Raw genomic sequence first — 72,089 nt, forward strand, 5'->3', positions numbered from 1 at the left:
ATCGTATATTTAATTTTTTTTTCTCAGATGATTTTGAATAAATGTAGTACTTAAAAAAAATTTTCGAAGTTTCTCGATCGATTTCGGAAGTGGGGGTCGACTTATACGCGGGTTTTTTATTTTCTACGAATTTTTTATGTCGAAGTGGGGAGGTCGACTTATACGCGGGTATATACGGTAATTATTGCTTAACTCTCATCATCAGAGACGGGCATCAAGTGACGCACAGGACCATAAAATTTGGCTTGAAGGAAATGACAGACATATTCTGTTGCATTCAGAGATTTTGAGGGCTTGCACTTTGGGAAGTTACTCTATGATACTCTCGAACTATTCTTGGAAGTTAATAATGCATATGTAAGAGAGATACAAGCAGATCCTAAATGTGAGCTCAACAAGAAAAAAAAATGAAAACTTCAGAAACAGCAACAAAATGTGACTATAGATAAATATGGTTGTAACCAAGTCGATTATGAAAATTTTAAACTTTAATTCGACAAATTAGTCTCAAATTTAATTTTCTTTCAACATGGGCCTTTTTTTTTATCTAAACTCATTTAAAATTATTATTCTAGAGTAATCTAAATTTTATTCACTAAATTTTCGATATCTAACTTGATTATGCAAAACATTCGTTTTTATTTGGATTTGGATTTTCTTTTTTTTTTTTTTTTTTCTTTTTTCATCCATGTAACATTGAAGAACTGTAATTAGTCACCATAGTTGATAACATTTATGCATTTATACAGTGCTAAAATCCAATTACCTTTGTATTTATGCCTGCCACAGCCGTCAGCAAGTACTTAGGCTGATTCGCTGGTGGGGAGCTGCCTCTTTTGTCAAAATTACTTTCATTATATTGTATTTTGTTAATTTTCTATGTAATTAATGTCTGAAATTCATTTCAAGTTATCTTGCAGTAAGTAAATATGGATTATTAAAATCAGCAAATGATTAATTTCACTATTAGAATTTCAAGAACACATAAGAGACAATTTTGCGATTTATATTAACTACAAGAGCTTGCAGGAAAGATTTTCAAGACAAGGACTGCAGAAATTAAATTATGATATTAAAGTAAAGATCTTCCAAAGAACTGTGAAATTTTCCAGGTGTTTTTAGTCTTTACAATATTTTCAGACAAAAATGAACTTGCAATATTTTAAAATTGGTCTGAATATTTCAGTAGAACTCTAAATTCTGCATTCATTGGTCAAAAGTATTATATTCAAAGTTTGGATTATTTGTCACAAAATTATGTTTTTCTTGTGTAGCTAACTCTCTAATGCATTTTCTGAAAAGGCATTTCCTATCGCTAAGCCATTTTCTATTTGAAGGGGGTATATGTAAGATATAAAATATATAACTCAAATTTATTAATCTTAATTTAGCAATAATGCTTTTAATTCCTCATTTCAATTTGGCTATCTACCCGTTTTGCTCTAAATAGTTATTCGCTCGCGTCTTTCTAAATTCATTTGCTAATGCTTGCTTATGTAATCCTCCTGCATGGCACTCATCCAATCGCAGAGCTCAAAATTTTAAATAAATAAACCATATCTTTAAATACCGCTATTACTATTGCGTAGCCTTTTCCCTTGCTTCGACTTGCTGCTAGCCACGCTTTCCGCTTCGTGCTTTGTCTAGGAAGATGAGCTAAACTTCCAGTCGCACCTGTGAATCTATTTATACGTATCTATTACGAAAATAAAAGTATGTGTTCAAATCAGCGGCCACATCTAAAAGCTTTTCATTCTCTTTCTGTCATCTTAAGTATCCACGCAACTGCTTTTTGAATCATCAAGTTATCTACTGAATTATAACATATATATATGAATATATATATTGAGTTGTGCACCTGTGTTATTAAATTCATTTAAATAAATATCCTTCCTCTTTTCACTCTCTTGTACGAAGTAAAGGAAATATTGTAATAGCGAAAATTTTTGTGTATCATATTGTATGTTTAATACCCATTTTGACAGCTCTAGAATCCATCTGAACGATGTTTTTGAGTCATATCTGTACTTACGGATAGACTAAAGGACTCTTCTTTCCAAAAGGGATTGTAAAATGGATTCATTTGCGCAGCAACTTTTTGCTCAGTGGGAACAAAAGTAAACATTCAGTTTTGTGCACCAAAAATCTGTCCTCCTGCCCGCTGGCCGAATTGCTTATTTTTGCTTAGGAGAATCTATTTTTAGTTTTAAGCAATTTGTTAACTGTTTTTAACTGTATTCGGTGTTTATGTTTTTTTATATTTTACAATTATTAATAAAATAGTTCTGGGTTTTATGTATTTTTACCTTGGAATGATGAATATATCTCTAACGAAATTCCAGGAAATAAGTTTAAATGAAATGCAGCAAGAAATTTGTATGACTTAGTAAGGCATGCAAGGATGCCATGTGGCTTGTACATCATATTTTTTATTCAAATTTATCTAATTTTAAATGTTTATTTATACTTCTAGAATCACGGTACCATGTTTCTAATTTTACATGAATATTTTTACTTATTCCATGTGCGTCCGTCTGCATTTTCAATTTTTCTAATTAAATGCTCTTATATCTTGATTGTAATGCATATTTTTATATACTTCAGACTTACATAAATATTTATAAGCAAATGTGGCAGGGCTGTACTTGAGACTATGAATAACTTTGGGTATTACTGTATTCCTTGAGGCATACAATTTAATCCTGTATAACGTTAACATTACGCTGTAAAATATTATTGTATATTACTATGTATTACAATAATGTCATTATGTATTACAATAACGTCATTATTTTTAAACGTATTTAGTAGTAATATTTATACATATAATTTATGGGTTCACGTTATAGCAGTTATTTATGTTTACAATATGATATCCCATTATAATAAATGCCTTTAATTTTCAGCATGATCAGAACTTAAAATTCATGTGTACTTCAAGAACAACTCTTGTTTTAGTCATGAATAAACGCGTACGTAATGGTCCTATAAACAAATAAAAAATTTGAGAGGGGGATTACACACATTTCTGCCTTTGTTCATATTTTTTATCTTGCCCTCCGTTTCACAAATAGCGTTTTTGGCCACTGGAAGATATATTTTTATGTCTAACACTATCCGAGAATTTGTTGGTCTCTTGAGAAATCTTCACCAATATATCTTCCACTCAGTAAAAACATATCAAGAAAAAAGTGTTTTATAGCTCGTAAAAATATGAAAGTCCCGCTTGAATACTCACCAAATGTTCAGCAGAAAAATGATCTAAGTGGTGTTAGTTTTTTTGCAGTTTGATGACATCTGATAACACAGAGTTTTAAAATTTTATGAAATTTATTTTAGTGCAAAATATTTTTATTTTATGAATTATATGTAATCACTGTTGTAATTCAACATTTAGTAGTAGTTCGTCATTATTTAATTAATTAGGCAAATGAATATTATAACAAATTATCAGTTATGTAATAGGAACTATTGAAAATTAGTAGTACCTCAAGTAGACTGAAGAAGCCAAGAAGCTCAGTAATAAGAATTTTCGTTATGCTAGAAAATTGTTTCATGTGTGGTTTTTCTTATTAATCGTATATCATATTAAAATTTTACAGAGAAAATCTTTATAGTAGAACTAAAATATTACGCTAGGCACTCTGCATATGGTCTTTTTTTATTATTCTTATTTATTTGACTCAACCTAAATTTTGTTTTTTGCTTGATTTATTTCTTTATTCATTTTAATTAACCTCTGGGCTTAATATGTTTCAGATCGATGCGGCAAACTATGGAAAATCGCAAACCGGTATTTTTTTTTTATGAAATAACTGCCAGGTATTTGCAGATGCACAGTTAAACCAGCAAACATTGTAATAAACTCAAACATAATATCTAGTTCTTTGACTTAAAGCAATGTGATTAAACATGTTTATTAATGAACTACAAAATCATAGCATGAAATATCTTGCAGTGAACAATAAAACTAGTTTCTTGAGTTTAACATCGAAAGTCTTTCATAAAAATGTTTGAAAATAATTTTTTAACTACACTAGTGAAAGAAATTAAGAGAATTTTCATATTTGATCTACGATCTCTAGAAATACTGGACAGATTTTAATAAAATTTTGTGTGAATATAGGTTGATATAATACAAACAAAATAAACATTCAACAGTTATAACAGACACACATGTTCGCGTGTATCACTCCTGGGATTCCGAAGGTCTGAAACAGCGGTTGCAGAAAACACCAAAGAAATGGGTTAATAGGGGATATGATCCACTCTTATAGCCATACAGGCCTCCAAGCGTGATGTCATACTGGAAATAAGGGAGTTTATCAGTGCCTGTGGCAACTGGTCCCACTCTTTCAGCAACGCCGTTTTCAGTTCCTGGATGGTTCTCGCGAGGTGGGGGTTGCGAGTTGCAATTCCCCTTCCCAGAGCGTCCCTGACATGATCTATAGGGTTGAGGTCTGGAGACCTGGCTGGCTAATCCATCCGGCGAATATTCTCACTCTCGAGAAATTCGTCGACCAGAAGACTCTATGTGGCTTCGCGTTATCGTTCTCTAAGGCAAACTCACGGCCCACTGGACAACGGAAAAGACAAACATCGGGCTTTAAGGCATCATGCCAGTCACATAGCCTCTGTGAAAGACGTGGAGCGGTGTGCGGCGATCCAAAATGATACCTACCCAGACCATTACATCGCCACCGCCATAATTGTTGATTTCCCGGACATTGGCGGGTAGGTAGCGGGTACCGAGCTCTCTCCATATGAAAGTACGGCGAGAATCGGTGCTAAGTCTAAAACGGGACTTGTCGGTGAACAGAACGATCGCCCATTGCTCCGTACTCCAATCACTATGCTGCCTGCACAATGTTAATAGGACTCTCTTGTCCGTAGACGTGCGCGAAACGCAAACAGCCGGGCTTCTGGGAAACAACCCTCTCTTATTCAGTCTTTTGGAAACAGTCACCCTTGTTACACGGGTTCCTGTGGAAGCATACAGGTTCCAAGAAAGCTGAGAAGCTGTAGCCTCTCTGTTATGCCACGGTAAAATGGACAAATAGCGAGCTTCTCTGGCCGTCGTGGCTCTTGAACGACATTGCTCAGGCTTTCTCTCGATCGATCCAGTATCCTGTAACTGTTTCCATAGGTTACACACGACGCTGGAAGTTAAATTAAACTGTCTGCATATCTGGACTTGCGATTGGTCTGTCTCTAGCCTCCCCACAATTCGCCACTGGATTACATCATCTATTCACTTTTACTGTTCCGATGTGAATTTAACCGATGGCTGCAAGATAACACCAAGAAGATCGCTAAGGTGTGCTAGCGAAAGCAATTCGTCTTACCCTTCATGCGCTTATAAAGCCTGTTTTTCTGCTGGCTCCGCCTACACACACGTGTTCGCTTACGTATTTGCTGTACAAGATTTGCATTTTTATCTAGAAGCAGTGTTTTTTCCTTCAGTTCAGTTCTTTTCCTGCAATTCGATAAAATATGCAAATTTTCTTAATTTATTTCACCAGTGTAAATTCTTAAATCAATGCGACTACTGTCAAGTAATTTCGCAGTTTGCATTTCTTCATGAAATTTGAAATTATTCTGGAAATTTATTTTTCACATAACAGCAAGCCCACGAAATTCATCGTGGCGCTGAGTGCAATATTGCAACTGTCGTTGGCAAGACCTCTGAGCACCATACAGGTGGCAGTGCGACTTTCTTTGTTCAGCTCCCAATTTTGATGAATAGCTCCCCAGGGGAATGGTTGGGAGGGTCTCCCCCTTCCCCTATCACCAACCTCTTGAGAGGGCTTTCAGCTCGCCGCATATTTAGAGTGCTTTCATGCCGCACAGACATTTACAGACATCCATTTCCTCTCCGAGGTTCGAACCCGGGCCCTACGTTACGGCAGTCGCAGTACATCCGGTAATCCCGGTTGGACAGCATTTATTTTTATAGTGACCTTGGCTACGCAATATATTTTTATTTCCCAAACTTTCCTTGGTTTTATGACAATGGATGATAACCAGTATGTGATTGTATAGCCGGAAATGAATTAAGTTAAATTTAGTGAACGCTATATCGCATCAGAACTCTTAACATCCTACATTTAAATGTTTTAGTGTTTCCTTGCAATTCCAATTGTTGACTGGCAGTTGTAAGCTTGTCTTTTATTTCTGGTACCAATTAATATGAAAAAATTCCGAGTATTTATTAATTTAATTTCAGTAGAAATGCAGAAAAAAAAGTTATGGAAAAATTCATATTTTAATGGCGTGGCACCAGATGGCATGCTAGGATATTCAGGGTCTCCCTGAGCATTTCAGGTTAACAATCTTCTCTTAAACTCAGTCCTTCTAAAACAATTATATTGTATTTTTAACTTTTGTGTGAAGCATCTGTTTCTTCTTACTCAAGCCAGACGCAATGCAACAGCAAAATCACTGCAAAATATTTTATTAAATCAGGGTTATAGCATGTGTTTAGAATTTTTGATGCAATGTTGAGTGTGGACCTACATTTCTCTATATTTATCAGTCTTTTCTCAAATCATCATAAGTGTTCAGTTCTCTTACTAAGATGACATACAAAATGCGTTTTTGCCTATGTGTGTTTAATTTTTTTATTAAATATCAGCTCCTTTGTACTTGCGCCACAATAGCAATAGCAACAACAAATTCAATAGCAAAATCACAAATATATTAAAACTGTGTTTATCTTTAGAATTCCCGATGAGCTTTAGGCACTGCCATGTACTTTTTTATTACTATGTTATTTCATTAAAAATTAGCCACTCGTGTTGCCAGCCACTTAAAATAGTTATCATAAAAAAGTATATAATGATTTTAATTTGTCCACCTAGTTTCAATATTTAATATTTGTAATTAGACATCTCATGATTTAAAAGCATTTTCATTTAAATAAATCAGATTAAAAATAGAAAAATATTTTTTCAACTAGGTTATTTTTTTGCAGTAATTTGTTTTCTACTATTTCAGTAATAGAAAGATTTAATTTGAAAGATAAATGTCTTACGCTTTACTGAATGAAAACAGGCTGGTGCTCGGAGATATTAAGTATTCCATTTGAGATCTTGGCAACACATAGCTTTCAGACAACCGCATTTGTGGATTAAAACCGAAGGATAGCTATCTTGCATTTTGTTAAATAGCAACTGTCTGGCCCTGGAGATAAAAATGTTTTCTTTTTTTCCAAACAATATTGTCACTTCTTGCTTTCAAATCGCTGAGTTTGTTAAACAGAAATTCGTTAATTTACACAAAATGTGAAATAAATCAACTCTAAATTCAAATTTCGAGCTTCGAGATGCCTATGCTGGAGTGGAGGATTATGCATATTAAAAATGCGATGGCTCTATAAGGTATTTCTCCCGCCTTCTTAGCATGCCTTCGTAGTGTAGTGGTCAGCACGCTGGGCGCAATCCCCTATGCGTCAAGACTTTTAATATTTTATCAAGTAAATTCTATACCTTATTTTTCCAAAGCATTTTAAGAACTAAAGGACAATATATTTCCTTTGGGTTTCACAAAGGTGTTAAGTTTTATGTGTTATAAACAGTAGATATTTTTAATATCTTCGATCCTTAACTTTCGTTTATGAATTTTAATATTTTCTTTTGCCAAAAGTTTCCTAATTTCATATATTCCACAAACTGATATTTGTTACATTATAAGGTATTTTTCCAGCCTTCTCAGTGTTCCTTCGTGGTCTCGGCGCGTATTCGAGAGGTCCGTGGTTCGAGTCCCGGCGAGGGTAATCTCATTTTTCATCTCTCCGGCTTCGAAGTAACCTAAAGTCTCTACAACTTTATTAAATTTAATATAGTATTTTCATAGCATTACTTGATATTACTGACGACCTAAAATTAGAAATTTGGTATTCAGGGAGATAAATAATTTAGCTAAATTTTATGATCTGCAAAGTGGATAAACATTGCTATTTTAGTTCTAGTTTACTTCTTCTTGTTTCGTAGTTCAGCAATTCTTGTTGATTTTATGAATTTTTTTAATTAATTTTATGAACTTTTTTTAAAATTTTGTAGTTAACAAAAGTATTGCAACTTACAAAGAAGTTCCCGAAAATATGTGGGGAAAAAAAAAAAAAAAAAAACTGTAAACGTTCTTTGAGACTACACAGTGCAATTTTATTTGTGAAGTTTTCTGCATCCAGCATGAAAAAAATTTATGAATAGTCAGGTAGAAAAAATGGAATGGCCTCGTATGCTTTTTGCTTTTAGACAGATGTTCCCTGAGCTCATATCACAGTTCACGTTGAGTATCATCTGGGAAATCAAAACGCAAACTCGAAAACTGAGAAATATTTGATTCTAAAAACATTGCACAGTTTATTTATATACTATTTCAGGAATGGTATTTTATTACATACACATTTGATATATTTACAGGAAAGCTAAACGTATTGACGAACTTAAGTTTGCACTTTTAAACCTTCTCAATATTGTGTAAAATCTTTGTTATCGGAATCCTACATCTGTTAAAGGTTGTTACATGTTGTTCCCTTAAAATATCTGCTAAACTGCAAAATTTTCTCAAGTAAGCATTCATTATTCAATATCAAGAACAGAAAACAATTAAAAAATTTATATGGAAAATAAATTTGCATTCTAATAATTTTTGAGCTACTCCCAAAATGTTTCTTCTACAGTGCAAACAGCAGGGGACTTATGTACATTCAAGGTTACAAAGTGATACACTTGTAACATTAATAACACTTGTAATTATATTTGTAAAAATTATAATTAAAATTTAATGAGCATTTACTCGATGAGCTCAGTTTGTTATTCTTACTTTTAAAACATCCTATATACCTAATAAACTATACTTTTGAAGATATGAATAGTTAGAAAATTGCATTCATGTTTTTAACTTCTAAATTAAGTCCTATAACTTTCATTGCAGTTAATTTATAAAATTTTTCATGCATATTAAGAACAGATGGAAAAATTGACGCATGCATGTGTCTCCCGTAACGCAAGAATGAACAGCCGTAGAGCGTTGAAATTTTGTATAGGACATGCAGTTGTGCACCTCCCTTTTTTCGTTGTAATCGGCTGCACCAATCATATATAAATATGCATATATATTTTCCCAATCTGTTACCTGGTTTGATGAGCTCAGTTTTTTATTCTTATATGTTGATAAATAGTAATTTTTTTGCCTTAAAATTATTGAATTATGTGGTTTTTTATGTTCCAGTTAAGAATGTTATGCCTTTAGTTAGTCTGCATGCTACAGTTGTGTTGTGTACATAATTGTTTGATCGCGTTATAAAAAAACCAGGAGAATTATTTTTCTGATTAAAGAAAATCTTAAGTTTATTTAATTCTGAATTATTATTTTAATGCTTTAATTTTGGGGAAAAACAGATGCTTCTAAGAATATATTTAGCTTCTAAGAATATTATTTATTTTACTTGATTTAAAATTTTTGTCCAAGATTCGGTTCATTGTGAAATTAATTCGCGAAGGGAGGCGATTTTGCTAAGTCATGATTTAGCGGGTTGTTGGAAAGTTCTAGAACAAATTTCTTTTGTGCAATTGACCTTTAGGACAGGACGTACGTGACGGAAAGATCACAGGTTGCCACTTCAGATAAGTCTAACCAACCGCCATTTGTTAACAATTGAAACTGAGTATAATAGTGAATTAAGTCAGTTTTCTGCACCGGAAAGTTTGTTTTCTTGACCGCTGGCCGAATTCCTTGTTTTTGCGTAGAAACTCTAATTTCAATTGTAAAAATTATTCTTTTGATTTTTTCAGCTGTAACTGATGTTTTATGTTTTTCTGTATTTCAGAATTTTTAATGAAGATGTTTGTGTTTTTATGTATTTTTGCTTTACAGCAAAGTGAGAATAGAATGTGTATAATTTAATAGGCCATTCCAGGATATCGTGTGCTTTCTACATCAGATATTTTTATTTTTGAATTAGGAGCAAATTAGGGTATTACATAATTTTGTTTCTTGTGTTTTAGCAGTTAAATGATTTGTTTACTTATTAGATATGTAGCAAACCCCACGTAAAATTTTAATATCATAGGTTTTAATTAAAGTATTCCACGTAATCAAAGCTAACAAACCAAACAACAACCTAAAAACCTACATTTTTTTAATCCCATCCTTGGAACAGAATCTTATGACTAGAACTAATATTTCAAAGGATATTTTGCTGGAAAATCTTTCTGAAATACTCTGTATAATTCCTTTTGCTGCTAAATGATTCAAATATAAAAAATGAGGCAATTTAGTTCACTCGTACAAAAGCTCCTTTGCGTCAAAGTAGTAATTACGATTTCCATCAGAAACACAGAATTGTTGGGTTAATGCTTCGGCTCACTGCGGCTGAAAATAAGTACCTTCTATAATCCTCTGCAGTTACAAGAGAGGTAACAGAAGCGTTTTACAAAAAGGGCATCTGAGAAAAATTAATTATGTTTATTTTATTTAAAATGAATACGCAATTTCTTTAGCATCGAATTTCCGGCAGGTATATGCCATTTTCTTCATTTAAGTATTTCATATAAATATTTAAAACTTAGAGATTAGTTAAAAGTTTAGCTTTTCAGCTCATTTAGCTATTGACTAAAAATTAATATGTAAATGATTGCTGTATTTCAACATCTAAAACATTTTCTGCAAAAATAGATCTGAAAAACGGATGAGCAGCGTAGTGTTAACTGTTCTTTATTTTGATACTCATCTATGCAAAACTTATTTCTTTCAAAATAGTCTCCTTAAAATTAATTCAAAATTTCCTTAAAATATCACATAGATTCTTTTTTTTTATTAATACAAATTACTTCAGAATAATGAATTCACATGAAGATGTGCATAAAGAAAGGCTAAATATATATTGTTAGTTATAATTCATGATGGTGTGCAAATAAAGTTCCGCAACCATACTGTTTTGATGTATTTTTTATTTATGTGTTATTATTTATTTATTCATTGACTTACTTTTGGCATTTACGTCATTAGCCGCCTTGCATCCTAATGCCTTTGGGTTGCAGAGTTAGAAAATGTGTATTCCACAAGCTTAAATGCTGTTTTCTCTGTGTTACCTATGTTGTGTAGAGAATTTGTCTGATAGCGTTATAAAAACTAGGTGAATGATTTTCTGATTTATGGAAATCTTAATTTTATTTGATTCTGAATTATTTATTTTAATGCTTTAATTTTTGGGAAAAACAGATGCTTCTGGGAATATTATTTAATTCTAAAGAATATTATTTATTTTTCTTTTATTTGCAATTTTTGTACAAGCTTTGATTCATTGTGAAAAGAAGCAGGGAAAGGGAGGCAATTTTGCTAAGTCATGATTTCGCGCGCTTTGTCCTTTAGAATGTTCTTGAAGGAATTTCATTGTGCAGTTGACCTTAGGACAGGAAAAACGTGACAGAAGGGCCAGAGGTTGCCACTTGACTTTCGATGTAAGTCATTCAGGTTTTTGGCGATTGAGGGTCCGGTTGTTGGCTAAGTGAAGAAGGGCGCGCATGTGCGATCACCCTTATTTCCGCATTCAGGGGTTGAAAGCGCAAATTTTGCCAAAATTAAGGGGGCGATAATTGAAGCCATAGTGGGAGCCCGCGTTTGTGAAGGAGAGGAAGAAAATTCGAGTTTGAATCACTTTTTCGTGTGACACTTTTCGTGCGAGACTTGGCAAGACTTGCTTGCGGAACTTACTTTGGACGTTACTCTTGAAACTTGCTCTGGGATTGAGTGTTCTAAACGATGTAATTTACGAAGAGAGATGCTCCCCTGCGCGTTCTCGAGTTTGAATCACTTCTAGCGCGAGACTTGGCAAGACTTGCTTGCGGAACTTACTTTGGACGTTACTCTTGAAGCTTGCTCTTGGGATGAGCAAGAACAGGCGAGCCGTAATTGCCTAGAGAGACGTTTCTGGCCGGGAGCTGCAAACATGCTCCCCTGCCGCGTTCTGGTTAAAAGGCGAAATTGAACCGGGCGAGTGACTTAAGACTTTCAAGACCAGGCGGACAGCCGTGCTGGGCAGCAGTGCTCCTGTTTCTGTTTTCCAGAGTAAAAATAGCTTCGTCGTTATGAAAACCATTTACCTGCGTGTGTATTTCGCCAATGGTGCCAGGACAGGACGATGTCTTCTGAAACTTCCATTTGTGACCGTAAAAATAAGTCCCGCCGACGTCAACGCTTATTAGGATACGAGTCCTCCACTTCAAGACTATCTTACAAGATAAGTCTATTTTTTGTGTTTGAACTTTAAGTAAGGTTTCAACGACTTCCTTGGAATGAAAAATAACAACGTCGAATCTTTAATTAATTCTCAGGCTTTCAATTGTTTCCCTTTCCCCTTCTAAATTACCAAGACAAACCTTAAGGTTTTTATATGAATTAGGATGTAATAATTTAAGTTGTTTGAGTAATCTTCCTTAGAACAGATGTGAATTGCAAATAATATGTTTTCCTTAACCTCTTAGAAATTATAGATCTGGTACCCGTTAAATTAAAAGAGTCATGTAATAGATTTGCAAATCATGAATTTAAATGTAACAAAAAGTAAATGACAAATTGAAGAATTCCCCTGTGTCTAAAATAAGTAAATTAAAAGGTAACACAAATAAGAAATTAGACTCTCTGATGAGGATAAGATTTAATTTTTATTGTGAGGAATTTGAATAAACTGATATTTAAACTGGAAACCCCTTACTTATGTTTTCTTTATATCTGTTATGTGTTTTTCTTATATATATATATTGATTCTACATGTTATTTATTCGATCTTCTCACGGCGTGGTCCCGGATGCATTTTCACAACGCAATGCATTAAAAATTCACTTATACGATCACTAAAAGTTTGGTAATTAGCAAACTCTTAAGAGTTTAGTTTTTCAGTTGATATTTAGTTAGTTGCGGTTTCACCTATCTGTTTCTGCATTAGTTTCCTCCCTAAGAGGAAGTTGTAATACGGCAAAGTATAGAAACAGAACATTGGTGCAGTAGCTGTTTAACACCTAGAGTCCCATAAAGAACGCAGAGAAATATTAGAGAATATACTTTATTAACTGAATCTAATGTGAAACATATCAGTGTTAAAGTAATCATTTTCAAGACACAATAACACGCCGAATAAATACTAATTCAGAAGTCAAACAACAAAAATCAGCGTTATATTTACATAAATTTTCACAGGACTAGTTTTGATGGTTTTACCGAACCACCATCCTAAGTTGCAAAACCGCAAATGAACAAGATAGGAAATAGTGATTAGATAAGATAAGAAAGCCTGGACAAGAATAAGCAAGTGGCGCCTTCTGTTGGTGAAATCAGAACTAAAACATAATTTTTTTAAAGGCTGAAGGCAAATTTGGATTGGAATTAGGATCGTTAACTAGAACAGAAAGATTTTTATGAATGTGAAATACCACTAGAAAATCCAGTTCTCCAATGGAAAATGTTTTTTGAATAATTTTGGCAGCAGAAAAATTGAAAATGTGATTTTCGGACCAACAATGTTGAGCAACAGAAAACTTCTGTGTTTCCTTTTTTCTAACATATGCCTAATGTTCCTTGACGCGAAATTTTAAGGCTCTCTTAGTTTGGCCAATGTAAATTATACCACACTGGCAAGGAATCCTATAAATACCCCAGGAATTCATATCCGGAATGGGGTCCTTGAGTATGGAACTCGGAATTTTATTGATGGGAGAATAAACAACCCGAAAGTTAAATTTCTGCAAAATATGTGCAACTGTATAGCTAATTGATGGAAAGAAATCAGTTTTTCTGCTGCCAAAATTATTCAAAAAACATCTTCCATTGGCCAACTGGATTTTCTAGAGGCATTTCACATTCATAAAACTCTTTCTGTTCTAGTTAACGATCCTAATTCCAATCCAAATTTGCCTTCGGCCTTTAAAGAAATTATGTTTTAGTTCTGATTTCACCAACAGATGGCGCCACTTGCTTATTCTTGTCCAGGTTTTCTTATCTTATCTAATCATTATTTCTTATCTTGTTCATTTGCGGTTTTGCAGCTGAGAATGGTGGTTCGGTAAAACCATCGAAACTAGTCCTGTGAAAATTTTGTAAATATAACGCTGATTTTTGTTGTTTGACTTCTGAATTAGTAATCATTTTCAGTTTAAAGATGGAGCTATCTTGGAGGTACGACGAGCCCATAATATACTGAGCGTTTCTACTGGTATATTTGTAAATTTTGCTATGTTAACTGTGAAGTGCGAGACGTAACGCCCGTAAGTGTTGAGTGAACTGAACGCTGAGTGAGTGTAGATATTCATGGAAAGAAACTTAAAATCAAGGCCGTAAAATAAAGGAAAGAGAGTCCCGTCTTTTGTAAATAACATAAATAGTGAGAATCTGGAAGAAGTCAAGTGCCAATAAAAAATTTACCCTTTTCCATTATAATGAATGATTCTTGGTCTCTTGACAATACAGTCAAAGGTAGGATAACAATTAGCAATTAGAAGTGGACATATTATTAAAAAAGTGGTAACAATGCATTAAAATATAATCAAGATTGTTTGGGGCATCGATATCGGGGTGAATAAGATGGAGCCAAGTTCCAAGTTCCGCTGTTATGCTGCGAAAATGTACAATATTTTTCAGCTCTCTCAAATTATATCGCTGTGAATAACACATCACTTTGATGATATCTCATGTAGGCCGAAAACGGCTGGGGGCTGGAGGTGCTAGGGAAGGGTTACGAGCATTAGTCACGCGCGCATCAGCAAATCATCTGATATGCCAGAGATAATCCAGGTTATTTCCTAAGATGAAATAATGCAGTAGAACAATTTGAAATATAAAGTACATAATAAAAATATCTTCTCGAGTCAAAAAAAAATGTGCCGGCAAGGTACAATCTCAGATTCGAAAAACTGCGTCGTCTTCGTTATGCAATAACGTATTCTGACCTGAACTATAGTTTGCCAGTGAGTCATACAAAATCTTTAAATACCAAAGTTTACAAACAGTAGACAGTTAATAAAAGTACACATAAATATGGGCACATGATCCATCAAAAGGATCAGAAAATACGTTCTATGTTTTGGAAATGGTTTATGAGCAGACAGATGTATATTTAATTCAAAAAGCTAATGTCACATATAGGGGAAATGGTCCGAAGTCTGAAAGCCTTCGATTCGCTTATCAGGTTCAATGTTTCTTCTAACCTTCTTCGGGAACATACAAGGACCTGACTCGGAACAGAGAGCTTACTAAAGCTATGTTCACTAATTGTGGTAAGTAGACAGGATACAGACGAAGGGTATACAAAACCCTTTATTTTTCTCTATATACAATAACTTCCGTACTTCGGAATACACTGACCCTCCACTCGGGGTCTAACGTAAAAAAGTATAAAAATAAAACTAAACTCTAATTTAACTTTAGAATAATACACGTGGAAGATTGGCCTTATAATAACAGGAAGCGTATGTAGCACAGAGACTGTGAACACTACAATACGTTTAATTTATCAAGAGGATTAAAACCTCTGGCCTGGAAGGCGAACAGCAACTGCGTAACTTCTAAGGTAAGCGGCCTGCGTTGACTTACTGCTTCCTCTCTCTCTTGCTTGGCAAAAAGCCACAGCTTAAGTACTTGGCGTTCGCCAGACAAACTTTGCATAAAAACCTTCACGCTTATAATTCTGGCCGGAAGTAGAAAATAAGAAGTGATAGTAAAGATTTAAAATAAAATAAACGTTAGTAACACTTAAGATCCTTACATACTTCCCGCCAGAGTTAATTAGTTTGAAACTGAGGTCTAAAACGACCTTGTTGAAAACTTTTAGCTCTAGAATATAACGCGAGGCCAACCTTTTACAAACACAACTTCCTTAGAAACTAGAAAATTTAAAAGAAAGAAATTTGTTACAATAGCAGCTCCCAGGATATACAACAATCTTTTTTTCATCTGTACTGCATCTAACCAGGAGCTTTATTCAATTCTGGTTCCTTCCAGAGATCTGGAAGGTAAACTAGTTTAATGAAATGTTACACAATGACATTGCAAATAACATATAGAATATACTTCTCTTAACATTCTTATTTCATTCATGACTATTTTAATTATCTCTCCCCTTGCTCTCTGACATGTGTTGTAAAAGAACACCAAACACGAATGTGTTTCTGTCTACGTGTGCCACACTTCCTCCTACAATCAAAACACTAACGTGTTAAAATTCAACATAACGAGACCTCTTAACACACCCTACTTTCAACTCTAAACCCTGAGGTACTATTCTAAAAGTGGCTAACTCTAAAGTGTAGCGTCAGAGAGCCTAACTACATCATTCAACCTTTACCACATATTCGCCATGATTTAATCTTTACAGTCACACGAATAACAAATTTTTAACATTACTTTCACTTTTACCATATCACGGTATTTCTTAACATTTAAAAAAACAGTTCACATGTATATAAGAACATATCAACATGCCGTTAATTTTACACATTTGAAAACATACATTAGTAGTACATTGTTAACTTCTATTCTTTTCAAAGCAAGTGCCAATTCTTTCTACATTGAAATAATACTACATTTCAAAAAGTCTTTCAGACTAAAACTTCTTTCTTGCTAGAATGTTTTAAATAAAATTTATACAATAACTTTTTACAATATTTAAGTCTTTACACAACGCTATTATACATCAACTTTAGTTTTACGCACGAGTAATTTAAAAACATAATACGAAAATCGGTCACAACTCATTTCTCGCCCTTTTGGCGATAAAGGTAGACCTCGCATGAGGTAAAACTTCTTGAAATCTGCCACTTGCAGTAAGAATGAAAGATTAACTTAAGTTTGCAAAGTAACATAAAATTTTACTTATCTTTGTAATATTCGGACATCCTTTTCTGGGCCCAGTCTTTAAAGGTACTGCAGATAGTAGCTTGGTTTATCCTCCTTCTTGTACGGGCTCGCCCTTCAGTGCTTTCCTCTGGAAGCTTCCGTTTTTCACCAGTACGGCCACCCTTGAACACCTTCCTTTTCTCCTCTGCTTGTGGTCTTGGCCGTTTAAAGGCAGCTGGTCTTGGTGGAACCGGGAAACTTCTGTCGTGATCCTGCTTGGACCTCGTTGTTGGCCGTTCAAATTTTTCTTGTACTTTTTCCTCCGCCGCTGATGGCCCTTCCTCAGTTCGGCGACTTTTGCTGCGGAGAGTTCTGTCGGATGAGTAGATCTTCCGTTTTAAAGCCGGGTTATAGTTGCCGTCATTTCTCCTGGTCCTCTTCACATACGTCGTCCTTCTCCCTTCTTCATTCTGGGGGTGTTCGTGAACTCTGTTTTCTGGACGGTGGAACGGTTTCTTTTTCTTTTTACCTTCAATTTTTCCGCGGGGCAATTTTCTTTTCACTTGCTTCTGTCTCTCATTGGCTTGCCCTTGTACTTGTCGTTTTCCCACCTCTGGAACTTATACCTGCGGTGTCTGCCGTGCCGGATCCTGCAAAAGATCTGAAAAGATTTGCATTTTATTACGATCGAAGTAGGGCTTAATTTGATCAATGTTTGCGGAACAGGTTTCACCATTTCTGGCTTTTAACACTACAACAGCGTGAGTTATTTTTTCTATAACATATGGTCCTTCAAATCGTGGAAAAAAATTGGCAGTTTTATCTTCTGGTGCTGAAGAAAGTGAATGCTTAATTTTTAAAACTTCATCCCCTACTTTATAAGTTACTCCCCGTCGTTTCAAATCATAATATAATTTCTGTTTTCTTTGGGCTACTTCCGTATTCTTTTTTGCTTCTTTTATTAGTTTTTCTATATCACCCATTTTAAATTCTGGGGCTCTTTGTTGCACATAAAATAATTTATCTAACGGCGTTATAATCTTTCTACCTAAAAATAACTCAGCAGGAGTTTTGCCCGTTGTATCATGTTTTGCGGTCCTAAGGGCGAAAGCAAATTCATTGACATAGTTATCCCAGCTTTTATGAAAATTTTTAACATAACTACGGATAATTTTCACTATATTTCTGTTGACCCGTTCCGCTATATTTGATTGCGGCCGATACGGGACCATTTTTAAATGACGTATGCCCAGTTTTTGGCACATGTCTTCAAATATATTACTTACAAATTGAGGACCATTATCCGATATAACTTTTAGGGGCGCCCCGTATTTTAAAATATATTTATTTAAAATAGAATCGGTAACCAATTTCGCGGAGGCTCGTTTTAAGGGAACAATTTCGGTCCATTTACTAAAATGATCAACCATAACAAGGAGATAGCGACTTTTATTTAACTGACGTTTTCGGAAAGGACCCAATAAATCGATGCCAATCATTTCATTTGGAAATTAGGATTTAATACTATTTAGAAACCCGGCCGGGAGGAAATTAATATAATTAACGGCTTCACATGTTGGGCAGAACTGGACATACGCCCTTGTTAACTTTTGCAGTTCAGGAAAGTAGACTGCCTCGCGTACGCGTTGGATAGTTTTCCGAATACCAGCATGAGAAGCTAAAGGGCTGTCATGGAGCTCATGCAGGATATTTAATCTAAGACTAGCTGGGATAACAGGTCGAAATTCGTTGTTGGAATTCGTAGTTTTTGTGTAGAATAATAGACCATCTATTACTTCGTAATGGGCCGCCCTATTTCTTATCGCCACAATATGTTGGTGGCTAAAATTTTCAGGATCCTTCAAATACTCATAAATACTTCCAAACTCAGGATCCTTACCCAGTTCTGTTATTACAGTTTCTCGGGAATTTATTGTACACGCTGTAAGCTTTGCAACTTTTACGGTATTACCCTGTTCGTCTAATTTAATTCGTGATAGGGCATCTGCTACGATATTTTCCTTTCCGGGGGTATGCTTGATTACCAGATTATATTCTTGCAGCTTGAGTGCCCATCTTATTAACCTTGGGGATAAATTTTTCCCTGAGTACAATCTAGTTACCGCCGCATGATCGGAGTATACTGTTATCGGCGCCTTTCCAAAATAGACTCGGAACTTTTGCACTGCTAACAGAACTGCAAGTGCCTCTCTCTCGGTCGCGGAATTGTTTCTTTGTGTTTGATTTAAAGTTCGGCTAAAAAATGCCATGGGCTGCTGATTTTGCGAAAGTACCGCTCCTATTGCATAATCCGAAGCATCCGCTGAAATTTCTAAATTTTCATCCTTTTCAGGAAATTTTAACACAGGGGCTTGCGTTAATACTTGATTTAATTTTTCGAAAGCACTATTGGCTTCGGCCGTCCACGAGAATCTTGCCTTTTTCCTTTTTAATTTTAACAATGGCTCGGCGATAGCCGCAAAATCTTTTATGAAGGGACCTATAATATGAACAAAGTCCTAGAAAAGAAGAGAGCTTCTTTGCCGTGTTTGGAGTCGGATACTTTTGTACAGCGATTATTTTTTATTCATCTGTCTCGATCCCTTTTTGAGATATTTTGTAACCTAAATATTTTAATTCAGGGGCTGCAAATTTGCACTTTTCGACATTAACTTTTAGACCGGCCTCATTTAATAAAGAAAACACCTGTCTTAAATCCTGTATATGTTGGTCGAGATTATCACTAGTAATAATGATATCGTCTAAATAGATAAATGTGGACTTTCCAAGAACAGGTCTTAACACAATGTCCATGTATCGCTGAAATGTTGCCGGGGCGCCTGAAAGGCCAAACGGCATACGCAAAAATGCATAAGTTCCAGACTTGGTTATAAAAGCAGTCTTAGGCACGTCCTCAGGCCTCACCCCTATTTGAAAATAACCAGTCGTTAAGTCTAAAGTCGTCATAAATTTGGTTGATTTTATGTTCCTTAAAATTTCTTCTATGATCGGTAACGGATATACCGGATATTTCGTTATGGAATTTAATTTACGGTAATCAATAGCGAATCTCCACCTTTTTGGATGCTCCAAAGGATAATCATTATTTTTCTTACATAAAACCACCGGGCTAGCATAACTACTTGAGATGGGCGTTATGATCTTTTTACGTAGCATATCGGTAATATGCCATTCTATAATTTTTTCCTTTTTCTTATCATACCGGTATGGTTTTTGACGAACTGGCATTGCATCTCCGGTGTCAATACTATGATTAGTAACCTGAGTAAATCCTGGAATATCACTAAATAACGAAGCAAATTCACTTACCACTTGTCGGATTCTTCCTTGCTCGTCATTAGGGAGGTGGTCAAGTTTTAACATCGGCGGTTCAGCCTTTTCTGCATGAACTGGTTTCATTGTCAACTTAAGGGACGCTTCATTAAAATCCAGTGTTGCTTGTGCGTCTGAAAGAAAATCTATTCCTAAGATTATATGTGCTTGCAGATTCTTTACTATAAAAAATATCACCTTAACTTGTTCGTCCTTGATACGGATATACATAGGTACTTTACCTATGCACTTACATCTTTCTCCTTGCGCAGCTAACACTGTCGTATTATCCGAATTATATATGCGATATTTACGAAAATACTTCCTAAAAAAATCTTCTGCCACACAGGAACACTGCGCGCCTGTATCCAGGAGTGCGGTGGCTGGGATATTATTCACCAACACTTCAATCTTCGGAAGAGTCAGATTTTTCACCATTACTGTATTTAACTTGTAGGAAGAGGGATTTTCGTGGCCTTCGGATTTCCGCACCCTACCGTCAGCAGAAATCCGTTTTAGTTTAAATCCTTTTTTGTTTCCATGATTTCCTTCTTTTTCCACTGGCCTTGAGACTTTTTTCCTGGGTTGCTATTGAACTGTCGACGTTCGTCGGCTGTTTTTGAATGCTCGGGTTTCCTTGCCCACTGATTCGCTTTGCCTCCGTAGCCGTGTGCTTGAGTTTGCTGTAGTCTTGGCGTACCAAATTGGTTTCGCTGTTGATATTGGCGTCTTCTTTCGACGTCCGTCGTTCTTCTACTTTCAAACTGGATTGCTAGCTCAAATAACTTTTCCAGTGTAGTCGGATTTCTTAATTCAATAAAGTCTTGCACTTGGGGTAGTAACCTCGGTAAAATCACTTGAATTATTTCAGGATCCGGACGGTTTCCATACAAGAGCTTGAAAACGTGAATTTTTCTTAAAATAAAGCTCGAGAGGTTTTCGATTCTTTGTTGATATATACTAAAAAGTTCCGTTTCTAATTTCGAACGATGCCTTACAACAGGGAAGGCTTTTAGTAGGACAGTCTTGAAATTTTCGTAAGTATAGGTGGGACTTTCTGCTTGACCCAAGAGACTTCTGCCGATACATTTGAACCAGTTAAGCGCTTGGCCCCTCAAAGCGCTGGTAGCTAAGGTAACTTTTTGAAACTCGTGTACGGGGTAGAGCATGAAGTGGTCATCCAGTTTTTCCAAAAAACTGGTTACCGGTGAGTTTCCGTTAAACGTTGCTTCTGGTTTCATCGAAGCGCGCATGGTCTGGACGATGTAACCGAATCCTTCCAGGGCGGCAGCTGGCATTTCTGGATTCTGATCCGTTTCTGCAGGCAGCACAGGTTCTTCTTGAAACTCGGCCATGGTTATTCTTCTTCGTTGGGCGCCACTATCAGGTTCAATGTTTCTTCTAACCTTCTTCGGGAACATACAAGGACCTGACTCGGAACAGAGAGCTTACTAAAGCTATGTTCACTAATTGTGGTAAGTAGACAGGATACAGACGAAGGGTATACAAAACCCTTTATTTTTCTCTATATACAATAACTTCCGTACTTCGGAATACACTGACCCTCCACTCGGGGTCTAACGTAAAAAAGTATAAAAATAAAACTAAACTCTAATTTAACTTTAGAATAATACACGTGGAAGATTGGCCTTATAATAACAGGAAGCGTATGTAGCACAGAGACTGTGAACACTACAATACGTTTAATTTATCAAGAGGATTAAAACCTCTGGCCTGGAAGGCGAACAGCAACTGCGTAACTTCTAAGGTAAGCGGCCTGCGTTGACTTACTGCTTCCTCTCTCTCTTGCTTGGCAAAAAGCCACAACTTAAGTACTTGGCGTTCGCCAGACAAACTTTGCATGAAAACCTTCACGCTTATAATTCTGGCCGGAAGTAGAAAATAAGAAGTGATAGTAAAGATTTAAAATAAAATAAAAGTTAGTAAAACTTAAGATTCTTACACGCTCAGCTTTGGTTGGAATTGTAGACATATCATTCAGAGATTTAAAATCTTAACGAAGTGAAAAACTATTTACGAAATTTGTACACAATGCAGAACACATACTGAGGAATACTTCTTCATAGACCAATCAAGTTGCATTTCGAGAAAGTTGAGATAGTGATACATAAATGAGTGTAAATCATTGATGTTTCCTATTCATCCATTCGGACGTTTTTATGAGCAAAAAGTGATTCAAAAGCTTACAATAAAATTGAAGAGTATAAAAATGAAGTACAATTGTTATTATTAATTTTATTATAATTAATTTTAATTTATAAATATTACACCAGACAGAGCAACTACTGTTTCTATCGTAGTCAGAAAGGTGTCAAAAATGACTAAGCAGCAAAGGAAGGCAATTTCGATTAAAAGACTTTTGCAAGATTTCAATGGAAAAAAAAATGTTTAAATTTTTTAGGATTATAGTCAAAGTTGCATCAAAATGTTAAGTAGAGACAAAGGCAGTGAGAGAACTAAGCATATGGACACTAAATATAATTTTGCGAAGGATTAAACTTAATGATGAACTTCAGTATCTCACTGAAGAAATAATTTTAACAAAGCTGTTAGGGACCAAACGAAAACGTTTGGGCAAATCCGTGGATTACCTTAAAAAGGGAATGTCATTTTAAACAATAATTCATTGTTTTTATGTATCTCAAAGTAAGTCTATTTCCTTTTAGTAAGGATTAATCATTGAAGAGAAGTGTTGTTATTATTTATACCTTCAACTACTTCAAAGAAGCAATGATTAATGTGATTTCTTTTCTTTATTAGCATATGTTCGCCTATCAGAATGGCTTGTTATCCAGTATATGGTTTTGGCAGTCTGCCAAAGTACACTCTGACGTTCATTTGTTGAAATCTTGATCGCTGTGGTGTTGAATGCTTACTTTTCCATTTGTTTTATCCGTTGCGCTTGAAGCTCTAACAGCTGTAGCTGTCGCCCGACAAAATATCTGGAAACGAATACTCTTTTGTCCTGATGACGTTTCTATTTTACTTGTATACATTTTTCATTTATTAAACTTGTTCATTTCCATATTTATCACACTAAGAAAGGGAAAAAGCATTTCTCTGGAGGATATAACTTTTTATTTTTTGTACTCCACTATGCAACGGAGCCACTGCAGTGTTTTACAATACAAATGAAGGTTTAGTTCTCCTAGGAAAAAACATTTTCTTATCATTTGATATTATTCTTTACTCGCCTGACTAGCTCCAACAGAGAATTATGAGTCAAATAAGACGAAATAAAATATTCATCCTGGATTTTTTATAAACATTTAATATAATTATATTTCTACAGTTATATTTGCACCGACATATAACAATTATTTTACACCTATATATAAAACAAAATTTTACTTATCTGCATGTCAAAAATTAAGCCTGGAACTCTTCACCCTAATTTTATCTCTTATAGAATTCCAACATCCCAATTTTTAAAACAAGACATCTCATTTTTTTTTCAATGCAGCGCAATGAAAATCTCTCCCCTTTTTGCAACGAATTTCATTTCGAATCTCCCGTTAAAATTAGATACGCACAATATCAGAAGTGTTACGTACGCATAGGTTCGTCATGAATTAAATGCACACAGAACTGATGATAGACTGATAAAATTTATTTTCCAAAAATAAACACTTTGCAGTTCTGAAAATTTTCACAAAAGCACTTGTACAGCTCTTCTCAGTATCGCAGAAAACCATCAGTAGTTACATTTCAAACTACTTAAACACAACGCAGTGAAAACGTATATAAAAGGCAATGCAAGCAAGTAGATGTTTCAGCACTTCGAACTCAACTTTGAGCTAAAAACCGAGAACTGATGCTCTCTCCAATCCTATACATTTTCTCCTGGTCGCCGAGAAATTTTCAGTACCTTCAATTTCTTGAAATTACTGGAAGGCATATACAGTTAAGAGTTTCATATGAGTCTGAATACAATAACAAATACATAGGAATTAGACGCAATATAGTTATACAGACATCTGTTTAAAATGTCGCCAAATAGTATCCACGTTTCCAGACCTTTGGCGGTTTCTAGCTAATTATCTCGGCAAAAAGTATAGGCCAAAACCATCGCTATATTGCCAAACTGGCGAGATATTAACAAGACAGCCATTTATCTCAGTGTTAAATGGGCCTGCCCTGTAATCTTATTTTTCCGGCAGAAAGAGCCTTTTGAGCTTCTCCTTTTGAGGCATTTCATGTTAGAATATACAAGAGATACTATGATTTTACATACAGCTTCACAAAAATTGTTTACATATATACACAATTCGTAACATCATATATGGATATTCATAATAGGTTTCAAAAAGATTTATTGCTGTCAAGAAACAAGTTCGGGAGATATTTGAAATTACAATTCTTTCAGTAGTCAATATGGGGAAGGCTGCAAATTTATTGCAGTCAAACTTCAGGTAATTTAATAAATTTCCTATTCTGCTGTGTTCAGTTTAGTGGAGCAGCTGTATAGCAGCAATAGGAGCAGCCTTAGACGCTCTAGCAGTTAGGTTAAAAAGCTCGGATTTTCAGAATGTCTAAGCTGTTTATGGATTTGGCTGAAGCTCTTTTAAGAATTTTATTAACAGGTTCATTATTTAAATGATAGTTGAAGCTCATTTAAATAATGAAGCTGTTAAGCTCGAAAGAGGCCTAATACACAAGGTTCCCGAGAAGCCGCTTACTCTTATACATCACAAAAATTTCTTGTCACAGAAAGAAGTGTCAGTAGAATTTTAGTTTATTTAGTTATTACATACTATAACCGATAACTTATACGCACGAATTATGCATTCATTTGAAATATATATGCTTCACTGAACTCTACACATAGTTTTATGAGTTCTAATGTCCTTCTTGACATGTTAGGTAGCTTCTGAAGGCTAATTTTTCAAAAAGCTTCTTCTACACTTTCACGCATTTCTTTATAGGTCCTGTACCGATGGTGAAAATCGTGTCACTTAATCACCCACAATGAGTTGTTTGGTATTGAAAAATAGTTACAACCAGTATTGGAGATGTTGTAAAATCACTCGCAGTATAAAAGCTTGGAAACTGTTCATTTAGGAAATCATTCACCCATTTTCTCGCAATGAAAGAAATCACGAGCAAAATGGGCTGGAGCTCTGGCTTACTGCATCCACACACGATCTATAATTTCTTTCTATTGCAGCTGTGGTATGTTTGCAACATGTGTAAACGAAACTATTCATTTCTATATTCATCAAAAAATAGAGTCCAAAAATGAAATTCCAAAAGTCCAAAAACCACAATTAAAATGATGCTTATATTTTTCTCTTTGGTACTGAAACCTTGGACGACGAGGGCTTGCCGAACATTCTCGACATCTTTCAAGTGACAAAAATAGTATGTTATTATTGTCCCAATAAGAAGCAATCAAACTTTTCAAAACTGGAAATCTCAGTTCCACTTTCTTCCTTATAATTCTTGCATGCTTATTCCAACAACAGCTAGTCCATAGTTGGTGGTAGACCATCTAAAGTTGATGGAATTGTCACCGAAAGAGATATTATAATTACGGCTCAAATAACTGTATAGATTAGATCCGTTTTCTATAGAAAATGAATTTATGATTACGCGCATTACTGTTATATTATTGCTGATATTTAAGAATGAATGAATAAATAATTTTCCCCTTTATATAACAAGACTAATAATTACTTATGGTTGTTTTAAAGATAGACTGTATCATAGGTATTTTAATAGAGAGTATAATAGGGGTGTAGTGTGGTACGCTTTCTCATTGTGCACTCTAGCTAACCTAAAACTTAACACAGATTTACTGCTTCTTTCTGCTTTTGAATATTTGAATGTATTTATTTTTGATATCAATTGATATATTATCCTTTTTATTCGAAATATTTTTATCCCAATCTTTTCGAGGTTTTGAGCAGTTATATCAGGTAAATATACTCTCCCACCCATTTATCTTTCGCGAAATTTAGCCACTGCATAAGAATTTTAAATCATCTTTTCCCCGATCTAATAAATAGCGTATTTTGAGACTATTGCTGACTGGCGTTCCGTAACATCTTTACGTTTTTAAATTACAAATGTAAATGATGTGACAAGTCAACAACAAACGTTATTTAAAATTATTTATATCGTTATTCTATTTAACTCGTGTCATTTACAACATATTTAATTTATGTTATGACAAAAATTAAATGTATTGTAAATTATAGTTAAGTACTGAATTAAATATTAGGATCAAACAGTATTCTTGTAAATAGCAAATGCTACTTTCATGTCATTAATTACGTTAACTTGGTTCTAGAATCATTGCTTAAAGTTCTACTTACTGACTAGAATACATCTTACTTTCCAAAAATACAACAATATAGCAATTATATTTTATCAATTTACATTTAAATTATATGTGATAACAAGACTTCCTAAAGCTATTAACCCTTTAAAATATTTCCTGTTATTAGAGCAGCAGTCGCTTCATAGTTTTTCCGAATAAATGAAGTTATGATTAAGTACATTGCTATTTATTGTTGATTTTTAAGAATTAATTAACAAATATTTTTTTGTGCTTCTTGCTATAACAAAACTAATATTTACTTATTTTTTCCACAGAGCAATTAAGCATTTATAATCTGTTACAAACTGATAATATGTAGATAACTTATACAGTGATTGCTTTCGCAGTAATGACTGTTATTTTCAAGAGTAAGTGATTACTAACTCGAGATTAATAATCGTCAGATGTCACATCAAAGGAATAGTTGCTTTCTAGCATACTGCATCATTCTATACAATCTCATCTCATAACCTGAGAAACTAGAGCTACTTGGAAGATTAAAGTTTACAAAACTAAATCTGAGCGGCATTACATAAGCTGCCATATATTAATTCATTTGCACTGTAAATAAATACTAATGTAATGACATTAAGTATCGTGTACTATTATACTTAGTAGACCAGTGATTAACATGATCATTACAAACTCTGCACTGAAATGTATTGAGAGACGTAAGCATAAAAATTTTTTGAGTAAATAATTTTTTTAATGCTTCAGTATCTCAAATGAATTCTTTTGAAGATTGATGTTTAAACATTCCTGGGTATTAATCCTTTACTGTATTCCATACAAAGCGATTGTGTTTAATCCAGTCATGCATAAAAAATGATAAAATAATGCTTAGTTCATTAAGAAATCGGCATTACTGACATGCAGGTTAAGTTAAGCGGTGCAGACTGTGATATGGCTATAATTGTAGAATTATTTCTTTTCTAAAAGATAATATCACTTGTATTCTTTAAAAAACGTTCATTAAAGTTAATTAATTGTGAACTGCATTAGAAATACTAAATACAGGCTGTCTAGATTTCGGATAGCGCCTTTACTGGTTGAAATAAAATAAAAGTTTTGCTTGAATGCTCTGCAAATAACATAATCTATTTTTTAAATCGTATGTTACTTCACTGTTTTGTTTTTCTTTACCTTTAATTTACTTATGTGTAAATCGTATGCAAATTTATGAACAATACCAGTTATTTTAAAATAACATTTTAATTAAAAAGCATTTTAATTAACACATGGAAAAACCAAAAAGGTACTTCAATTATGTAATACAGTAAAAGTTCCTTTTTCTTTTTCGCTTTTCCTTTAAACACGTCGATGGAAATTTCTTTATATCTTTAACGTATTTTTATTGTTTTGAATTACAGATTAAGGGCGCCATTTGATAAAAGTATTTGCTTTAAATTTCCTGCGGAACGACTTAGTGAAATAAATACAGTTTAATCTTGAATAAATAAGTAATTCTTTTATCAAGTAATATCCCATGTTTTTATGACGGTTAATGTACGGTATTCATTTGGTATTTACGAATTCATTTGGTAAAATAATACCGTAACATTCTTCTCTTCATTTGTTCTTGCCATTTCGACCAGTTCATTTTAAACCTAAGAACTTATGCTGCATATTTTATATGTACATTTAATTTTCGGAACGCTAAGCCTTTAAGTAGACCTATCATAAATGTTTAATTAAAATTATTTCCTGTATTAAACTGAAATCTGCGTATCAAAATCAAATTGCAGTTTCTTAAAATTATGATTCTTATTATTCTTAATTTTGTTTTAAATATTACTTTAAGATTTTGAAACTTCAGTGGTAATTTCTTTAAGGTGTTAAACAGCAATCTGAAATTTTCATACTGCAAACCTTTTGGTTATTTTTCGTCAGAAATATACGCATATGTTTTTCTTTTTTCCCCAAATATTTCACAGTTTCATGTTTAGCTTTCTGGCCCCGCGTCGTATATTTTTCTTTCTCATAATAAAATACAATATCTAGTGTTATTTGTATTCCCGAGTCAAAACACTACGATATATTATACACAACAAAAAAAACTTCTCATAGAGCGTTACGAAATGGCTGCAATCGTTGATATTCTTTATGGAAGGTTAACTATTAAAATATTAATGTATGAGAATAAATATTTTTGCATTAATATTTCGAATACACTTTGCAAGAAAAGAGAAATTTTACTTTTCATGATACCATCTAAGTATGAGCGTGGAAGTACTACCTCGGTATATATAACTTCTACATAGTATATTCTTCTTCTTGTATAATATAACTTTTTAAATTTTAAGTGAAAGAGGTATTAAGCCTCATTACTTTGACAGATGTGCGGACACTTTACGAAAAATCGCCAGACAATCTTAGCAGGGTTAAAAATTTAAGTTAATTAAGAAACCAAATCCTACAAAATATACATAATAAAGCATTAATGTTTTGAATTTTTTATAAGCGAATGTTTGGGTAAATTCCAAGTTTTCCAATTGGCAATTTAAAAGTAATCTTTTTTTTTAATAAAGCAATTTGTCTAATATATATTAGACAAAAATATAGCTTATTAACGCTTACAATAAACTAAACATAAACTCAGTGGCGTAACAGCCCTAGTGGGCCAAGGCCTGCAGTGCCCCTATACTTGCTTTATTAAGCGTGGGCCCCGGGGAGCATGAGCATACGCTTGCAATATTTTATTTAAATTACTGTATATAATTTTTCTTATAATTCTGATGTATTAAATATTATTCAATTAGCTATTGCTAAATAATGAAGAATCTCTATGTTCCTCAGTTTCTGAAAGAACTGCAGCGCCTAGAATCATCACATTTTGAACACACTTAGTCATCCACTGATCAGAATATGTGCATTCGATACCCAATTTTGAAAAATAGTGTAAACAAATTTATTATTGGTGATATTTAGCATAATACTGCAGAATAGATTTAGGTTGTTTTAGTTGTTGTCTTGTGTATGTACTTCATGGAAGAAAGGTTGAGAGTCTCAAGGAGGCTGGACTTAACGTCCCAATTGTGAGGGACAGCACCCCTGGAAATACTACCAAAATATTTACTGACCGTAGGACTTGACGAATCTGTTGGTGTAATTATCATGTTGACAGCTGCCATATAATACCTATTATTCGTGGTTACATTCAAAATGGCATTTTAAACAATTCTCCAAAAGACTATGCCACATATACATATAGTTTTACATAGACATTTTCGTGGGAGAGCAACCCGGGTGGGGATCCCAGGGTCTCCCACCCCTCTCCCCTACCACCAAACCACACGGGAGGATTTTCGGCTCGTCATATATTTAGAGTGTTATCCAAGCCACAAAGACAATATACATTTAGAAACATCCCTTCTTTCTCCGGAATTCGAACCCGGGCCCTTCGGTACTGCAGTAGGCTTTCCTAACCACTGCACCGTCTGGGCGAAGAAACAGGTGGTATCATCAAAGTACAATTTTTGCTCTTTTTCCCTACGTTTTGAGTTAAAATTGTGTTAAATATCAGAATTACTGGATATGTTCAAAAATATTTATCAATAATATCATCTATATTTACTAAGGTATAAGGAATTAAACAGATTAAAATTTAATTGATGAGGTAAAATGTATATGAAATATGCCTGTTTGAGAACACGCACTGGGTATTTTGGGAAAATTTCTCTTTTTTCATTTACTTAATTTCCTAAGAAAAATTAGATACGTATATTAGCATAAACTTTTAGTCCATTTATGTCATATTATTTCATAGAATATGTGTGAGAAGTTTCATAAAATTAGTATAGTAATATTTAAAGTTTAATTTAGTAACATAAAAGTTAAAAGTATTCAAATTAAAAATTCCCGTTTTCAAGTTGTTTAGAGTAGCACCTTTTGATATCAACTTCCGGGTTCTTAAACAGAAATTTCCGATTTACGGCATAGAACAAGAGCGGCTATAATTCTCTTTTGCAAGACACTAAGTAGTTTGGGAAAACGTAAGTAACTTAAGCTTAATTAAGCTTTAAAATAATGTAATGCAAATTATTTCCAAACTTCATTAAAACTGACGATTAGAACGTATTCGGATACCTTAAGACCATGGTCTTACTATTACAAGGACACAGGACAGATCAGTTTATACTACTAACTACATTGTAATGCTTTGTAACTAGTAAAGCAGCATCCTCAGCTGTAACTAGCCATAGTAAATATTCATCCGCATCTTTGTTAACTTAATTTTGTGCATTTTTCTTGTTTGATGTATAATTTTTAAATATTTGTACTGATTTCATCTATACATTTGTTCTTATATCTACACCCTGGTTTTGTTATATTTATATGCCTAACTTACACTATAATATTGTAATAGCATTGTCCTCACCTTGTACTTTCCCTCTTTTTTTTTCTTTCAATAATCTGCATTTTTAAATCCTGAAGGACACTGCACTAAGCTTTAGCTTTCCCTTTTAATTCCATCGACAGAGCCCAAGTGGCTAAGGGCACCTAAGCCAGTTACCAGCTACTCTGTCGATGTCGAAAAGAAAAGGAAGTCCTTTCTTGTATCGTAGCCTGAGCAACGTTTAGGCTGTTGAGACGACTGCTTAAAGAAAATGTGTCTATGTCTGGCATTTAAAGAATAAATAAATTGTTTAAATGCTACATAACCTTTCATGGACTTAATTAAAAGCTCGAAATGTTTTTATACATGATATGATTCAGTTTGACGAAATGAAAAGTAAATAAGAGATGTTTTTAACACTAAAAATTAAATGTACTATTGAAGACAAAATTCAAAGTTGTTTTTGACTCTCTTTTATTGATCCACCGTTACATTTTGTATTACCTTCCAACCCCTATCCATGAAAGTCGTGAATTTATATTTTTAGAAAAGAATTTTATCACTTGGCATTGAAAAAAATTCGACTTAACATATATAAGGTATATGCATATATCTTGTATATATCTTGGTAGTATCTTTCCTAATTTTAAGGTCGTATACTTTGTCTAGTTGTGGTCATATACTTCGCCTAATTTCATAATATACAGAGTGTTCTTAGAAGACGATTATAGAATTTGTTTTCTTAACCACAGAATTTAGACACAGATTTCCGATTATATGGTTTTCAAAATAAAGTAGACTATTAGGTATTAGGTTTATAACTCTACTGAGAAATTGTTAAATCATTCTCTTTCGACTTCCGCTTTACTCTAAAGATTTACCATAATTCATAAATTAAATACACCATTCCATGCTATTGCTGCGAACAGTGCTAAATTTTATCTCGGTTGTATTTTAAGAACACTGAAATCTACTCGGCATGGACAAAACCTAAATGACACCTTTACATCTCCAGTCAGCGGCATGGTAAAAAGTTTTAATCGAACCATCCTTAATAATCTCTCGCTGGCGATTTCGAAATACCTACATGATTGGGACAGGAAGTTATTTCTGTTTTTCTGGCTTATCGTAGGGCTGTCCACGAGACTACCGGCTATTCCCCATCCCAGATGCTCTTCGGCTATTCCCCATCCCAGACGCCTTCTTGGTCGCCCTCATTCAATGCGTCGTCATTTCCTGAGGAGCACATCCAAGATTTCCAGGCACAATTTGAAGTGATGCACAATTTTGAACGACAGCGAGTCTGCTCGGCGACGGAGAAGACGAAACTCTGTACGACACAAGAGCTACAGAACACCATTTCAACAAGATGACAAGGTATACTATGGTTTGGCGAAGTTGGCCCACTTCAGTGTTGTCTTTGTGCTTCCGGGAGTGGTACCGTGGGTGGCCCGTTTTGCGATGTGGCACAGAATTCAAAATTTAAAAGTCCGCCGCTCGTGGATTGGGAGCTCATAGATGCTTTTCTTCATTTGATATAACATTCAAACTTGCATGTGAAGCTCTATGGCTTTTACTATGTGTAATATAATAATAACGCTTTTGTAACGTTGGATTAATTCCAACAAAACCGTAGACAGTAAAGTTTTCGTCTTACTAATTTTTACCGTTAACTGCAGTTTGTTTATTTGTCAGATGCATTGTTATTAAAGAGTTTTCCTTTTTTCTATCAGACACTGAAAAGAGTAAGTTTAGTATTTTGTAATCCTTTCCAAATATTAAAAAACTAAACGAATTTTTTTTCAAATATGAGTGAGAAAATATTATAAAACAATGCATTTGTTTCCTAGTATCTTTGAAATTTTTCATTTGAAGTTATAGAATCTTTTGCACTAAATTTAATAACTGAAATGAAAAGATATGAAATTTTAGATTGCTTTATTAGAAATATTTCAACGGCAGTGGTAAAACAATTCTAGATGACTGTTTAACATATTTTGGGAAAACATAAATAAAAAAAATTAATTAAACTGGAAATGCATGTCCAGGACCCGTAGTCAATGGAAACTGACTGCAACAACCTTTCCCGAAAATCTCATAACCTTACAGTTCATAAAGTATTTCACAATAATATATCTTATTTATTTCCTGTCTTATATTATTCTAATAATTTGCAGATGTAAGGCCATTGCCTATAAGATGGAATGGAAACATTATATCTTGTACAGGTGTTGTATATTTTTAATGCGTACAGTAAGCAGAAACTGAATAGTATGCTCTCGCAGCAAAAATTTAAAAGAATCTCTTTGGCTAGCTATTTTTTTTTTGGAAAAGTGTACATAAAACGTTATTTACATAATCATGGGGAAATTGAAAACTCTCTCTCCCAAATATACAATAATTAGTTAAATTAAGCTAAGCTTTTATTGTTCAATAACAATTCTCTTTGTTTTTAGAATGCAACCAATAAAGTTTTCTTTTGGTTAAGAAGACGTTTGAAATAAGTTTTATCTTGAAATAAAGAGAATATGTTTAACACTACTTCACAACCTACTATCAAACACAAAAAAGACGGTCCACTATAAACTCCTATTAGTATCTGTAACATAAAATATCCAAAAACCAGCAGCATTTCCTTGTAGCACCCATTAAGCACCAGATAATAAAGCACAGCTTTCACGCAACTCACTGACGAATGTATAACAGCATTGGATCAGTTTCGAGAAAAGCACTTGGTGAATGGATCAAAATTTCATCACCAAGATAATCTCGAACACCTTCGGCAAACGCTTCGTAAATAGATCCGCTGATTGCAGCTCTTTATGGTGGGTTGTTGAGAGTGGATCTTTACGACCGGGAGGACGCTTTGTTGATTGACGTGCGGTGAGTGGACCAGTTTAGGACCCACCATCTCCACTTATGTGGAAACTATAAAAGAGAATCCATTACCCGCGAAGAAAAATTCCCAATGCACCGAGAATTCGTTCAAGACATTAATAAAATCAGTATGCAACTGTAGCTTATGCAGAAGCAGTATATTAAAAAATGCTAAATATTTCTCTATCTTTTTTCCATGAGCCAGAACTTATTGAATCAACTTCATTCTTGAACATAACGGTGTTTTCCTAGCTAAAATATGTGTTACTCTTAAACTGATACTTTAAAAAGAATAGTGTTACACTATGCAAGGGTTGTTCTAGTGAGAGTCATATTCGTATTGTGGCTGAATAAAATGAGAAAGTGACATATTTTGCTGTAGCAAATTGCTAAAAAGCAAAGAATTTTTTAAGGAGATATAAGTTTAGTACCTCAAGAAATTTTATTGAAAATTTACATGCTTTTTTTTTTTTTTTTTTTTTTTTTTTGAATATTAATACCTTATTTTTAATGAATGAAAGTATACTTTCGTGGAATAATTATAGAAAAAGATTCAGATTTTTTTTTTAAACTAAAGATTTTTTTCTATCCCATTTTCCGATAGCTTCAATAATTTGGTACATTATCTCTCGGTATAGCTGTAACCCATGAATTTGGTTTGAAACTCCGTGCGTTATTTTTCTCCTTCCTTTTTACCAAAAATATCGATGCTTCGGATTATCATAACTCGTATTTTATATTTTCAAAAATTTAATCTTTTATTATTTTCTTTCAATATTATCAAAGAAAGAGCTTCACATTTACATCGTAATATATATTACATTATGGAGGCAGAAGAATTTCCGTGGTTTTTCGGACGGGTCAAACTAATTTTAAATATGTTAAATTAAAAAAAAAATAAATGCAACCAGATGAAAAATGTAATACAGAATACTGAAATATTGTAATGCATAAAAAATAAAAGTTACGAGAATGCATTAATTTTAATGTTCAGATTTAAAACCTGACAAGGAAGGTATTCTAATGTTGCAGAATTAGTGCTAGGAGAAAGATAATTTAATATTGCAGAATAAGAACTTCGGAATGAAATTACTTACCAGTCCAAAATATATATTTTTCACCAAAAACTATTAGACAGAATTTAAATTTTTCTGCTTTTGAAAATATTTTTGATAAATATAAAATTTTCAAAGGAAAGTAGCACTATATTAATATTTTTTATTCGAAATAAGGTTACCGTTAATGAAACTCAGCCAGTTTTAAAGGAAAGAAATGTTCTTAAACCAGAAAATTCACATTTTAAAAGAAAGTTTGTAAAATTAATTGAAAGAAAAATGTAGAGATTTAATATTTCTAAGGTAATTTTATTCTGCTAAATTCTAACAAAAACCTCTGAAATCGGTATTATCCTGAATTTAAAAAAAAAGTTCTGTAAAACATTTATATGAGTGTAAGTATAATATAGAGTTATAATAAGTAAACATAGTTAGAATTATAAGAAAATTAATTAACCTAAGGCAAATCTAAGAAGAAACGTGCACCCGTTAACTCATCAATTTCCTTCACTTTCTTCTTAATTATAGAATAGTTTTAGTATACACGAGGAGTGTGTGAGCACATTTTTCAAAACCAAAGAGAAAAATCGACGCTAGTGATTTAATGATTTTAATGACATTTATGCCTACTTGGCACGGTGATATGGATGCCATATGCCAGCTGAGTTCATGACTATTGCAAGGATCTTTTCATGACTCGACGTTTAGCAAATTATCGATCCTTGAAAAGAACTCTACAATATCCATAGGCCTGGGTCGGTATTCCTGACAAGCAATGATTGCTTTTACGTCTACGGTGTCTGCGGAATGGGGGCGCTTAAAATACAGTTGAATGGAAAATCTTCTCGAAAGCTTGATGATAGTAGAGGATCAGTAAAAGATCCTTGGGTCCATCCTCCGAGTGGATCTCGTTCAGAATTCTTCCAGAACTCCGTTCCCCCTCCCTGTACTGCAATCTAGGCAACGCTCTAGATAATGAGAAAGCTAAACGACCGATAGTTTCATCCATTCACGAACTATTAAATTAAGTATTAAATTATCGAGCTTTGACAAGAGCATGGTATTTAAATCCCGGCTCGGCTCTCGTCGAAGCACCTAAAGATTTGTATAAGAATTTGCTGTAGAATATAAGTCCTCAGTTCGAACCTTCAATTCAACATTTTTTTTAAATACTAATTTTTGAAGATTGTTACTTATGAAGAAGATTTATATAATAATATTTTTTAAAGAACAAAGTAAAAAATGTTGGTACTTTTCCCTAATGTCTTGTAATTTTTTAAACATTTATTAACAATAAATGGCACTATATTTTTCGTAAAAGCATCCTGAATGTAAAATATTTTGGCCGTAGCATATAATCGTTCATAAAAACTTTAAATTATTCCAAGGAACATTTTCTTTGAAATTTTAGCCGAGAAAAACACAGATCATTATGCTGCATAAAAAAGCTTATCTTAGGTTAATTTCGACTGTAATCAAGCAAATTTCAACATTACTTAAACATCGATTATAACACACTAAACACTATCACGTTTGGCAAATATTTTCCAATGCATGAAGGCATTTCATCTATTTTTGATTTCCCAGGACATTTCTTCTAAATACGGTTTATACCTAATAAGCTTTACAGACATTGATAGACTTCTTATAGCTTAGCTCAGTTTGGCTTCCTGATTCTCTTTCTCTCTCCCATTTTCCCCTCTATCTGTCACCCTCTCTCTCTCTATATATATACTCTTACCATCAGAAATATCGTATTCATAAAATTTGAAAACACTCTCTTCATCATTTGCATTGAAATGAATTAATATTTTGCTTTGCCAAGCACATTCATAAGAAGTTCAAAAATTTCTTCATCTATGCATTCGCAATGATACTGAGTAGCTGTAAAGGCCATTCGATAACGAACTTTCTTCAACGAATATAATTCCATAGCGAAAGGTAGTTTATTTTATTCTTTAGTTTTTTTGTGGTTCTTGTAAAACTCTGGAAGCATTTACAGTGTGAATTCCGCTTATATTCAAATGAATAATGACATTCCAACGCGTTGCGTATTAAAGAAAAATCAGAACTTTAACACTGGACAATCACCTTGATTAGCAAGAATGATATACAAGTTGATGTCTCCAAATAAGAAAATAGATTTCATTTAAATAATTAAACCAGTTTATTTTTGGATTTTTAACAAATAGGTACTGCAAATGGAAACTCCCGGGAAATAAAATTGTTGTTTAAATTTTTCTAAATTATTTCACAGAAAAAGGGAAAAAAAAAAAAAAAAAAAAAAAAAAAAAAGGATTTACAACATTTCCCATCTCATTCCTCCTAATACAAAGTTTTCCTATTATGATATCTTATTCCGACGTACTATGTGATAATTTTTAATACACTGCTGGCCATTAAAATTGCAACACCATGAAGGAAAGCAAATACAAAAAAGATATTTATTGCACATAAATAATATGGCATGAAGACAAAATTATTAAATTTGGAAGCATTTTGGTCTACAGGGGTGCGAATTTAGGAGAAACAGCTGCTATTCCTGTCAGCTAAAACGGCATTAAGCATAAACTCAAAGCTGGCTTGGTTGACAGAAATGGGCAACTCATTCCATGCTGCTTTCCACATTTCATCAACCATATTAGCTGTAGAGGGGTTGCGGGCCAGTCTCTCAGGACCCCATGATCGAATATTTTTAGTGGGTGACAGGTCTGGAGACCGTTGCAGCCAGGGCAGCAATCGAGTACCCTATATATCAATAACGGTCAGAACACTGATTACAACATGTGGCCTTGCATTATCTTGTTCGAACACAGTGTTTGGGGACCTCGAAGATATGGGACAACCGCTGAACATAAGATGTCAGAAATGTACCCATCTGCTTTTAATTTACCGTTGAACTAGAGATCTGCGTGTCGTGTACCCAAATGGCTGTCCAAACTATTACACCAGGTGCAGGGCCTCTATGACGATATCGAATTCAAGCAGGCGAAGTGTGGTTCCCTCGGACACTCCAGACACGCATGCAGCCATCAGAATACTTACACGTAGAGTTGGGACTCATTTGGATTGGATTGGATTATTCAATTAATGCAAAGCACACGAGGGTTATCTGCCTGAAGGGATGCCTTCGTGGAGGACTTTCTAAGGAAAACTGGATCGTATACACGTTACACTGGGGGAAAACCACGAAAACTCCCATGCAGCCAGCCCATTCGCGGGATTAACACCTCGGACCGAACTACCAGTGTTCAGCGTCTTTAATGCTCGGCCGCTGGTGAGCCGGGACTCATTTGAAAAAGGCGATATTGTGCCTTCTCAAGCGTACTCAGATGTACCCAGATTTGTTGTTTGGCGCACCAGAGTTGCCATCTCACTCTACCCTGCATTGTCAAGGGAAGCCGAAGGTCTACGCTGCTGCAAAAGTCGACGCACCTTACAAGCTGATACTGGGCATGCTGCAAACATGCCCATTTCCTGCCGTACGATCCGTGATGTGGTCGTACAGTTTTGCAGGGCTGACCTCACAACATGTCTGTCCTCTTTGGCGTTAGTCATGGAAGGGCGATGAGATCTTGCATGCCGTTCAGTATGACCCTCAAGCAATCCATTGATTCCATATTCGCAGATTGAATGTCGACCAGTGCGGCCAGAAATATCACGGAACGATAATCTACACTTATGATAGGCAATGATCCTGCCTCTAGCGAATTTCGAAATTTGCTGGTAAGCATTGCCTCTTCTTATTCGAGGCATAACACGATATTTGGAGCACATTCCGACTTTAAAAAGCGCTTTCAGAATGAAAAATCCAGTATACAACTTTTCTTTTTCACAGTGCTTCAGATGTCGTTTCTCCCTCCTGCGTCGTCTAAATGCGCTGAAATACTAATCATCTCCATATCCCAACTTTGTCTTGCTTTCATGTGATTTTGACGTTCGTTAGATTCGTCTATCATTCCTTCCTGGTTCCAATTTTAATGGCCAGCAGTGTAATATGGAATCCCTATTAACAAAACTGGAATTGGGTTCTTGCAATCATCTGAACTAATTTGTTTGGGTACTTGATGATTGATGAAATTTCTCCAGCCCTCAGCTAGGTCTGGAAAACGCCATTCGATGAAAATTTAAAGGTGCCCTTTACTAAAATGCGAAATCATGAAGATGTGGCTATCTGGAATCAGACTTCTCTTAGGCCGGAGTCGGAAAAGACAATGTCCCGCTTCAAACGGATCTTACTGTGGCCGTTTCATGGCAGATTAGACTGTAGAGCATCGTAAGACGCAATTTACCGCTGTAGTAAAAAGGAGGTTATGACTCGCTCTAGGGAACAAGTATGGTACTCGAGCGGAATAATGGTACTCAAGCCGATATCACATATATCCTTTTATATTCAGAAACTAAAATTAAATACTTAATGAAGGGCAAATAAAAGGCTGACCGAATCCTTCGCCCTGAAAGTACGAAATTCCCGCCCAGGAGGAATTTCGCCGTGGTTGAGGATCTCTGACATGGATGGATCTTCATTTTCCCTCATATCTTATCAAAAACAAAAATTTTCACCAAGATAAATAATAAGCTGTTTCTGACAAATTAATTTTAAAAAAATTGATATCATCTTTGCGCTTTTCGAAAGAAATAGAAATTCTGCAGAAACACTCATGGAAACATTTAAGTCGTAGAGTTGAAAAATAACTCTGGCTGCCCTGTGAATTTTGGATTTGAGTTATTTTTGAACTCTACGAGATGATCTGTAGGTGCCACCAGTGAATTTGACAATCAAATAAACTTAAATACTAAATGAATTCTACTCTAAAATTTCTTGAAGTTTTCGGTTTTCTTAGAGATTTGCCTTCATGCATTTATTTTAAATTCCTAAAAAAATTTGCATATTTTTAGGGGAAATCATAGATTCCAGTATCGAGCTTTCTTCTCATAAGTGAAGCAAATAGTGCAGAACATAATGAAATATCAGGTTTACGAGAGAGGGGGTGCCTTTAAAGGCCTGCTTTTAAGAGATTGTTCGCTCTTTTTTGTTCAATTTAATTTTGGTGGTGTAAAGGTAATTTCAATTTCATTGCAAAGGTATTTCGTAATCTTAAAACTTCTTGGTCCGAGAACGGGATAATTCTGTAGCAAAGAAAGTACTTTAGATTTTTTAGATTTTTAAATAAAGGCTTTGAAATTCTAATTTTAAAATGTAAATAAATAAATAAAATCCAGATTGAAATATTTTCCTTAATCTAGCGTATGGATCTAGTTAAATAATTGAAATTACGTTTTACTAAATAATAACAAATTCTATAGTAAAACGTTTATTAAAATTTCTGGAGGAAGCAAGTGTAAATTTCTTATTAGGTCGAAAGGAAATATTTTTGAAAAACGTTTCGTTGCAGAATATATTTCGTTAAATTGTTGCAAATGTTTTTAAAATTTTTAATTCTTTATAATCTATGGATATTTACTACAAATTTCAGCAAAATTTTGTTCAAGTGTACTAAATTCAAAGGTGTGAGATATTTTATTTTCAACAGCAATTTTTGTTTCGTTTAACATCACCTTAAAGCATGTCGTAAAATCAAGAGGAATCAAGTAAATTTAAGGACTATAATCTTTCCTGCGAACAGAACAGCAGGGAAGTCATGATATCACGTTTCCAAACGATTTGTTAAATTTCCTTTAACGTTTACGGTAAAAGTGGTGAGAAATGTGCACTTTCTGTCATCAGAGTTAACGATGCAGTTAGCCGCTTTTATATAATTTTGCTGCTAAAAATACAACTATGGCAATGATTTTTCCAGTGTCTTGTGTAAGCATAGTCCTAGTATATTTGGACTCGCCGAATTCGAACGATCATCACCAGTTGGCTGATTAGATAAGCTTGTTGGTGTTCTTCCTTGCTCTATAATATCAGTAGTTAACTTTTCGTTCACGAAAGTCACTAAGCATTGTGAATATGCTGTACAGATGAGAAGAGGTCAGGTCAAACTCTTAACGCTTAAAATCTTAAAATTTAAGTTCCTTACATTTCAATAGTACTTACCAATTACGGCCAGCTAATTAAGTCCTAAGTCATGGGATTAAGCAGGTTTCTTAACCTGTCAAATATATAAAAGTTGTGTTTGTGACACCATAAAAATGTATGTGCCGAGGGAGTCAAAAAATAGGTAATGCATTCTGTCCGTTCTGTTTTTTTTTTATCCTGCTCACTAATTTTATTGAATAAAACGGCTACACTGTGGAAATGTGTTAGATAAAGCCATTACGTACATGAAAGTGAAGTTCCATATTTCATCTCTAAACTAAAAAAATCTGCAATATGAGAAGATAACATAAGAATCCCCTTACACGCAGTAGGAAATTCTGCAAGAGCTGGGTCACAGAAATTGATTTATGGAAGACGCACCCAAAGGAATAGACTTCATATTATTTGTCGCTCTTTTGCTTTCTGACGCAGGTCGGAATAATTGAATAGAAAAGCTGGCAGTGAGAAGGAAGCCGGACTTGTGTCAACAGCGCAACCTCAAAAGATCGATGATAACGAAATTTGGAGGCTCAAATTAGTGGTTCTTTTCTTTGTCCGTGATTATGACGTCGTGAGACTGCCTCTTTTATACTACAGCATGGATTGTTTTGAAGAATGCTTTAAGTTAAATTCCTTTGATGTCAAACCTAATGAAAAGTTTTTAAACGATATAACAGAATCTTTAACATTTGTGGAAAATTAGGGAATCTAAATGTCAGAAGGAATTAAGGTTTGTCTTTTGTCTTAAACTGTATTGAACTCTTTGTTGGCAAAACCTACTTCAAAACTTGATTATCTGAAAAATGATTTATCCTTGTTAAAATGCTCCTTTCTTTTGTTATTGATGTATTATTATGTAATTCAACTGCTTTTGCCTTATTAAACATAGTAAGGTCTGATAACATTTTTCAATGTAGATGTTCAAAAGGAGTTGATAAGAAATTTTATTTATTAGTAAGTGAAAAGGAAATTAAACGATTGTTAGTTGGAAACCATACTGGTATTATATATACTCTTACTATTACAACATAAAAGATGATTTTAAACGAGTTTTAAGAGGAAAAATACTAAAACCAGAAACACCTCACTTGGTCAAACCATGTTTTTTCTTTACTTCGGTACTTTTTCTTCACTTCGGTACTTTTTCTTCATAACTCCAGCATTACAAGAAGCTCGAATCTTTCTTTACTAAAATAATTATTCAATTATTTTGCCTCCTAAATTAGCTAAATCACAAATCTTATATTTATCTATTTTATATTTATTTACTTTATTTTTTAACATTTTTCTGTTAGAAAATTATCGCCAAGTATTAAGTAAATTATGTTAGAGTATTTTAAACAATTATACAAAATTCAATAATAAAATCGTAAGGATTTTATTAACCTAAAACATAACTGAGAATTACTGCAACTAATATCAGCGTAACACATAATTAACTGAAATATTTTCGGCAACAACTTAGAATTAAATAAGTCTGAAAGATATCTACCACTCCTCAGCACACGTTTAGTCTCCATTAAAGTAATTTAATTTATCACTGCATGATTTTCATTTCTCTTGCTGCTATTAACATCCTTCATCTCAGCAGTAAGATGATGGAGATTATGAAGGCCATGTAGTTGGCTCTTAAATTATAAATGCGTTCCTTTTTAATTTGTTTTATTTCCTATGGTTCTTAGACGCTTCTGTGTACATGTGTTTGAATGAAAAGGTGAAATAGCAAGAAGAGAGGAGAAGTATAAGCAAGGCTAGAGAGAAAGATAAAACAAATTGGCTAATTTTCTGACAAAATAACAAATTGTTACAAGTTTATGAAAGGATTCAACTTGTCTAAAATAGAATTATTTGCGAGAGTTTTGATCTGTATTCTTTTAACTAACTAAAACACTCCACCGATATTTTTGTTGCTTCCTGGTTGTTCTGAAACTTTTTTAACTAACATTAAACAAATGTATAAACGAAATTCCATATTAAGAATTTATTTAGAATTTTCAGAAAAAAAAATTAAAGGGGACAGAATCCACCGAACTAGACCCCGAACCCTTTTTTTATCACATGCGTAATCAGATGTTAAGAGGTAAGGTGCAACAGGGCGATTTTCATTCCCCCATACAACACGTTCTTCGTAACACGAAGACGGAGGATAATCTTGTCATGTTGATCCATTCCAAGTGGCTAATGATTGTACTTTAACCATGAAACTCGATTTAGCTTCGAATTTCACCCGAAACTTTACTTGTAAGGCTCAGTAAAGATAAAGACATTAAAATACAAGCTTCAATTAATTCTGAAATTCATGGCAGATAACCATTGTGTGTTTCGTCATAATCTAAGTAATCCTGCGTTTAAAAACCCTTTTAATCTAACGACCGTCACAAGTCGTTTTAATCTATATTAAAATTATTTTTAGACGTAGGATTACTTTTTGGGCTTGCAATTTCAAAGCCCACCAAAATGCCATGAATAATTGCTACTTTCTTAATTGCAATTCTGAAATGACCCTCTTATTTTGAAGCCCGAATCCATTTCTCCCGATAATGTATAGAGAAATTTTCATGTATAGAGAATGGGAAAGTCATCCATAGTACTGTTCAATAGCACTTGGAGGGTTAAAGTGCATCTAAAGGGGAAAAGATAATTCGAGTAATTTCCCTCATAGACATACAGGCTAATAGTATTAGTCTGTGCAGGAAGACATTGAATCTGGGTTCCTCTGAACAGCTAAGCCAATCATAGCAGTCAAAGTAAATGACGAGATGTGTACCCAACCGGAGATGTGTACCCAGCAGGAGATCTCTATTTAACTCATGATAAATATAATAATTTGAAAAGTATTAAAATGTTTTATTTTTCAGTGCTTAATTTTTTTAAATATGTTGTAATGATAATCATAGTTGTTTTGGCCTCTTCGGTGATTACGGTGATTTATAGCCAGCGGGCGCACCGCACAAAGAGTTAGTTGCGTTACAGAACGTAAGGGGAGCAGACGCGCCAAGTGTCGGGCGTAGTACCGCTAATTGAGGTAAGTGCATTGTATCTGTCAGGTGGCAGAAAACTAGTATGATGTATCAATTTACATGCCAGGTGGCAGAATATGTATATCATGTGGCGTTATGCCAGGAGGCATAACGCTTGTAAACATGCCAGGTGGCATACGGCTTGTAAATAAATTGTAAATAAATGTACAGTAAAATATCTTGGTGCAATAGATCAAGGAACACGCATCAACAACTTTCTGATCATGTGGATACGTAATTTTTTTTTTTTTTTTTTTTTTTTTTTTTGTGACCCAGATGTGATTTGTGGAGATAAAGAATGGACGAAGAAAAGTAGTGAGTTAATTAAATTAGTGAGTTCATGACTGAAAAGTTGGGATTTAACGCGAAGAATTTCGAGGTAGGCCCTTTTACATTTTCCAGTTCTCAATAGAATTGTTGAATAAAAAATTGTTGATTAGTATTGTTGATAGAATTTAATAGTAAAATGGAGGCTATGAATAAGGCAAAGAAGTTGCGTACGGTGACGCGTGACTTAACTACTAAGTTGATGAGTAAAATAGAATCTGCATTGTTAGATGAGGGTGAAACCGCGGATGAGAAATTAAAAGAATTACTCGAAATGTTACTTGAAAAATCGCAGTTGTTGAAACAATGAGATTCTGAGATTGAAAAACTTATAATTACGGAACAGGAGTTATAAACAGAAGTAATTTCCGCGCAGGAATATCAGGAAAGAATTATAAGTTTTAAATGTAAAATTCAGGAAAATTTAAGAAAAAACGCGTGCAAAGTTGAATTTAGAAATTCTAGTGAGGAAACTGCATCTCCGAAATTGAAAACTTGTGAAGTTAGTACTTTAAAATTGCCAAAATTAACGATTACAAAATATTACGGTGATCCTTGTTCTTGGCTTGAATTCAGGAATCAGTTTAGTAATCCCATTCACCAAAACGAAAGTCTCAGTTCGGTTGACAAGTTTTGTTATTTAAAATCGCTTTTGGGAGGATTAGCTTTAAATTTATTAGTGGATTAACATTTACTAGTGAAACTATACGTTGGCTGTTTATATAATAAAAAACCGTTTCGACAGACATGACCTGCTAATTAGTGCGCATATGAATAAATTGTTAAGTTTAGAACCTGTAAATTATTCCGGAAATACGGCTGCTTTGAGGAAGCTTTATGACGATATAGAAATACAAATAAGGAATTTAAATTCCTTAAATGTTACTAGTGTTTCTTATGGACATTTATTATCCCCTATTTTGTTAAAGTTAATACAAGAGAATTTAACTCTAGAATTCACTAGGAAAAGAAGTGATAAACAAAATTTCGGTGTTAACCCCTTCGCGCCGACTGTCACGTATACGTGCCAGCAACGAACACACTTACCTACCGGCCGACACGCAGGCGTGCCAGAGCATTTTTGCGTTTACTACAGACTGTCACGTATTTGTGCCAGTACCCTGGAACGTTTTTCAAACTATAATTTCTGCCACAAGATGGCACTGTATGTCCATATGGTTTCAGATACATGTACATTAGACCTTCTACTCGAAATGAGAGAAGCATGATTCACATACACGTGTTTTTGATTATATAAACAAACGGGGAACTAAATGTTTCCGAATGGCGTGATTTATGACGTCTCTTTAAATCGCACTTTATTCGCACGTGGTAAGTGTTTATTGTAAGTAGAAGTTTTATATGCGCTAAAGCGTTGAGTATTTCGGTTTACAGTTCAGTTTTTAGAAAATAATTAGATCTTGTTAGACGTGAATTCTTTCTGTTTTTACCGTTTCAATGTCGAAGCGTCGAAAATGTTTAATGAACTACTAACGTTCTTGAAAACGGAAGTGGAATGCAGGAAACCATCAATGATGTTAACGCGTTCTAAGAATTTTGAAGTAAATGAAACATCAATACGAAACAAAAGTTCTCATCAAGGTTATCAAAATAAATCTTACATGCATTCTAAAAGGAATAATTACAGTACGAATAAGCAAGATGCTTCAGTATTAACTAGTCAAAGCTAAACTCCATCTAAATACTTTCATAAATCACATTTTAATCAAAATCGGAAGTTCTCTACCCCGCCTAAGAAAGAGAATCAAAATGTCTGCATATTTTGTTTATCTGCTTGCCATATGAATTATGATTGCGCAATTGATTTAAAGGCTCGCCGAAAGGCATTAATGGATCGAGGTTTATGTTTTATTTGCTTTTCGAAAGGGCATCTAAGCCGTTTTTGTGCTCATAAAGATGGAAATGTGCAGACTGTGCAATGTCCAAGGTTTACATAATTCGTTAATATGTGACGCCGCATCGAAAGATTTAGAGACGGATACTTCCAATCAGACAAAACAAACGCCAATTCCTGAAGTTTCTCTCTCGCTCTTATGTAATGAAAATAATAACAAAATTAAAACACCGACTTCCGTTCTTTTACAGACGTTTTCGGCGACAGTGAGGTGTAAAGGGGGAAACGAAAAGGTATTACGTTGTATGCTAGATTCAGGGTCAACAAAGTCATTCATCTTATGAGAAGTGGTTGATTCACTGGGGTTGAAAATTATTAATAAAGAAGAGCTTATTATTTTCATATTTGGATGCAAAGATGCAAAAGAGCGCTTTTATGATATCGTAGAAATAGTATTGCAAAATGTAAACCATCCCAATAAAAAGATAAAAATTAACACAATAGTCATTGATTCTATAAAACTAAAGCAAGTAAAAGTTCCTTCTCGGTGGGTATGAAAGATGGTATTTGAGAAAGGAATAGAATTAGCAGATACTGGTACGAATGACGAAATTCAAGTATTAATAGGTTCGGATTATATTTGGTAAATTTTAAGGAGAACGAAACGTGAAGATTTGTAAAAAATTAGTCGCAACAGAAAGCACTTTCGGTTTCGTGATTCAAGGCAAGGACGAAGGATCAAATTGTAAGGACGCAAGAGTTAATCATATAACGTAGTAAATGAGGACTTAGATTATGAAAGAGAAGAAAAATTATGGGAATTAGAAGCAATTGGGATAAGTTCGGATAAAGAAATATCTCTATCAGATAAAGAAATTTTAGAGTCATTTGAACGAAATACATCTTACGAGAATAAAAGGTATGAAAATAGATTACTGTGGAAAGAGGGTGTTGAAGGTTTAAATAACAATTATGAAATCGCGAAACAGCGTTTACTATTTTTAAATAATAAGCTTCAGAAAAATAGCGAACTATATTTAAAATATAATGAGATAATTAATGAATACTTGAGAGATGGTATAGTGGAACTTGAGAGATAGTTTACGTATTTAAATAGTAATTTGAAAACGGTCTATTACATGCCTCATCACGCGATAGTGCTCGAGCACAAGGATTTTACAAAGTTTCGAATAGTTTTTGACGCTTCTTCTAAAAGTAAAGAAAATTTATCACTTAATGATTGTTTGGAAAGCGGAACTAATTTAAATCCTAACTTGCTAAAAATTATCATTAAGTTCTGGGTACATTCAATCGCGTTTTGTGCCGACATTCAGCGTGCATTTTTAGATGTAGACTTAGCTAAAGAAGCTAGAGACTTTAAAGTTTTTGTGGATAAATGAAGGAGGGTCAAATCTCGATCACAGTAATCCCAACTTACAAGTTCTCCAACACAATCGATTCCCTTTCGGGGTCAAGTGCTCGCCTTATTTATTAACAGCTACAATAAGACTGCATTTAAAAAAGTATAAAGATGCCTACGAAGAGGCATGCAGTATGTTAAAAGAGCTTTACGTAGATGATTTAATTTCTGGGACAGTTAATGCAGCAAATGCCTTACATTTAAGCAAGAACATGATTTTCATTCTTAGCGAGGCCAGTATGAATCTACGTAGATGGCTTTCAAACTCACCTGACCTGAATGAACTATGGAAACGTAATGCAATTGACTCCGTGAAACATCTGAAGACTCTTTGATATCGTTGAAAGTTTTAGGTCTTATCTGGGACAATGTCAATGATAATTTGAAAATAGATGTATCTCAGTTTGAGAAGTTACAAATCTTAAAGTAACTAAACGCATCATTTTAGCAGCATGTGATATGCTTTTGATTCCTTAGGAATTATGAATTCATTTACTGTTCGAATTAAACTCTTAATGCAAACTATGTGGGAAAAGGGTATTCAATGGGACGAGAATGTTCTTCTTGATACGGAATTCATATTTCAGGAATGGTTAAAAGAAGTTGAAAAAATAAAGTTTTTCGAATTCCCAGACAGAACTTCAGTGATATGTGTTGGAAGTTTATAGAAGTTCACACATTTTCTGATGCCAGTCCCAAGTGTTATGGTGCTGTAGCATATTTTAGATTTGAGAAGAAAAATAAATGTAAAACAAGTTTCAGAATGTCGAAATCCCGTTTGGCTCCATTAAAAGGTGTCACACTCCCTAGGCTTGAACTTTTGGGAACATTAATTTCTGCAAGATTAGGTTCGTATTTGCAATCGATATTTTCGCAGTTGGATAAGCGAAATATATTTTACTGGACTGATTCCCAAATTTGCATTCACTGGAGCAAGGGATCTGCTAACGAGTGGAAACAATTTGTTAAAAATCGTGTGGTAGAAATCAAGGAGAAAACAAATTTAAACAACTGATACTTTTACAGAGGGAAGACGAACCCTGCTGATAAACTTACGAAGGGGATGGAATCTGAAGCTCTAATTAATGATAGTGATTGGTTTTCTGGCCCACCCTGGCTTTCAGAAGTAGATATTCGACGTCACATAAAGGAAATGAATACCGAACCTGACTTGCAAAACGTTAGTGAAGCAACCTGGTGTGCTTACCGACTATGAGATAAGGAAGGCTGCAGAATTTATAATAAGAAATGTTCAACTTAATGAATTTTCAGAATAAATTAAGGCTTTAAAGACAGGACAACCGATTAAAACTAAAAACAAAATCATTTCACTTAATCCATTTCTAGATGAAAACGAAATTTTAAGAGTAGGAGGTAGATTAAGAAACGCAGAAATTACCAGATAAAGTAAACATCCCATTACATTGCCAAATAATAATCACTTCACAAAATTATTAATTCAGAATTATCACGAAAAACATTTACACGGAGGGTAACATTTAATATTATCCTCAATAAGACAGAAATACTAGATAATAAGTGCAAAGAATGAAATTAAAAACTGCATTTGGAAATGCATAAAATGTTGCAGAGTACGAGTAGCAGCATCTACTCAATTAATGGGAGAACTATCTGCAAGTAGAATGATTCCAAGTAGAACCTTTTCAAAGGTTGGCGTTGATTATGCCGGTCCACTTTCTGGGAAAATGAAAAGGGGAAGAGGTAAACGTTATGTCTGTATTTTCGTTTCTTTAGCTACAAAGGCTATCCATTTAGAGATTACTAGCGACTTATCGAGTGAAGAATTCCAGCTGCTCTAAAATAATTTGCTTCGAGGAGAGGAAAACCTCAAGAAATAAGAAGTGATTGTGGAACTAATTTTATAGGCTCAAATAAAATCCTCGAGGAAGCAGTTTCATCTATCCCGTCAACCTCAGAATTTCAAAGGTGGTTAGCAAATGAAAACATAAAGTGAATATTCAACACGCCAGCTGCTCCACATCATGGTGGCATATGGGAGGCAGCTGTTAGATCTATGAAGCTGCATCTAAAGAAATTTGTTGGAACTCAAATTTTGACTTATAAAGAGTTTCTAACTCTAATTGCACAAATTGAAGCATACTTAAATTCGAGTCCAATAACACCGGATACCAGTGATCCTAATGATTTGACAGCTTTGACTACTGGGCACATTATTATAGGGACAATAATCGTCCTATTACCAAACTGTGTCTTTTACCAGTTGAAGAACATTAACTTAAGTGTTTGGTTTATATTGAATATGTTTTATTATTATTTTTATTTCTTATTGTACTAATAATTTTATTTGTTTGTTTTAGTTTAACCCTCATAGCTAACCTTTCAATATAATAAGCTTGAAGATTGGTAAGTGTAACATATAATTTTATACTTTTTGAAGATTTTTGTATGTTTTCAGTTTTTATATTTTCGATTTACTCGTTTGCATATATCTGATGATTGTATTAAGATGAATGTAATTCATCGGGAGGGGGGAGGATGTTTTGACCTCCTCGGTGATTGCGGTGATTTATAGCCAGAGGGCGCACCGCACAAAGAGTTAGTTACGTTACAGAACGTAAGAGGAGCAGACGCGCCAAAGTGTCGGGCGTAGTACAGCTGATTGAGGTAATTGCATCGTATCTGTCAGGTGGCAGAAAACTAGTATGATGTATCAATTTACATGCCAGGTGGCAGAATATGTGTATCATGTACATGCCAGGAGGCATAACGCTTGTAAACATGCCAGGTGGCATACGGCTTGTTAATAAATTGTAAATAATTGTACAGTAAAATATCTTGGTGCAATAGATCAAGGAACACGCATCAACAACCTTCTGATCATTTGGATACGTACAATAGTAATAATAAACAGAAGGTGATCAAACATTAGTGATCAAAAATGCTAATAAAATGAAAAATAAGAATAGTGGGAGAAAAAACTGCAAATTTAGAAAGGGAAACCTGAAAGGTTTCAGATTTTAAATTACGTCCAAAGGGGCGTTTTCTAACATTTTGTGTGTTACCTTTATTAAATATCATGTAAATATCACTTAAACCGTAAAATTCAGTTCAAGAGCAATATCGCAAAATAATTTTAAATTGAGCATATCTTTAGAATTTCCGATACAGAGTCTCACGCGCTGGAGATTTTTTTTTTTTTTTCCTACAACGTTGCCTTTACTCGCTTTGAAATTCTTGAGTTTGTTAATCAGAAATTCGTGAAAGTTTTACAAAATAGGAAATCGTTAATAAAACAAATTCAAAATTTGAACATCCAGATGCCCATATTCGCAGTAGGATTACGTCATTCAAAATTGGATGTTAGTTGTTTTAAGACAATGCGAGAGCATACATACATTTATGCAGATTCTTCATTAGTTAATTACTGCAAGTATAATACAGGGCGATAATATTTGGTGGCAATAGTTTGAAAAGTGATACAGCTTTTTAAAGATATCAACGCAAAGTGCCAAAACTAAAAAAATAGTCCCTCAGGGACAAAACCCCTTTGGATTAATAATTGCATGAACAGAAGTAATGTAAATTTAAGCTTATGGCATGAAACATTTTGCAAAGAAATTGAATTCGTATGCTAATAGTGCAATTTTTTCTCTTTTTATAAGAATACACTGTAATATTGATAGAAGATATATAGTTTAACAGTATATTAAGGCAAATATCCCTTTTTAAGATGCATGTGTTTATGATATTTATAAAATTAATTTTATGCATAAAAGTACAATATTTTCTGGAGATCTTTTGAGAATTATTTCCAAGTTATGAAGACTTTGCATTTTATTTTCTCTAAAATATTTTACTAATTCCTTTGCAAAACGCTACACTGCCTATTTTTTGACAAATATGGTTATAAGACGAATAGTAAATAAATACATAATTAAAATAGGATTACTTTCACACAATAAAAATCTAAAATCTCATGCAGAGAAGTACTAAGCCTTAATTGCAACTGTATAGTGATTTCCTATATTTATGAAACAGTAAATAAATGCAGGTGAAAATTCAAGTTTTATTTCTTACTTTGCTTAAATTTCAATTTTTTTTTTTTTTTTTTTTTTTTTTGATTTTTGTTTAACAGCTGTATATGTTTTTTAGCTAATCATACAAATGATGAATCGCTATGTTATGTGCTCCTACAGATCGACAAGTATTCTTACTTTTGCATACATTAAAAGACAGTATTTTCCCCATAATATCTGTTTACTAGACGGTACTTGAGCTATGACAAAGCACATATGATTAACTACTTGCCTAAGGGATTGATGCCTTAATGCATGGTGTTTTGAGGAATGTTACTTGTATTCTCATTATACATGAGAAAAACTAAGTAAATTCCCATATAACCAACTTATTAACTCAAACTCAAATCGAATTACCAGTGATTAACAATTTGACATCTCAGTCTCTGATGACCTCAAAAGTTAATTAGAATAGTGTTAAAATTTTCGAAAAATCTTTGATGAACTAAAATAAAAAGCCTTCCAATGAACGAACGGTAAAAATCTCTTAACGCTGGTAGTCTGAACCGGGTTCAATTGCTATCAAAACGGTTGACGTTTTCTTGATTTTCGTTTGAAAGGAATATGTATATGTGACAGTTTTCCTTAGAAATTTCTCTACGAAGTAATTGCTATCTTTATGCAATTGCTATCTTTATGCCTTCGTATCTTTGCAGTAAATCGAACAATCCAAACCAACTATAAAAATGGTAGGTGTTATTTCACAGCAAACTTAACAAACACAGTTTAAAAAATAATAAGCTTTCTCATTTATGACTTTTTTGTCAAATAAATACTATATGATTACTTTATATATTGTACACGATTATACTTGATGCCTTATTTAAAATAATTTTTAACCATATCCCAAATTTTAATCCTAACAATGGAGACCTTAGAAAATTTAAAATAATTTTGAAGGAATGAGTTGCACATTTATACACAGTGTATATATACATATACACGTGTATATATATATATATATATATGCGTGTGTTTGTGTCGGTGTAATTTATACTTACATACTTATATAGATTTGTATATGTAGGTGTACTACATGGATACATATATAGATACAGACACACTCACATGTGTATGTCCTGCTTCCACGAAACAGCAAAAATTTATTACATAGCAGTTTGTAATGATAAAGTACACGAAAAGCGGACACTAATGAACATACTCCTGGAAGAAGAAATCTAATCCTGGGTTTGATTGGTTCTCATTTTTATATACTTTTTTATTGTTTTCCTTTGCGTTTTATCGTTGTCCTATGTTATTTTCTTCTTGTTGAGGTTTCCCCTCGTCTGATTGAACCGTTAACCTACATCTTCAATAGATCCACGATCGAATCCCTGGGGGTGTAAACACCAATCGAGTATTATTACTCTCACGTATCCAGTTAGCGACGATAAAGATGATGTTTCTCACGCCGAAAGAATTGCTCTGAGAAAACAGAACTGTAAATAGGATTCGCAACTTCGATTTCTCAACATCAACGCAAAACCCGTAAAGATATTTGTTTCATTACCTTAATTACGAGCAAAATAAGTAGAAAGACACATTGATCGAAAAAAAAAAAAAAAAACACCCGCGGAAAGACACCAAGAACTTCTTAACTGAGAAACGAGTGTGGTTCATTATTTTTGTTGTCAAACTTTATCTGTTAGCTTTCTAATTTTTAGCATCTTTATTAATGCTAAGTCATGCTTAAATTTTTGGAATATAAAATTGTTAAAATGCTATTTTCAATCTCCGTTACGCTTTTTAAGAGAAATAAATGGAAAACATAAATGTATATATCACATCCTTGTCACTTAAGAAGGAAAGAACTGTGAATTGTTTATTAATAGTTTATGTAATTTATTACAAAGCAAAATTAATTTACCACGTTAAACCTAAGTTAAATATTTCTTAAAAACGAATTTTATGGTGCGTTTAACTTTTATAGTATAGTAAATGTGTTCTGCTTGACCTTTTCAAAATTTTCTTCAATCTGACATTTAAAATAGGGGCAGATAAAATGCCTTTTGGATTTTATATGTGTTTTAAAAGCACTTAAAAAACAGTAAAATTGATGTTTAAAAGTCTGCAACTTTAAAAAATAAGAAAATTCCGAAGCTGGTTTAAAATATCTCAGTTTATTTAATTATCAGATTTGATGCACCCTTTCTAAATGCACTGAAATTTCCTCCTCAAATCAAAACCCTCCAAATAAAGATAGTCTACGATAAAACAAAGAATTAAATTCATTTATACTAATTATTTAAAAATTACTAATTTTATAAGCAATTAATTAGTCTGGAAAAGTGAAATAAGCGTTTAAAATATTTTGTGTAAGAAATAATGGTAGGCTGATTTCAATTATATTTATGTTCGCAATATATAAGTTGAAACAAGCGGTTTCAAATTTGCAAAAGAAAAATTAAATAAATAATAAATGAACGGGTAAGTTCACTTATGGCAATAAGGGTATAGAAATAATAAAGGTAAAAGCATTTTAATAAGAGAATTTATCATTGCACTATTTTATGATTGACAGAGTGTCTGAAGTGAGCTATGTCTTACATTTGAAATGCTTATGTTTTCCGATTATCAGAACACTATTCTTGAGACATTCGTATAAAAGCCACGCGCAATGAAATAATGGTGACTATTTCATTGTGCAACTTTGCTTCAGCTTTGGATTTGAAGCAGATGCTTAGTGTTTTGCAACATGTTCTATCAGTTCAATTAACAGCTATCATTCCTAAGAATATACATGGATTAGGTTGCAACCGAATAGAGCCGATGAAGCGAGATTAGATGAAGAAGCTTTAGCGATGAAGCGAGATTAAGTTTGAAAGGCGATAATAAGTGTGTACACGAGTGGAGGTCCCATAATTGAATAGCTCAATCTTGCCTTTGCTTTATAGCGACACAGCGCTCCCACAGCTGGTGTTACGGTATGGGTTTTCGTCACATACGACATCCGGTTACCTTATAAGATATTTCTTCCGCCTTCTTAGCATACCTTCGTGGTGTAGTGGTCAGCATGCTCGGCGCGTATTCGAGAGGTCCGATGTTCGAGTCCCGGCGAGGGCATTGCTCATTTTTCATCTGTAACTACTCTCTCTAAAGTGGCGCCACAAACTGAAAAAGTTGGAAAAGGAGGATTCTCCACCACCAGGATTTGCCAATTGTGTCCCCTAATTCCCACTCGCCCTTTAAAAGGGGGGAATATATAAGGTCCCGCCTTCTTAGCATGCCTTCGTGGTATAGTGGTCAGCACTCTCGGCGCGTATTCGAAAGCTCCGTGGTTTAAGTCCGGGCGAGGGAATTGCTCATTTTTCATCTGTACGGTTTTCAAAAACAAACCTTATTATCACTAGAGTGACTCCCGAACTAAAACCGATGGTGGATAAATAATTTTTCACCACCGGGATTTGGCGATTGTGTCCCCTAATCCCCAGTTACCCTTTAAAAGGGGGAGTATATAAGGTATTTCTCCCGGCTTCTTAGTATGCCTTCGTGGTGTAGTGGTCAGTACGCTCGACGGGTATTCGAGAGTTTCGAGTTTCAAGTCCCCGTCTCTCCTGCTTTCAAACAATACCTAATGTCTCTACAACCTCTAGTATTGAACCACGGCACTAATGACAGTCTAGGGGTACGTTCAAGATATACTTTAGTCACATGCATTGCCACTCATAACAGGGCTCCTATGAGGTATTATCCAATAGGATAATGCTCAGCTACACACAACAAAGTTGTCACAGAAATGTCTTCTCCATATTACCACTCCTCACTGGCTAGCCCGATTCCCAGATTTCTCACCAGCATGTCTGCGATCACGTGGTGCTACAAGAACAAACTAGGCGTGTGGTCGAACAAATTTCGCGCGAATAGCAAATGTGGAATGAGACGACTCGAGGTACTGTACGGAATCTATATGCCTCAATGCTCTTCAGCATCATATTGTGCAATCACACTAGAAGTGGTCCATCAGGGTACTAGAGCCTCCATTCATATGCATGTTTTCCTCTATTAAACGATACTTTTGCTTTGATTTTGTAATCATTGCCGACATAAAATTTCGCTCTTTTCCCCTGAAATTCTTATGCAAGCATTCTCTCAGGATTCGCGACTTTTTATGAATTCCTTTCTACCGTCAGCTTTAAATGAAGAAATACTTGCATAAAATTCTTCCTTGCAAACTTTGCAGTTAATACTTTGAAGTTAACTATAATAAAATTATTTACTTTTTTTTTAAGTTACATCATGCATATTTACTTAACTCCAAATTTCTTTCACTTTTAAGCCTATAGGGACATCAGCCCACTAGGGCTGTTAGTCTCGAAACGGCATTTTGCGTCGAATCAGTATAAACGGCTGTATCACTTTTCAGATTGGCGCCACCAAATATTATCTTCCCTGTATTGTATTTAAAGAAATTAAATAATGAAGAATCTGCATGATTGTATGTATGTTTCTCGCATTGTGAAAAACCAAGGATACCTAGATCCATCATATTTTAAATAACGTAATTGTCCACCCGAATAAGAGCACCTGGAATTACGAATTTTGAATTTATTATCTATTTTATATTCTTGAAACTTTAACGATTTTTGGTAAGAATTTTTTATTAACGTTTTGACACTTTAGACACTGTTTGCAACACTGTAGGCAATAAACATTTTTATATCCATTGAATATACTAAAGATACATCAGAACTACTATTTCGTCTAATTGATTTGGCAAACATGTTGGTGTCCTGATATAGACAGTGAGCTTATTTTAAACTATGCTCGTTGAAATTGTAGAAGATACGACACAGATGGGAAGGGTTTAATTACCCTTTACTCTTCACAATTTACAGCTGCTGCTGATATTCGGGATACAAAGACCAGTACTTTTGGTCCGAACGTACAAAAAAAAAAAAAAAAAAAAAAAAAAAAAAAAGGAACTAACTAAATTAAGTAAGAACTAAAATGCTTTACAAAGACTATTAACGCAAGGACAGACCTTTTAATCCTTACGTATGCAGTAATCTTACGAATGCGGGAAAACTACAATACGTCTTCAGTATCAAGAGGACTAAACTTCTCGCCTTAAAGGCGGACAGCAAGTGATTGAAAGCTCGCGTGAAATACAGTGGAAAGAAGGCTCATTCTCTGTCTCTAAAAACTTCTTGGCTAAAAGCCACAACTTAAATACTTAACAATTTGCTTACTAAAACTAACCGCTTTTATTCTGACTGGAAGTGGAAATAAGAGGGGACAGTAAAGTATTCAAATAAAATAAACGATAGTAAAACTTAAAATCCTTATATACTTCCCATTTTAAAGGGCGACTGAGGTTTACGGGACACAATTGCCAAATCCTGGGTGTAGAGAATCATCATCCACCACTCTTTTAGTTTTTTAATTCCGGTACCAGTATAAAGATTTTTTTTTTTTTTTTTTTTTTAAAGCAGGAAAGATAAAAAATGAGCAGCGCCCTCGCCGGGAATGGAACCACGGATCTCTGGATTAATCGTCCATCATGCTGACCACTATACAACGGAAGCATGCTAAGAAGGCAGGAGAAATACCTTATATACACTCACTTTTTAAAGGGTGACTAATGTTTCTAGGGGACCAAATCGTCAAATCCTGGGTATGCAGAATTATCATCCATCTCCGTTTTAGTTCAGGCGCCACTGTAGAGTCATTATATTATTTTTTAAAGCGTGAGTGATGAAAAGAGAGCAACGCCTTCGCCGGGAATCGAACCACGGACCTCTGGAATACGCACCAAGCGTGAAGACCGCCACACCACGAAGGCATGCTAAGAAGGCGGGCGAAATACAGTATGTGCTGTTTTTAAATACTTTTAGTCCTATGGAGCGTTAACTCAAATGTTCTTGGGACGTGTATGTATGTGTAAAGGAAAAAAAAATGCCCCTTTTTTTGGGGGGGGAATATTAATATCTGAAATCCCTCAGATTTTGGTTTTATGTTTTCTGTAAATATTTCTATTTTTACAAGCTGCACGTGACTTTTATGATGGCGGGTGCAAAATTTGCAAAACCATTAAAAAAATACGTTTCCTTCCTAATAAAAGTGATCGCAGAGGAAATCCCAGTTTTTGCTGACGTGATAAGAACGTTTCCCACGTATATTCATGATAAAAAATGAGCACGTTATTCACGAACGCCACGACTGAAAGGTTGTAATTTTGATTGCGAAGTATGACATAATGCGGTTTAGATGTTAGTTCAAGATTATAAAACTGGGCTTTTTGAATTTAATAGATTTTACGCAGAAGAATATTAAATAGAAATCCTGATTTTCTTGATTTTAAAAGAATCTAAAATTTCAAGCTGTTTTGCGGTTGGCTGATTGATGAAAACAATCTGCGGTGCATGATTTGAAGTGAATCACATAACACTACTACACGATCAGATCTAAAAATCAATCAGATAATATACCTGCAAGAGCATATTTATTTAAAAATACGATAAGATATGAGGTTTGGATTATTTGATTGTTGGAAAACATACAATGATTATATGCCTAAGAAAAAGGATGACTTCATAGAGATTTTTCTGTGAGAAAGTGACACGTATCCACATGACACATGAGGAAAATCACGAAAACGTGCCTGAAGCCAGGAATGGAAGGCCAGGCATATTAGCAGAGTTCAGCGTCTATATCGTTCGACTGCTTGAGGGCAGCCAATACATGAGGATTATATCTCTAAAAGGAGGTCTTCCATCATGAAAGGTTTGGTTTAGTTGACTTCGAAATCTAAATTGCGAAGGTTTAAAAATAGAGCCCTCTCCTTCAGCTGCAGAAATGCAAATGATGACAGAGAAGCCTGGTGCTCAAGCGATAACAATCAAGCGATAACAATAAGAGAAAGGAAGTACAGCTGCTGGCGTCTTTGTTTGATAATAAATACGCATACCTAAGAACTAATTTATTTAAAATCTGAAGGTAACAATGGATTTCAAATGAGATCATTAATTAGAACTGAAAGATTTTTATGAATATGAAACGCCTCTAGAAAATATTATTCTCCAACGGAATATGTTTCTAAAAAATTTAAGGTGCTGAAAAATAAAACAAAAATGTGATATTCTGACCAACAGTGCTGGATATATAGGATTTATATACCTGTTATTTCATAACATATGCTTCATCGCGAAATTTCAAGGCTTTCTTAGTTTGACCAAAATAAATTAAAGCACCTTGTCAAGTAATACTGCATATACTAATAGATGGAAATTAAGAGGTGATAACAGAATTGCTATAATATTCTAAAATGAGAGGGTGCTTTCTGATGTATTGATATGAACATTTTAACACCCTTGTTAATAATACTAAGCGAAAGCCTTTGTCAGTTGTAACTCGATCAAGAGCCGATGAATTCGATCAAGAGCCGACTTGGAGATGCAAACCTGAAAAGCTTAGAAAAGAAAGAATCAATAGGAGCTAATTTTTTTAGTCAAGTAACATGATTTGAAGTGTGCTGGACGGCAAGCAGATGAAGCTTTACAAGAGTACTGAAGTTCATTATGTTGTGTGTGATCAAGATGTTTCAGAATGGATGAGAATTGGATGTTTAAAGTTCGAAGTCAACTGAATAGGAGGATCAAAGGAATTAATGATTGAGAAAACTTTATTAAAATTCTCTGTATGACCGTTAAACATGGTAAATGTATCATCGACGTAATATAACCACATAGGGAATTTTAAAATTTCAAATAATTTGGGTTCATAATAATACACAAAGGTGTGAGCAAGGGTATGACTAAGAGTGCTTTGGATGCCTAATTTCTCGGCCTGATTGTAATATTTATTCGAAAAACAAAATGTATTTAGTTCAGACAAAGTAGAACACCAGTGAATATTGATTTTAGTTAAAAAGAAAATTTCTATGAGAAACATTTTAAAATTTATTGAGAAACTCTATTCAGCTTTTTATATTGTAAATAATATTAACTAATAAAGCTGAAAATCTACAAACTAAATATTTAGCTAACGTGTAGGAGGCAGCGCCTAACTTTGGTATACTAGAGCGGAATAGAATGCCACTTTTTTGAATTTTGGGTAGAGCATACAATTCTGTAGCAGACGTGATAAATGACTTATTTAAATGTGTCAGGAGCATCTGTGAAGATTAAATCGCATTTTTTATTTTTGTCAGGTCTGGTGTTCTCTGCAAACTAATCCATCTTTTGAGATCATATTATGTGGACCTTCGTTAAGAGTTTAGTGACACCGTCAGTGTAAATGTTTCTGTCCACGAAGACTACATGGCCACCTACGTCAACCTTTGAAATGATAATATCTCTGTTAGAATACATTTCATGTAACGTAGCTTTTTAGACTAAGGTTCACAGATTTGCTGTTAAATTTCGTATTATGAGCGATAAGATGCCTAACCTTTTCTCGCTGCGTACCTTGAACTTTACTGAATTTTAAAGCTTTTTTAATTGGGGCTAAAATCTTCGAAATGTTCAAGGTTTTTGAGATTTGTGAGAAGTTAAAATTACATTGCAGCTGCATTCTCCGTTTTGTTCTTCTAATAAACTAACATTTAAAATATGAACTTTTAGACTGGTGTTTACAATGGGGAAATTTTTTAAATGATTAAATGAGGTCTGTGAGAGGAATTTTTGGAATTCAGTAACAACGATCTTTTTACGAAGTTTGGTGGCAATTTTATATCCTCCTATAGTTATTGCCTGACGTAGGCTTTTCTTTCATCATTTACACTCATGCAGCTAAATAAGGAAGTTACACATTTAAATTTTCGAAACTAGCAATAAAATTAAGACACAATAACACGCCGAATAAATACTAATTCAGAAGTCAAACAACAAAAATCAGCGTTATATTTACAAAATTTTTGCAAGACTAGTTTCGATAGTTTTACCGAACCATCATCCTCAGCTGCAAAACCGCAAATGAACAAGATGCTCATTTGTTGGTTTCAAAGGTTGACGTAGGTGACCATGTAGTCTTCGTGGACAGAAACATTTACACTGAACGGTGTCACTAAACTCTTGTTCATTTGCGGTTTTGCAGCTGAGGATGGTGGTTCGGTAAAACCATCGAAACTAGTCCTGCGAAAATTTTGAAATATAACACTGACTTTTGTTGTTTGACTTCTGAATTAGCAATAAAATGGTTAATATTACGCTGTTTTTTTTTTTTTTTTTTTTTTTTTTTTGCCTTAGCACCTCCAATAACCGTTATTCGGCGTGTTATCCAAGTTAGACCTGTAGATACTCGTTAAACGTGTTTCAAGAATGTCTCATACTGAAATCATATGTCTCCAGAAGTTAATTTATCCCTGTCATTATACATAATGTATCTACTTATTACCTTATCAGGATATTAAACGGTTTGTTGAATTTAGTGAACTCTAAAAAATTTATAAGAATAATTTATTACTGTGTAATAAGGAATTTCCGAAAGAAGTTCTTTTATAAGCATTGAATTTGCAAGAAAGTCTGCACTGGAAAAAATATGATGGCTGAAAATTTTCCATTTATTGTTTTTATAATTTTTACTCCCATTTCTTTATATTCAAGCTTCGAATTCGCAGCTGTGAAATTTCAGCTGCGATGTAATTTCAGCTGTGAAATTTCAGTGCAATGCATTCTTTGTGAACCGAATTTAAAATATTTGTTTAAGGAAAATCGGGTATCACTAATATTTTATGGAAAATATCTAATCTCCAAACTTTGTAACCTGAAGCATATGTTACAACTCATACATAACCTGTCATTTCACCTTCCACTTTGAATATCTAATATACTCAATAACGAAAACTTATTAGCTTCCATAACTAATACATGATTCTAATAACTAAACATGACACAGTCTGTAGCATACGTCATTTGTTAAATACATACTTAGTTCCTCCATTATATTATAATCCATTTTCTGGACAATCTCTAAAAATCATTATCTTTGAATTCAAAAGTTGCGCTGTTTGAATAGGAATATGATACAAATCTGTATTCCATTCTTTTACTCGATAACTTCTCATTCTCCTGAGAAATAAATTGCGTTTAAAGACATTTATTAAACACATAGAGCAGATTAGTCATACTTCATATACGAAAGAACGAGATCTACGATGCAAATACATTTCTATGCTTCTCCATATACAAACAAATAAATATCAGACAAAAATATCTTTAGTATGATAAAAGCAGTAAATCAACTCATCACAATGCTTGAAAAATTATTTGTATATCAGAGCAGCTCTGCTATAAATCTTCATATATTAGAGTGCTATTTATACTATATATATATATTGTGTGTGAAATCGATCAATTCGTTCTGGAGACTCTAAAAATTAAATTTAAAAAAAGAATGTATAATTTCTTAACAAGTTTATTAAAAAAATAATACACACGTATAGTCCTGTATATTAATCAGTACTTTTAATTTTTTGTTCATGGGGCGTTGAAATACAGGTCCAATGTCGATTACTTTATCTCTCTATTTCAGGATTTTCAGGAAGTAAATAATAGCATTGTAGTTGCTAGTCAAACCCAGCTGACATCAGCTGGGTTTGGGTGCCACTCTAAGACCATTGCTCTGACATACTTTCACTTCTTCAAAAAATCTTTATTGAGAGATTGTCGGCATTGGTCCTCTTTCGTCGTCTTCTTGTTCAGAAGGAGACACATTTCGCTGTGTTTCTTGATGTTTTTCATTCAAGATTTGTTGGAGTTCTGTCGTCAGTTCATCTTTATGTTCCATAATATTATAATCCTTTTCTAGTCATCCTTGTTCAACTTCAATATATTGTTTCACCGTGAGAGGAAAGGAGTCTGCTGTCTGGAATTCGTCATTCAAGACTACGTATAGGATGGTGAATGAACGAGGGAGAGAGGTGCTCGAAATGAAATCAGTTTTGGTTTTGAATGAAATCAAAACCGGAATTGATGGTTTACTTTGGCTATAAATATTGTATTGGATTTTTTTTTCCAATACAGAACTTTGAAGTTTAATACGCTAGCAACATAATTCAAGAGAGATGAAAAACGATTTTTTGGTCCGTTGGGTTTGGCATCCCTGCACATTATGCTCTGAGAGCTGAGAAGTGTTCGTTAGAATTCATTTTAGTTCGATACTCGAATATGTGTTTGTTGTCCGAACACAAAAATCTTTCGTGATAGTGTTCGTTGTCCGATTTGTTCGCAGTCCGAACTGTTCGTTAACCGATCACCCACTATATCTTTATTTTACAGATATATTGTTAATTTATCGGCAAAACCAGGAATATGCATCATGTAAAGTTTTCACTTACATAAAGTTTCAAGGTGGTTTTCTGATATTTAACTCTGCTTTGACAGCAACTGATACATGCGAATGAGTCACTATATGGAAATCATTGCTCGATTTGTCTCCTAAATTAAACGTACATCGGTCTTCATACGGATGTTTTCTCGGAACAAAATTCTTTAATTTTTTACTTTAGTGCTTGTGATAACAATGTATAATAATTCTGGCTGTTAAATCCTACTTTACTTCTTATACTCGAGATTCAGAACACAAAAGCAATCGTATCTATTTCTGTGCAAAAGCGAATAATTCTGATAATAATGAAAACGTCTGATAAATCTATTTTTTTCATTATGAAATAAATTTAAACAGGCGCTACATAACAAAAAGCATTATTATTTTTGCAAGGTATATTATAATTAACAAGTAAGTTAGAAGTCTATAAAAATATAAAAATATGTTATTAATAGATCGAAGCCTATGTACTGTATATATACATATATATATATATAAAAGCTATAAGTAAAATTCATTCATACTAAAAACATCAGGTGTCTAAATATTTGTACACTGAAGTAAAAGGCAAGGGAGAAGATTTCAGCTTCAAGACCGAGTGAGCTTTATTGGTATTGTTTCTCAAATATAATTCGAGTTTGAATCCCGGCGAAAGTGCTGACTGCATGAGCACTTTCATAGCCTTCTCCATGTTTAACTTGAATACGATCTAGGTTCCCTTAGAAAATCCTCCAGGAATTTATCCGTTTCGTTAGGCAGACAGCGTTTACGTGTTTTGCTGTTATCAACAAATCCAAAACCAGATGTATCTAATGTCGTTATAATGCTGTCACTGAAATAACATTTACTGATGAACATTACTGATTATCACTTCAGTCATTATAGAGGTTCGATACACATTTTGAGTGAATTAAAATCCTCATTTTTATTTTTATGAAAATATGCATTTTATTAGGTCATCCTGAAAGCCTCTTATTATATATTAAAGGTACTTCAAAGAAATGTTGCCTCTAATTAAAATGATAAAAACCACTCTAAATAAAAAGAAGAGGAAGTTTGTCTCAGTTTAAAAAAAAAAAAAAAAGAGCGTAAGGAGATTTTAAGAGCTGAAGCTAAATGCTTCTATATCTTCTTTACAGAACAAAAAAAAAATTAGAATGGGGTATTAAAATATTGAATGCGGTCTAAAATACAGCTATTCAAAAAATATAAATTACAAAAAATGCATTTTTAAGTAAGTTTCAATAAAATACAAAATTTATGATTTCACTAAATACTTTTAAATTAAGTGCACTGCATGTTATTGTTAGATTGAACTTAAATAATTCATACTAAAATTATTTTCAATTCAATTTGTTTTATACGATTTGATGCTTCAAATTTTAATTTCAAACTTAGTTCATTAGAATTCAGTTAAATATGTAAACTAAAATAAAATTCTTTGCAAATTTATAAATTTTCAATGTCTGTTCTTTTACCTCTAACTTCTCAGAAATGCAGAATGCCATTTTAAAAGAGATATAAAATGGACCTAGTAGTCTTTTCTTTCTATTCTAAATGATTCTGTTCTCTGTGTTACGCTTTCAAAAGAAAAACGAAGAAAAATACATTGACATTTAGCGACCTTTCTAACCACCTTAAATGGCTCATTTGCCTAGGGATGTTGCTGACAATTATTATGCTAATAAATGTTATGTGAGCAATGCAAAAGCATTTATCTGTAGGAAAAATTATCACTGAAATATAACACTTGAAAATAAGACTGAAAATTTTCTTTTCTAGATAAAACTGTGGAAGTAAGTACATGGAAACTCGGAATTTCTTTAATAAAACAGCAAAAATATTATATTTTAAAAGGGACGGAAAGGTTACCTGAAAGCCAAGTTCTACCTTCTTCTTTAACGTAGGAATAATTCAAAGTAAAATATTTTAAGCGAGAAAATTTAACATTGTTAAAATGATAGAATATTTGTACTTCTGCAAAAATTACCGACAGCGGAAATTTTTGTTTCATTAATAAAAATTTATATCATTGTTAATATATATTTACTTTAATAAAATAATATCTTAATAATGCCAAATTTAATTGCATTTTAATTTTAAATAAAAAATTAATTTTTTTCGTGTTGCGGTACTTTTTAGTTTTATTCTACCGTCTAATTCGTATGAAAAAAATGCAATTTAATTAATATAACTGCAGTAAAAGTATGGAAAAATTGAATATTTCGATTACAAGGAAACTGCATATTGAATCGTTGCCAGCTGTGGAAGCGCTTGTTCGGTTATTTCAGAAATCTCGCAAGTGATGTGAGTCTTTCCAATGATCGAGCGGTAATGCCCCTGAACACCAGTAATTTTTTTCCAGTTTAGACTCAGGAAGCGGGGGTTGGCTGCAGGGATCTTTTTTTTTTTTTTTTTTTTTTTTTTTTTTAATTTTTCCACTTGTGATTTGAATATGAGCCAATTTCTTTTAGAAAGTTCTTCATGAAAGAATGACCTAGCTTAGATGAATGAGCATCATGTGCTTTGCCACAATGAAATTAACTAAACCAAGCTAAGAGACATTAAATGTATGTTCATCTTTATGTAACGCAAATAATTCATGAGTCCCCAATAGAAAAAAAAAATCATCTTTTGTCTTTAGTAGATTCTGTAATTTCTCAATGGGCATGAATTTTATAATAAATACAAAAATGCGATATGTGCATGAATTTTAGATTTCATAATTGTTTTTATTGTTTGTTGACTTATCTCGCTTGTCTGAAATCAGAGCAAGCCAATAGAATACATTAGACTTAAGACTGCGCCTGCGTTGGCAACAGCCTGTACTATACAGGTGATATACCATATATACCAGATGATAGTACGACTTTGCCCCCCTCAATTTTGAGACCCCGGAGACCACCTCGGAGAGACCGGTCTGAGGGTCTCCAACCTCTCTTCCCTTTCCACCACCCTCCCGAAAGGACTTTCGGCTCGCAGCAAATTTAGAGTGCCTAATGCCATAAAGACACTATACATTTGTAAACATTCATGTCTTCTCCGGGATTCCAGCCCGGGTCCTTCGTTACGGTAATCAGAGTCCCTAATCCCTATCCCAGCTTGGCGGTAGATTTCATAATTAATTACACTAATAAGAAATTATTACAGTAGTAACTAGTTTTATTAAACTAGTTTTATTTCTGCGTCAAAGAAAATAGTTATCAGTATCATTTTTATGACGAACGTAAAATGAAATTTTAATGGGAAGCAATTCAAGGCCACCAGGCAAATTAACATTTAGGTCCCGTTTTTCTGAAAATTGAAGTAATAATGTCATACAGCTGGTAATAAGTATAACTTCTAAATTGTAAATCGCTGCAAGAGAAAAAGATTTCATTTCCGTAACTACAAACAAGAGAAGATTTTGCATATAGGGAAAGTTGTCAACACGCCAAAAGGGAAGAATCATTTTATGTCTATTTTCCTTTATCAAGCCTATTCATATTCCTTCTCTCTTAGCGACGGTCTGTTGGTTTCGTCCATCAGTTCTTCAGAAGTACTTATGAACATGGAAAGTGAAAAACACCAGTTCAGGCTCCGATTCAGTGGCCAGATTTTAACTTAAAGTGAGGAAGGAAACAGTGGCAATGCGTGATGTTATAGAAATTGTAAAAGTAACCAATCATGAATTAGGAGGTGAGGGTAAGGGCTATATTTTTCTATGTTTCTTTGTTTTGTTGCAGTGAAAAGCAACGAATTTTCTGAGCTTTTAATGAAGTTAAGAATTATATTATCAAAAACACATTTTGCTGGTGCTATAGCTATTTTGCCTGTGATCAACTGACGTTCGTGTTTGGGAAATGAAGGATATTCAGATAGTGCATCATGCTCTTATCGAGTAAGTTATTTTCCAAGGTCAGCAGTGTAATGACGTAAAGGTCTGTATAAACGCCTTCGCTTCATTCTATGGCATTATTAAAAAAATCGAATTAAAAAAGAAGTTTTGCCCATTGACGGAAAAGCACCAATGGTCTACAGAGGAAAACAAACAAACCGAAAACCTAAATTTCCTGGGTCACTTTTTCTAAAACAATCGCGTCTATCAGCTGTCTTTGTGATACATTAAAGCAAAGACTGATATGCTTGCCGCACAAATTGCATAATGTTTAGGGAAGCCTATAGAGGGGAGGGAGCCACTGGACCACCGCCTGGGTGCTCTCCCTCAAAATTGAGCTGAAAGTGAATATCCAACCTCCTTGAGGCTCTGACAAACATTCTTCCATGAAATTCATGGACAAGATAACAACAAAACCTGATATGTTTTCCAAAAACTGTAAGAATTCGTGAAGGACGAGAAAAAGCAATACTGAATCAAGACCTGAAAAAAATAAAGCAAAACGAAATTCATTTGAGGAAGAGTCAATTATGACAGAAAAGAAGATTTTGTTCTTAAGCTTAATTGAAAAAAAAAAACTGGGGAAAAAGAATTTTAGTCACCTACAAAAATATAACACTTCTTTCCTGTCCTATTTTTTTGTATTTATATATATTTGTTTGTGATACAAATTTCGTTAAATAAAGGTTAAGAGTTTTATTAAAGATTGTTTGTATGATTTTATAATATTTCTATATCACTGAAGTTACACAAACTAAAAATTCCTTTTTCTCAAAATTTCGGTAAGTGGATGTTAGTGTTCCCCCCCTCCACACACCCGGGTCTTCAGTTAATTTTTATATTTCTTTGTGTAAAAATATTGCTTAAATTTGCCAATAAATGAGGTAAAGATATTTGAAATTGCATAGCAAAACCTTGTGTGCTCACAAAATAGATCGATACTGTTTCTCACATTTTCTTATTTTTCGCTTATTTGATCTTTTCATCCGTATTTTCAGCTTTGTCGTATTTCAATCATCTCTACATTCTGAGTTCTGAGCTTCTTATCAGATGATATCCATCATATTCAGAAGTCAGATCCCGTTACCGATGTAAAAAAGGAGATTTGGTAACTATTGTGTATAACTCTAATTTCATGAATCTCTCTTGGGTATTTATTTAGCAAAGAAAGGATAAAGCAGAAAATTCTCCTGTATCACAAGACATTTTCTCAAATTGCGTTTTCTATGCTATTTTGTTTAGACTATGTCTGATATCTCGTATTATTCACGTTACCCCCATTGCGCCTTTCTACTTATGCATTGCAATACTATACACTGTTAAACATTATACAATTATATTCAATTGTATATACTATTATGTATTATATCATTGTACTATTGTGTACACTTAAATATTACGCTAGTTTGGATTATTTTGATATTATTATGCTGATATATTCGTTTCTATCATATTAAGGGACATTATATTACATATGTTTGAATGAGTTGTTATTAAAGTGGTTCACTAGCTGTGTTTCGCTTGCGGCTTGCCTTCAGGATAAGCAACAAAATAGCACGAAATACTCGAGCAGCTGTCAATGGATGATTGGCTTTGCAATACTGCCGGCAACTGAAATTGCTAAAAGAGATTTTCTAGTTTGGGTAGAAATAATGCAAATTTTATTTTATTAAACATAACAGGGATTCAAGTGTTAAGCGTTTTTCCTATCTCACTAAATCCTTTCCTTGCCTTTGATAGAGATATATAAACACTGATTACACAAATCCCACTTATTAAAAGGCGAAAATTCCAAGTGAAGTGATATCTTCTGAAGATGACACGTCTCAAAGCACTGTGGATACTACAGAAGCGTAATCTTCTTCTTTAGCCTTATTTATTGACAAACGTTCCGCGAAAAGTGAAAACCTTTGATCTTCAACACTTGCCTTTGAAATTTTACCGCGCAAGAAATGTAGCAGAAGCCACAGTTTCTTGCTGTTCTTATCACAAATGACTATATCCTTCTATGAAGAAGATGAACTTTTTAATCGAAAAGGATTTAAGAGGATTTTTGATTAAATAGCTATTGTTTTTTATTCTTCGATAAATATGAAGAATCTTCAAATGTCATTCCTACTCAGGTCAGGAGCAGAAACAATTGGAAGACTCAGCACATATGTAAAATCATTTTTTAATGCCTGCTGGAAAAGACATTGTCTTAAATACATGGGAAAAAAGGAGAACGCGTGTTTAAAATTTAAGTTTAGGATGTCTCCAAACTGATGCTAATTTTAAGCAAACACTCTATGAATTCAGAGCGAATTAGTCTGTATTTTTCAAGGAAAAATGTTTTGCTCATTCTGAAGAAAATTAAATCCAAGAATGTTTTAGGTTCTTGAAGAACAGGAATCTTCCTTATGTCTGTATAGTATGCGTAGAGAATGTCTTTAAATCCTAAGTCAGTCCATACTAATTACAATTTAATTATAATTAATGTCAAGTGTTATTAGGCAAATGCTACAGATTACACAAATATGCCGTTGCATGTAGCATTATCAGAAACAGTAGTTCTCTTGTGTCAGCAGAAGACATTTTAGACTGAAATGAGTTTCCAAGTCAGACAACAGCACCAGAGATAACATTATTTTGATTGATTAAAAATCAAAGTAGTGTAGACTGAATGCACTAGAATTTGCACTATCAGTCCATGAATTACATTTTACAAGTACAAAGATATGGGTTCCGAAATCATAACGGCTGTTCCGCTAGAAAATTTGCCAGCTAACTTCTTCAGAGGGGCTCTACCAAATAAGTGCCTAAATGGTGTATATATACCATTCAGAGAAACAAAGAAGTCATGAATCAGTCCACGAATAAGTCCTGTCAGTCTACAAATCCACTGATATTAGTGCGCGATTTACATTAACAAGCACAAAGATCTGGTTTCCAAAATCGTAACAGCTGTTTCGTCGGAAAATTTGTCAGCTAACTCCTTCAGAGTAGCTGTAGATAATAAATGCCCAAATATTATAGGAATGCCATTCAGAGAAACGATGAAGAAGACTATTAATTTCGTAAAATCGTGTTTAAACTAAAGCAGTTAGTGCCAGCTAATTTATAATCTCGTGTGAAAAAAATAAGAAATCTAATTTCTCATGTACATTCTTTTCCGTGTCAATTCCATGGTTCCATTCTGAACGATATAAGACGTTAGAGTCAGGGTTTGATAGAAGATGTTGAAAAATATTTTGATTAGAAGCTATATCTCTTAGAAATGAAACGAGTTTCCTACAACGGACCTTTAAGAGTACTAATTTCGTTTAAAAAAATATTATTACTATTATTATTATTATGAAAACTACAAATAACGTATAATAAGGAAATATATTTTTGTGGAAACATTTTTACCAGACCTTTGATTAAAAAGACATAATTTATTTTTCTAAATCATTGATCATAACATTATGTTCACGATCTCCTCCTGAACAGCAAATTTCTATGAAAATCATTTTGCATGGCAAACAAAGAATGGCAACATAGCTAGGGTATCTTTAGATCAAGTTCTCTTAAAAGCGAACAATTAAAAAAAAACCTAGAATTGCACGTGTAAGAGTAGGCTAAATTGATGTAAGAAAGCCGTGGAGAAAACCAAGGTCAGTAGATAAATAAGATTACGCTCTTCGCAACGTTAACGTCACTTACAGATGTGGGAGAATGAAGCCATAATTCTTTTTGAGTTAACTAGAAATCAGTAATGTCACACAAAAGCAAACCTTGTCGATAAATCTACATTCTAAAGTCGTCTTTACGATTATTCCGAGGCAATGTAAAGTTAATAGACTAATCCTATCTATAGAAATTGGAATTTTTTTATGGGTGTCGTGAGTTTCGCCATGTTTTAAATTCTTTTGACCTTGAATTTTGTTCGTTGTACGTTCTCTGTAAATCGATATTATGAGCCTATACTATTTTAATTCGATTCTACAGGTATTCATAGACGCTGAATGGCCTTTCCCTTTTTTCAGTAGGCAAATTATGTTTTCGAAGTGGAAAGGAAAAAATATGTGGGTTCTCTTTTTTACACTCCTTTATTCCCTAATTTATCGATTAATTGGGAGCATGAAAGATTTTGAAAATTTTTTCCTAAAGAATATGAAATTTAACCTGTCTTTAAGTATGTTAACTATTTCTACAAAACACTATTCTCTTGAAATTAAAATACCATTTTCCGGCAATTTAATAGTACCAAATTTAATAATACTAAAGTGGCTTTTATTTAATAAAGCAGGACATAGGAGGAACATTTTATTAAATAAAGTACTTTTAATTGCATAATAGGTGAATAAATTAGTTTCTCCTTACCCAGCGTATTTATGCACTACACACTTAGTGGCATAATTGACTTTCTTCGACTTGTTAACTTAACCAATCACATTTCCATAATAGATAAGTCAATTGAAAAAACAAAAATGTCTCCAATAAATGAGGAAGTTTACAACAAATAAATGCTGTGTCAGTGTCTTTCAAATTGCTTTCTTTTTTTCCCAATGAAATATGGTTCAAGAGTTCCATTGACCATTTTTATCTGATGTTTTTGCCTCGTTACCTTGAAAAAGCTCTTGGGTTCTTCGGACAGCTCAGCTCGGTAATCACTTTCCCTTGAGAACCTGTTTTGCAAATTTTCAATAAATTCTGGAAATTTTCATTAAATGTTTTGAAATCCTGTTAGATAAAAGAGGAAATGATAATCGCGAAAAATACTTCTGTATTTTAATCATGCTTTTGATCATGTTAATTTCCTCAGAGAACATATCTTTCCTATTCCGTGTAACTTAAAAGACGACATTAGACTGACTATATAGCAGAGTTAACCTTTCTTTCTTAAACTGCTACAAAGTGGGTCATTGTTATCATCACTTACTTCATTATATTCATCAAATTTGCATCATTTTTCTTCCAGAGAGCGTTCCACTCTACCTTTGATCAGGGGTGCGTTATCCGGAAGACAGAAAATTTTCCGAGGTACAGGTGGCCATAGCTCCACCTCGTCATCTCATATCAGTGGCATAAAACCAATGAAACTTTAATCATAATAAGAAGATTTAACTTGCATGAGCAGTAAACACATTGAAATTAAAGGTTTAATGATATTTACAAGGGAAAAATAAAATTAAAAAAAAAAAAAAAAATGAAAGGTTTTAGATTTTAACGGTCGCCTGCTTGGGTACTTTTCCGTTTCGCTGGCGCAAATATTGCCTTGCAGACTTTATTGGCGACAACATACAGTATACACATAAAATATGTTAGCAAATGCTGGTTCTAAGAATTTTTTATTTTGAAGTCATAAACATTTTAATATCGTTTCATAGCTATTGGATCTAATTATTATGAGCGGACAATTTTCATGTCCCGCCATGCCCACGATTGTATGAACTGACAACTTTATGCAAGTCGACGACTGTCCAACAAGATAAAAGTTTTCACAT

This window comes from Stegodyphus dumicola, chromosome 3, assembly GCF_044657685.1.
Source record: "Stegodyphus dumicola isolate Sdum_Otavi_A_Nest chromosome 3, ASM4465768v1".
In the NCBI taxonomy this organism is placed as follows: domain Eukaryota; kingdom Metazoa; phylum Arthropoda; class Arachnida; order Araneae; family Eresidae; genus Stegodyphus; species Stegodyphus dumicola.